This window comes from Thermobia domestica, chromosome 8 (genome assembly GCF_964235325.1).
Source record: "Thermobia domestica chromosome 8, izTheDome1.hap1.1, whole genome shotgun sequence".
Lineage (NCBI taxonomy): Eukaryota > Metazoa > Arthropoda > Insecta > Zygentoma > Lepismatidae > Thermobia > Thermobia domestica.
In genome coordinates, this window is record NC_137461.1 from 48087089 (window position 1) to 48151498 (window position 64410).

General features: G+C 36.1%; 1 protein-coding gene across 1 annotated transcript; it reads left to right on the plus strand.

Moving 5' to 3' along the window:
• Positions 1–2056: 2056 nt before the first annotated feature.
• LOC145692115 (zinc finger MYM-type protein 1-like) lies at positions 2057–59483 on the plus strand. Its single transcript, XM_081767410.1, has 2 exons — positions 2057–2461; positions 57252–59483. Exons 1-2 carry the CDS (start codon positions 2057–2059, stop codon positions 59481–59483), a joined length of 2637 nt encoding a protein of 878 aa, XP_081623536.1.
• The last annotated feature ends 4927 nt before the right edge of the window (positions 59484–64410 follow it).

Consider the following 64410-nt stretch of genomic DNA (forward strand, 5'->3'; position numbering starts at 1 on the left):
TGTATTGGCGAAAAGTGCACAAATCTGCACCCGAAAAATTTTAGCACAAAAGAAGAAAATAAATAAGACTTCGAAAAAGGTAGATTTTCTAGATATTTCGAGAATCAACAAAAATATAGAGAATTAGTTTTTTTTTAATTTACAATATTGGAGAACCGTTAACTGTTATCGAAATGTTTAAAATATTTAGTTGTGGAATTTAGAGATCCAACTGGAATAAGTAAGTGTTCAAACAAAAAGTAAACTGAAAAGTATTTATATCTTTGATATTAATTACATTATTTATATATGATGGAGTTTGAAGCTATGGAGCATCAATAAGTGAACCCGTCCCGGGTTCTCGTCTGCAATATTCCGATGATCAACTACTTATATTGATTTCTAAATCTTCATCAAAATTCTCAGTAAACAAATCAAAACCTATAATCTGTCTATGTGGTATCGGTTGGCGTAATATTTGGAAGTATCCGCTATTTTAACAGAAGCCTATTGGTATTCTACCAGGATATGCTGCATATACTTGTAATAATATCATACTTATTAGAAATCCATATGATGTGTTTGAGTGTACTGTTAATTAAAATAAGGTGAAATGGGCATTTCAGGTATGTTTTACTTACAAATAATATGGAAGAAATAATTGGAAAGATAGTCAAAGAATTAATTGCAATTTTATTGATATTGTCGACGAAAGTACTGAAACAAATATTACATTTAATGAATATAATTATAAAGATAAAAATAATGAAATACCTCTACGAATAAAGGGATAATGAAATACCAGTACTACTCATAACCGGAATTACTAAGCGCTATTGCTAATTAAACTTAAGTATGATCAATGTATAATAATAAGTTGCAAACAAAATAAGATAACGGAACAAAGCAATCTAACAACATGGTAGCATATACCTAGGTACGTTTATTTGTAAATACATACAAAGTCATGTAATATGATCATAAAATCTATTGAATAATTCTCTCCGACATCTTTGGACAAATTATGGAATTCAGCTGCCATCTGCAAAGAAGTAAATTGATATTATTAGTATTAATATGTCATTACAGATTATGTAATTTATCATCGATGTTATTGATTTATGTTTGTTTATTCGTATGTCTATATTTGTATATGTATGTATTGTGTTAATCAATTTTATTACAGGTGCTATTAATTCAATAATATCATGAATAATAATCACAGTTTTAATAATTTTGATTTTCTGTTACATCTAATTGTAATTTCATTTTTATATGTTCGATTCCTTGGGTACAGACTCTCCCCATTCCGCATCTGGAAGCGTTTGTTTGTGTTTTCTTGCTTGGGATGTCATCCTAAGCTGGCGACTCGGGCCGTTCACGTCGACTTCGTGAGTGTTTCAGCGTTCACGCAGTGTGACGTGTTCTATTCTTTTCCGTTGCGTTTTATATATACTTACCCCACTCTTCGTCTTCTGCTGCTTTGAAGAGAGTCCACTGATAATGACAGAAGATGCATCGAAAGAAGAACAAGTGACTACATAGCAGTGGTGGTGACGAATGAGAGGTGCGTTTCAAGTTTGTCGACCCCAATCCAGGATTTGAAGTTGAATCCAGCCTTCAAGAAGTAAGATGAAACCAGATGGTTTCCGTCAAGACTACCAACTTAGTACCATAATTTTAAGAAGCGTAACTGAACATCTGGGGATGATGGTACTGATGAGAATTCGATATTCTCCATTCGGCGCGCAAATGGTGAATATTTGTAAGGGATCTCTCGTAACAGCTGAAGTTGTTTTAAATGTTTGGAAGATACTATCTAAAGAAGGAAGGATTCAATATCAGAATGCGGAGAGTCCTAGACTGGGGAATTGACGTCCAAGGAATGAAAAAAATTGAAGACAGTGTTCTACAAGATAGCAGATAATAGTTTAACCTATGAATCATCGGAAGTTATTGTTAATGGGAACCCGAAATATGAAATAATAATGTATTATAAAGTGAGTGAAAGTATAGATGATAATTGTGTGGACTTCAAAGTACTTGGTGACTCGAGACAAAAAGACACTGAGATGATATGCTCGATAAGATATTGAGAGAACTTAGCCAAATACGACAAGATGTGCGAACTTCGACCGAGGAAATGAGAAAAGAAGCTCAGGATTTCAATAAAGAGATGAAAGAAGAGTTTGAAAAGCTTATTGCTAATCGAACTAAAGAACATTCAGAAGATGAAGTAAAACTAAAAGATAAAGTTGCTGAGTATCAGAAATCTGGAAGTTTTAGTAGCACAGAATATGAAATCATCGCTGCTGAAGAAATATCAGATAGAAACCGATTAGCAGCAAATGAAAATACAAAAGAGAATGCAAATGATCAAGGTAAATTCTCTGTCCATGAAGTGAAACCGGAAGAAATAAAATTTCATTTTTATATGTTCGATTCCTTGGATACAGACTCTCCCCATTCCGCATCTGGAAGCGTTTGTTTGTGTTTTCTTGCTTGGGATGTCATCCTAAGCTGGCGACTCGGGCCGTTCACGTCGACTTCGTGAGTGTTTCAGCGTTCACGCAGTGTGACGTGTTCTATTCTTTTCCGTTGCGTTTTATATATACTTACCCCACTCTTCGTCTTCTGCTGCTTTGAAGAGAGTCCACTGATAATGACAGAAGATGCATCGAAAGAAGAACAAGTGACTACATAGCAGTGGTGGTGACGAATGAGAGGTGCGTTTCAAGTAATTAATCGTACGGTTCTTATAATTTGGAAGATAAAATAAAGAAATGGAAATATTCCTTCCAGGGAATTTGTATGCCAGGGAAGAAAACCCGGGAATATTCCCATTTTTATTTTCCTTCCCACCGGGAATATTCCCACTGCCCATCACTATCTACCACTGAGTCACCGCGGCACCTCATAATTTCTCAAGATGGAGTTAAATTCCACTCTCTTGTGTTTGATTTTAATCTCAATTAATGGAATCGACTGAGAAATCTTAACGAAAGCATTGTTGCATCAGAATCAAACAATATCTACGAAGTTTATGCTCGATATTACATTTTACACAAGCGACTGGAGAACATATGTGCATGCGCAACTGTCAGCGCGAATACAGAGTTAACAGATAATGAAACTTTCTCAACACCCAACAGAATTCACTACATATTTACTTAGATTTAGCACAATCCCGCCTATAATATAACGTCGTATTTATTGTCAGATTCGCTTTTGTTAACTAAATATAATACTTACATTTTATAATAATTGGACTAATTATATGTAATTGTAATGATTTTAAGACGGAACCTGTGGGCCGTCGCATCCTCTTATGTTTAATTTTTGGCCTAAACAAGGGCCACAGTTCTTGAACATCCGGGCTTATACGCGTATATACGTGCGCAGATCCAGGATATGATCAAGAGAGGGGCTAAACTATAGTTTGCCGCTTTTCCCAGTGTAAAGAAAGTAGAATTGAAATCCACTTTATCCCGTGTATACCTTAGGGTCAAGGGGGGGCTATAGCCTATTTTTCGCACATGGGACGGTGTCCCAGCAGTGGTGGGACATGTTCACACTTGTCCATTAGCTACATGTTGATATTAATACACACATTGGCCACATTTCAATATCGATCATGCGATTTCACTACTGACATTCCTTGAGTTTACCCAGTTTCTTAGTGAGTCCCCTTGCACAATTTCAACTTGGCCTCAGTTGTTGCATCCTTATTGGTATGTAACCGTGAAGATCACATTGCATCCGATTGATGAAAAATTATTGGTGAATTGGCAATGGATTTCATGTTCTTGATGCTATTCCTTATATTTCCGACGCTTTGAACTCACGTTTACTGAGTTTGAGTGCATTTCTGGACATTTTTTGTTAAGTGTTTCCACACATGTGAATCACCCTGCTTCATCTGTTGTGCTCTACTGACACTCCAGAAGTCTTTCTAGAGCATTTGAGTACAATTTCGCTATACTTAATACTCAGAACATCACTGTTGGCCAGCATCCGTACCTGGCGATTATGCAACCACACACAACGGGCATGAAGGTGTCCGCCATTTTGTATTTGTTCCAGATATCTACTTAATACAAACGAATTATTGTTATGTGGCAGAAACCGTATCAATTCATATCCATTTAGACCAATTTTCATTTGGGAGATTATCCGGGACTCCCTAAGTTCCTTTGGGGAATCCCTTTCGCGTGCATGGTAGGATTGTGAAACATGCAAAATTCAATACAGTAGGTATCACTTCTTCAGTGAATTTTTTACCCGCTCTCTTTACGTTGGATAGTTTCCGAACTATTGGCGTCCGAAAGTCATTTTCCCACGCTTTCGGCACCTTGTAGATACGAAACTATGCCCGATATCCGAAAGTTCAAGAGAACTTTTTTTTCTCGTCTCAGTGGCAGGAGTCACCTCCCAAGAGTTGTAACACTTATTTTGCAACACCCGATATATATATATATATATATATATATATATATATATATATATATAGAGAGAGAGAGAGAGAGAGAGAGAGAGAGAGAGGGTAGATGGATGGAAACAAACCATACAAGATAGACAAAACCATTTTTTTTTTTTTTACTGGATACTACAACTGACAAGTAGAAACTTACACAGCATTCTAATACGAGTTGATGTGACGAAATTAGGTAGCACTGAGAATATTTTGGAATTGATATTGGAAAGACTAATCTAATTAATTGGATCTGAAATTGTTGATTATGGGGTGTATGCGTTTCGAATATAAACCAGTTGAGAATTCTCCAAGAGCATTGCCAGAACGAACTTTAAAACAATTATTTTTTTTTCGAAATTTATAAAAAAGAGCATATTAAATTTATTTGATTACCTAATGATACAACAATTATTGAATCAATTCATCAACACCAATATCATCTCTCTATGACTTATGGTTCCTGAAATTTGGCTTCTTAAATCTCCCGAAATCGAACTTTTTTTTTTTTTTTTTTTTGCCAATATCTCGGGAAGGCAAGAGTAACGCGAAAAATTCGACCAGCTCTTTCAGATAGTTTTTTTATGCTCTATCGAATGGAGGGCTCATTTTTTTTTTAAAGTTCGCAAATAACAGAGAGATAGGCAGATAGACAAACACACACACATACACACAGAATTTAGTAAAGAACTTTTTAAGTTCGTTGATAACATTCACCACTACACTCATGTGATCCCAGTTCTCATTCTTGATATCTGAGCATTTGAGATTAAGAAATAAAAGCTTATACCCTGTTCTGAGAGATCATATTTAATCCTGTTGCTGTAAGAATTTCTAAAAAACATTCCTAATCGACAATCATTTTAAGAGATATGAACTTCGAAACTATTATTCACTAATGGTTTCGAAGTTCATATCTCTTAAAATGATTGTCGATTAGGAATGTTTCATGCTGCGTTCGCAAATTTGTTAAAAAGTGTGCAAGTCACATGAACAATGGTGTAAGGTTGTGTAGCTGGAACACGCGCACATTTGTGACCATTGTTGCCACAGTCGTAGCTCTGGAGTGGGCTGAAAAATAGTACCAAATTGAAAATAAAAGGGCTGAATCCATTATTTTATACTAGTATAATAAGAGTACACTATAACACGAAACTAATAGAGGTAAAGTTCTAGAACACTACTCTGCCCCTTCTTCCAAGAGTCCAAATCGAGAAAGTGTTCTTTTTAAAAATTACTTTTTAAAAGATATCCGAATAGGAGGATCACGAACAACCGTGAAAGTAGATGAAACTTTTCTCGGGTGCAGGAAATATAACAGAAGCCACAAATTAAAAGGGAAAAGTTATCATCTTTTGTATATATTGTAAAGAAACCAAACTCGCCTGTATTTCGAAGTGACTAATAAACTAAAATGGTATTATGGCCATATATCGTCGCGTGAGAACCAGAGGAACGTAACTCCATTTCCGTAGGTTTACAGGCGAGAAGACAAAAATATTATTTTCTTAGAAAGATGTTTTTTTTTTTTTTTTAATAAGATGGTAATTGAGTTATATTACAACAGATGATCGACAAGGACAATAGATGGCGTTACGTTTTATTTACAATAAATGGGCCTTTCAAAATTATGTCCAAACATGAAGAACACGAAAACCGTATTTTTGGAGTTATGTTCCTCTGGTTCTCATGCGACGATATGAACATATATATATACAGGGCCGGATTTAGAATTTTGGCGCCCCTAGGCCCAATAATTTTTTCCGCCCCCTAGTCTGGTTAAAGTTACTTTCCTAAAAACCTTTATTAAAAAATTATATCAGTTCTATATATTAATTGCTAAAACACTACTCCACGATGCAACTTTATCATTGCAAGTTTTTTGAGGAATTTACTTGGTTCTGGGCTTAACAAAATACCATTAATGTATTAACAAAAGATTGTTGAACTTTACCAACAATTATTTGTTCCAATGAACTTCAAAATCAGAATGCTTTATTAGCCTGATTTTTTAAAAATAAACTCAAAAAATATGTTAAGTTATGGCTATTTATTTTTATTTCTAGATATTTTTTTTTACTTTTTTCTCTCGTCCGTGCGCCCCCTGGGAGCTTGCGCCCATAGGCCCGGGCCTACCGGGCCTATTGGGAAATCCGGCCCTGTATATATATAACACGAGGAACAAATCAATCATCTCCGAGTTCGTGTGTAAGCAGTACTTTATAATGAAATATTAAAATATAAATTTTTACACCTTATTCTTGCTTATTTCACGATCGAAGGAGGATAATAGACCGTAAGAAGAATATAAAGTAAGTAAACTGACATTTGTAAAAAAAAAAAAAAAAAAAAAAAAAAAAAAAAAGTAAAACCGATCCAGAGTCCTTGAACCTTCTCTGAAAGACATCATAACACATTATTAATAAGTTTAAGTATTATAACACCAAGTATTTGTTAAATAGTGCTGAATTGGACAGAATTGTACCAACTTTTTCACAAAAGAGGCTGAAAATGCCAGCGTGGTACCAACGAACTGATGAATGACAAAAAGGGCTGAATTTCGTACAATTGTACCAAATGTGGCAACACTGTTGTGAACTGCTATAAGTGCAATCTATTAAAGGCAATAAATGTCTCTCATAAAAAAATGAATATCATAAATTGCGTAAACAGTTATACTATAGTTACTAATAGTAATAGTCAGAAAACATGATTGTTTACCTACTAGCTACAACGTAGCTCCTTCCTACTTCAATAAATTATTTACCTCCAAAGCATGAGACGTATTGATTTTGATAATGGCATTTTTATTTCTGTTCGTATCTTACTTATCGTTCAAAATCGGATCCATTCTCGTTTTCGGACTCATCGAATTTTATTGCTTACTTGTTGGAGTCATCTATGCTACCATTTCGCAAAGTATTACCACTTTCTCTCGGGCACCCTATAGAGGTCGTTCGTAGCACATCACTGACCTCTCGACTATATACGAAATGCAAAGATATTAACTAAACTTTTGACTCTGACAGAAATAAATAATATTACAGAAATAATACTATAGAATTAACCAAATAACAGCGTTACAATAAAGATTAATTCATGTAGAAAGTAGGCTGCATAACTTTCTAACATGGCGATAAATGTCTTTAAGGTGGATCACCACCCGGAAGTCAGTACATATTTTAGCTTATTTCCTTAACTACTGCACAATGAAACGTTACATATTATAAATATTGTACTATAAGGTAGATTTATGTTTCAGCTACAACACAGGACACTGATTCATTTGGTTGTGTCTCCTGATATCGAAAAATGTAACAAATAAAAGAAAATATTAGATTCGTTTTACAATGAGCACACATGATAGCACTTGCTGTTAGATCTTACTAGCAGTGCTCAATTTTATGAAATGTTTATTTGTATATGTAAAGTATGTTAAAGAAACAATCTTATTATGAAATAGATATATTGTTTGACCGTTTCTCGTGTTATGTTTCACATTTTATTTAAATATTAATTTACATTTAAGGAAATAGATTTTGAGAAGAAACTTGCGCAGAACACCATAATGTGTTGTTGCCAAATTTGTACGTTTAATCCCTGGATTCTAACGTTGCAGTTCGAGAAGCAAAACTTAGCTGTGACTTCCGGTAAGGGTCTAAAATTAATTTCTACAGTAAGTATCCAAGCAGAATTCCATGATAACTTCCTTTATTATCTGGCATAAGTAAACACTGGACACTATCTGGCAACGCCACGCTATATAAATACCATTTAGCATAGCACTGAGAACACCTGGTGATCCACCTTAATAAAAAATTATTGAATATCACATAAGTAGTATAAGCAGTTTAATGGTAGAATAGTATTGCATAATTTAAACCTAAACCATAATATCATATAATGGCATACAAGATAAGTATTTAACTTCCAACCTTCATTACTTCTTACCTAATCTACGCGTATTTACAGGAAGAGATTAATTTTGCAGATTGATGTTGGATTATGCCTAGGTATATGAAATGGCGTACAATTATACTATATTAAGATGCAATTTGATAGATTTGATTTGAGTTTAACGTCCCTTTCATCAGCAAGGCTATATGAAACATGGACCTTCAGCTTAACGTGGAATCCGAACCACATGAGCTCCCGCCAGGAATCTAACCTGGGGTCTCCCACGCTATATAGGCGGGTGTGCTAACCGTTTAGCCACGAGGGGAGCTCTATTAAAGGGGCAAAATTTACATTTAAACCATATTTATAATTGGAGAATATTGTGTAATGACTTGCATATCCTTAAACGTTGGTAAATGTTTTTTTTATTGTGTTCGTACAATCACTTTCTCAATTTATAGAAGATTTTATACTATGAATCATGTTACACTAAAGCTGTGAGATATATAAGACTTGGGTAAACTAGTGATACCCACGAGGTGCGTAATGTCTCGCCTCGACTTACAATATTTCTAGTCTTGTCTCGCATTAGAAAGATACTTCTCGTCTGGACTTTGATCTCTTTTCCGAGATGAGGAGATACATTTTGCGTCTCGTGAGTAGTATTAATTATACATTTTTTTTTCGAAATAACGTCGTAGATCTGAAACATGCAGGGTATTTCAAAACAAAACACCAACAACGTTTGGCAGGTGATTCCTGACATCAAGATAAGACAAAAAGTATGGTCCAACTTGGGTGTACAAATGTTTCCTTTCGGAGTTATAGGCTGCCGAAACCATGAAAGAATGAACTTTACAGGTCCATAGATCCAAAATTATGGGACTTACAATAGTCGGGTCAAGACTTCACTTAGGAACTAGTATGTGCCCTATCCAATTATACAAGTTTCAGAAGCCTGCGGTACTTCCGCAACAATTTTTGTACAGGCATTTGGGGAGTACTTCAAATTATATGCCCGTAGCCAAACCACCTCTATAAAAATTGTTGCGTGAGTACCTTAGGATTCCGAAACATGTATTTTTGGATAGCGCACATATTAGTTGCTAAGTGAAGTCTTGATCCGATTACGGTAGGTCCCATAGTTTTGGAGCTATGGACCTGTAAAATTCATTTCATCTTATTTTCGGTAGCCTATAACTCCGAAAGGAAGCATTTGTCTATACTTTTTGTCTTATCTTGGTGCCAGGAACCACCTCCCAAACGTGTCGGTGTTGTTTTGAAACACCCTGCATAATGACATGTATTTAGAGCCAGTGTTAAATCGAAGATATTAATCGATTCTAGCAGCTATCCCCCTTCTGCTTCTTCTCATTAACAATCATTAGTAGTTTATCGCAATGCAAGGCTCGTACAAGACGAAATATTACAGGTGTCACTCAAAATTGTCGAAGGGGTAAGAAAATAATTTACAGTAAAGAAAAAAAGAAAAAAAAAGTATCTTGTACGAAATTGTAACCCGTAAGAGTGTTAGAAAAACAATGCGAAGCCATAAATATATCTGTCGTTTCTTGTGGTGATATGGAGAGTGAATCGTATGTTAAGGAACAACTACCATTTTCTGCGCAATAGCATAAAGAAAACCAGATGGGCTAGTCGTCTTGCTTATCTCGTCAGGAAAGGTGCTTCTGTGCCGCGAAAAATCTTGAGAGCGCGCGCGAGGGTGGATTTGACGTGAAGCGTGATCATTAGAAACGAAAATAAAGAAAAGTTTTTCATTCCTTTGAAATTCTACTTTGTACTATTTGTGAATGTTACGATCTGTTATTCAACTACAAATTAAATGTAGTAATTTATACACAAGTGCAAACAACTTCGTAAAACAATGAACACTAGTAATCGCATAGCTTCTTAACTGATTTAAACGTAAGGAATAGATAGAGTGAAGTGTTAAAGTGTAATAGTGATAGTTATTTTAAGTGATTTTTTTTTAATGCGCGAGCGAGTGTTTATTTCGTGAGTGTTTAGTGCTTTATTTTCAGTGTAGTGCTCCTTGCACGGGTGCTTGTAGTGTCCTGCTACATAGTATACTCAATGTATTAAAGGTAAGTAATCATACATGATAAGTCAATGACACTACCGGACCTAAAAGATCCGGCTGGAGGGAGCGGAGTGATTTCTGAACGGTTAATGTAGGCTTCAAGTACGGATTTTTTCATCAAATAAGAAGAAATTAAAAGTAAAATGAAATGAAATAAAAATCTTTAAGTTTTAGGTCCCACGGTTATGCCAGCTAGACTAAAGGAGACGGTGATGATGATAAATGAATGAAATGGTGGAATGAAGAAAGGGGAAGGAAACGGGAGGACCCCAAGAAAACCCACGCACATAGTGTTTGTCCATCATAAAGTTCATTATGCACGACCTGGGATTGAACCCAAGGACCCCATGCACTAGAGATGAACGCTGTACCACGGAGCCACCGAGACACCTCAGAAGAAAGTAGCCCAATAATATATATACACGAGAGTCGGAAGGGAAAGTAAACTCTAGACGAGACGATAAAAATACCGGGTCTCGTGGCCATTACTCATTCATTGGAGTCTTAGATTTCAACCATTGTTTTAGTGTTGCATGATTTATAGTATGACAACTATAAATAATGAAAGTGACGATATGAATAAAATGAAGAGAATTTATCAACATTTAAAGATAATCAGTTATTGCACAATGTACTCCAATAATATATATGGTTTAAATGTTAACTCACACCCTTCGTGGAACTCTCGTGCAAGGGCGCCGATCCTGGGGGGGCTGGGCCTCCCAAAGCTCATGTGACCCCCTAATTGTATTTATGAATATACAATATTTGGCATAATTTGAATGCAATTCTTCTTAAAACCCTCATATATATACCTTCTGCATCTGAATGGGCTCCCCCAAATAGTGCTCTCAAACGGGTCGGGTTGGGTCAGCTCAGGTCGGGTCACTTGGGTCAACTGAGTTTAAGTTGAGCTTAAACTCGACTGGAGTCGAAAGCTGCTGTTTTTCACTAGCTGCCTAATTAAAAATAGCAATTTTCAATTGATTTTATAGGAACCATAAATCTATTTTGAACACTTGCAGCTAGAGTTTTTATGGTAAATGCTTATTTTTGTACTTGTGTGTACTTTAATTTTTAAATGTGGAAGATTGATTTTACCAATCGACTGTAATATTAATATCTACGCCAATATGGAGTCTGGATTTAGAACAAAACTAGAAATTGTTTAAGCAAGGCCAAAAAAAAGATTGGATATGGAAGACCAAGCCCAAGTGGGGCCGCGGTGGCTCAGTGGTAGAGAATTCACCTCTGGTGTGTGGTGTCCATGGTTCGATCCCAGCTTGTGCTAAGTGTGCTTTGTGGTGGAGAAACGCCGTGTAGTGGTTTTTCTCGGGGTTCTCCTGTTTCCTCCCACTTTCTTCATTCCACCATTTTATTCATTTCTCATGGTCACCATTTTCCTTAGCTTCGGTGCAGAATTAAGGGATCTTAAACAATATTTCATTTCATTTCACCGAGCCCAAGAACATCGATACAAGAACAAGATAAAGATTGGATATGTGAGACGAAGTGCATAGTAATCTTGCTTTTGGCCTTGTTTTGGTGATCGCCAAGTAGCGATGAGCATATTTTCTTGCTTTCCGTATAGTATGAAAGACCATAATCAAAATTACACTTGGTCTTCATTTGTACCGTTGAGGCTAGCATTCTTGGCTCTTATATAGCATGAAAGACCACCAAGACTACGAAATGCAGGATCAAGACTTGACTGTGCAAGACAAAGAATAAGACGCAGTTTTGATGACCAAGACCCAGGGTGCGAATTGTCTGAATTTCATTTGTTAAGCTGAAAGTGATTAAATAAAATTAGTACTTTATAATAAATTATCATACTGTATTTTTAAATTTTAAATTACAAAATTCATATTATGTATTTTCTTAGTTGCAACTATATATACTGTAAAATACGTTTTAATTACCGAGAAAAAAAATCAAAGTGGCGCGGGTCTCGGAATCATACGAACCTATTTCGGAATGAAAGTTGAAGGTTTGGAAAAAATCACAGGTGTTCTCCCGTTTCCTCAACCCTTATCATTGTAGTTAAACGATTTCCTTTTGTCTCCGCTAAGAGACTCTTGCTACTGCCTTCCGAGAAGACCCCCTGCCTTCCGAACAGGTGAGAACACTAACCTTGAAGAAAACTTTCGTGACATAGAACTAAAGCAAGAAAAAAAAAATCTTCCACGTCGGACATTGGTATCAGTTATAAAAAGAAATAACCAAACCTCAAAAGTGCCAAATATTCCCTAAGATGCATATACAAATCCCCTTGATCTAGCTAGTGGTTAACGTGTAAGACTTCGGTACACGTGGTCCGGGGTTAATTCCCAATGGGAGTGCATTTTGGCGTTCACCCAGTGCCGTGACGTAGTGCTCTCAAACGGGTCGGGTCAGGATGTCGGGTCGGATTATTCGGGACGGGTTGTCTGGTCGGGTCAATCGGGTCGGATCACTCGGGTCGGGTCGGGTCAGTCAATTCGGGTCACGGGTCGGGTTGAAGAGCGACTCGAGCCCCAAATGTACAGAGAAACCGGCACCCTTACTCTCGGGTACGCAAGGATTATGATAACTTAAAGATGAAATTAAGGAAAAAGATAACGCGTAAATTTTGTACGTTGACTTACAAAACGAGACAAGAAATTTTTCAGCACGAGACGAAAAATGATTTTTGATAAATGTAACGAGGCGAGACGAGATGAGACTTGTACAAAAATTACGAGATGAATGACGAAACCTTATTTATTGTCTCGTGGGCAACACTACCGGTGTAGTGTAGTCTGAGGTATTAGCCTGATGATCATGAGGCAAAACCTGTTGGGAATTCGAGTCCCTCGAAAGAGCATCGGTGCATTTTTAACAGTTCTCGAAGTTTCTGTGTTTGTGTCCCGGTCGTGATAGATAAAGTAGAAAATTGAATTAGAGGACAATGGAGACAAATGTCCCGATTAGGACGAATTAAAAATAATAAAGAGTGGTTAGCGCGTGCGCCTTTGCCATTCATGGTGCCGGGTTCCATTCCCGATGGAAGATTAGTCAAAATTCGAACGCATTACGATGGTTCGTATCAGGGGCATCATTTCACTCTCCAAGGGGGCCAATTGACCCGTTAGTTTGAGATTTATATATATATTAATCCGTAGGATAATGATATAGCAATGATGAGGTAAAAATCTACTTACATCGGAGGATATTGTTTAGTTTGGATATCATTTTAAACTGTATACAACTATATAAACCCACAGTTAAACCATGGTGGTGGAGGAATGATTCCAGATGCCATATTTCATATTTCCTCGACGGTGAGGAGGGTCACTAAACTTCAACAAACAAGTGCTAAAGTCTGTTCCAGGCAACCTGATAGGAAACTCCCCTACCTCCCACCACTTGCTACTGCAGAAGGGGAAAGCTAGTCGTTGACCTTTACAGGGAGGGAAGCTTTTCTAATAAACAGAATCGTGGAAACTAAATTTCTACGTCAATTCGCTCGTACCTAACGTTCAGTCTGCTGTTCCTTTTAGCTATCAAACCCGAGTAACAAATAATTACTGTTTTTAATTTTTGTCTTGTAGAAAAGTATTGCATATTATTTATATACTAAAGTTTACTCCACCGTAAAACATTTTATTGTCTTAACAAATATCGAAAACATTAAAATCAATAAGAGCTCGATCTGCCTAATTTTGTATGAATGAGGAAGTTGATCCATAATACGAATACAAGAGCGGGAACTGCGGGGTTTCGAAAATAAAATGTTGATAAAAATATTTGGAACAAAAGAGGCATAAATTCATGTGAATTAAAACGCTATGCAAGCTTTTATTTCATAACAACTACAGGTCACCCAGTATTATAGAAATAGCAAAGTTAATACATACCGTATAAGATAAGCATGACACGTTGCAACAAGTCACCAAGTCCTATTCAAAAAGCTTAGGAGAAGAAGATTATAAGCTGGGCGAAAGAGGAGGTTTCCGGACAATGTAAAGTAGGATCTTTGAAGGATGGAAGATAACAAACATGGTACATTGAGTTTTCGCAGGTTAAAATCTAATGGAAATGTTTGTTTCTGCTACGATGAGCCTTTAAGTTCTTTAAGCCAAAACGTTCGTTATTTTGGTGTAATTGAACGAACTCGTATTTATTGTTACTCTTTCTTTCTTATATACTACAATAATCAACTCTTGTTACAACATTAGAGTATCCTGCACGCCTGGGGCCGCGGTGGCTCAGTGGTAGAGTTTCACGTGTGATGCCTGGGGTCCCTGGGTCGATCCCAGCTCGCGTCAAGTGAACTTTCTGGTGGACAAACACCGCGTGCGCGGGTTTCCTCGGGGATCTCCCGTTTCCTACCACTTTCTTCATTCCACCATTTCATTCATTTATCATCATCAAGGTCTCCTTTAGCTTAGCCGGCATAGGCGTGGGACGTAAAACTCAAAGATTTCATTTCATGTTATATTCTGCACGCCTAACCGTCTCTCTCTCTCTCTCTTGCAAGTTAATTACTGCAGATGATTATTCCTATTAATGGAAACCGATAATATTTCTAAGACAATAAAAAGTCATTTCCCCCTCTTCTGCAAGAGAGGCTCAGCAAACAAAATTATTATTGGAACACTATTATTAGTGTATATATTTTTTTCTTCTTGTTCTTTTTAATGTAAGAACATGTGTTAATAAGAGAGGAAACGAAAACGAGAAGTGTTTTTTTTTTAATTTAGCATTTTGGGTTCTATTCTTATCATCTTAACGCTCTGATAATTTACCCATATATATTGCACTTGGTTTTCGATTTTACACTGTGTGCATGGGTTTTCTCGGGGTTCTTCCATTTCCTCCCACTTTCTTCATTCCACCATTTCATTCATTTCTCATCACCACAATCTTCTTTAGCCTAGCCGGCATAACCGTGGGACGTAAAACTTACGAAGATTTCATTTTTGGTTTTCGATTTTATATTATGAAATTATTGTATCAATAAGTAAATACCCATTCAATTACCAACCCTGCCATCCCTTGCCATTCCAACATTATGTCACAAGCCCGGCTGCTAAAAAGAAGGAAAATAACAATACAACTGTTCAATAAAACTTCCATTATAATAATACGTGTTACATACCTCACTAATACGGATAAATGTAATTAAATGTTTTAAAATACATAGTGTTATTATGAAAGATGTACTTTATTGTTTAGACATATTTAGATACACTCTATACCTCCGTGTGCGGGGGATGATGGTGGAAGACGGAACACCAACATTCACGTGTAATTGAGCGTGGTGGGGGGAAAAACTTCTTTTTCCTATCAGGTTGCGTGAAACAGATTATAGAACACTTACTTCTTGTGAGCGGGACTCCAGGTTTGATGCGAGTTTGTGCCATAAGAGCTTTGAGGTGAACAAAGACCATGTATGTTGAGTTACTCAGAGTTCGCCCGCTTTCTTTACTTTATCATTTCGTTTACCACCATCAAAATCCCTTAGCCGCGAAAAATATTAAACTAAATCAAACGGGCATCACGAGTAAAGTTAGCTTTTGTAAGATATTAGAATAAAGGAAACAAGTTAATATCAGTTGAAAAATTTAGAAGGCTAGTTTCATTTGTGCCTTATCTTGGCCTATATTGAATGGTGAGGCTCTAATTCCCAATATTACTGGAAGAATTGAATTACTAATTCCAATAATAATAGCTAACACATTTCTGCCTACCTTAAAACTACTGTTGAATAGGATATTATATTTTGAAATTTTTCACACTGAATCGAGTACAAGATATTGTATCGCAGTAGGGACTATGATTAAAACATCAATGGATCTAATCAAAATAAAATAAATCAGAGGTGTAACTAACGGATCCATACGAAGTATCACCAGAGGCGTAACAATCTGCATAGCAAGCGATTCAATGCACCAGAGGATGAAAAGACCCCCCCTTCCCCACCGTCACCATTTATTTGAAGTTCAAATTACTAAACATTTATATTACCCTGTGATTCGTTTGTTTATTTGTTCCTTTGTTTTATTGGTTAGAGTTCAGCGAGGACACATGAGGTATGGACCTACAACTTAAACTGGGATCCGAATCTCATGAGCTTCCGCCGTGAATCGAATCCGGGTCTCTCACGCCAAAGATGCGTACATTAAGCGTATAGCCATGAAGAAGCACTCATTCATTTTGTGTATGTGAAATAAATACATTAAAGAATTTCACATTAGCTGCAAACTTGTTTTGTCACTAATTAGAACGAATGAGAAAACAACTCGCATTGTAAGTACAAAGCATAATATATTGAGCTCCCTCGTGGCTAAGCGGTTAGCGTTACGCGCCTTTGGCGTGGGAGACCAGTGTTCGATTCCCGGCGGAAGCTCATGTGGTTCGGATTCCACGTTAATCAGTAGGTCCACGTCTCACATAGCCTCGCTGCTGAAAGGGACGCTAAACCAAAATCAACTCAACTCAACTCAAAGCACAATATATTGTAAATAGCCAGCTCTTGATTGCAGAATATCAAAAGAGTAGCTGAAACGAGGACAATTTCATTTATCAATATATCATTGTAATAATTATCAAAACAATATGTGTAATATGTCTTTGTCGAAATCGAAAGATGTTTAAAGTTATTGTCAAAAATGTTGACGGGTGAGACAATTCTTCAAACGAAAAATGAAATGAAATTTTGAGTTTTACGTCCCACGGTTATGCCGGTTAGGCTAAAGGAGACGGTGATAATGAGTAATGAATGAAATGGTGGAATGAAGAAAGTGGGAGGAAACGGGAGTACCCCGAGAAAACCCACGCACATGGACACCACAAAGTTCACTTGGCGGGAGCAGGGTTTGAACGCTCTACCACTGAGCCACCGCGGCCCCAATTCTTCAAACGAGGTGGGAATTAGGATTAGAGTATGATTGTACTGGAATATTGCTGCTAATTTTATCAGCTGTTGATGGATCGAAGAGACACTATCGTAGCGTTAATAGATATACATCCTTCTGAAAATAATAATATGAAATGTAGCTTCAGCCGCCAAGTTTTTGAATACTACTTTAGTAGGCTGATATATATATATATTGTTTTAGTGGTATCATCTATTCATTGTTCCCAGCCATTACTGTAGCAAGGGACCACGAGGAGAAGCCACGCAGAATCAAGCGGTATAACGTATAGATAAATTCAAGTGGGTTCGTTCTTATATAGATGATAAGAGGGATAACTATCGTGCTTGAATTGATATCTTCAAAATAACACACTGATTGGGGGCCCAACAAATATCCTTCTGCACCGGGCGCCTATGGCGTGAGAGACCCGGGTTCAATTCCCGGCAGGAGCTCATGTGGTTCGTATTCCACGTTAATCAGTAGGTTCACGTCTCATGTAGCCTCGCTGCTGAACGGGACGTTAAACTCAAAGAATCCAAATCCAAATCCTTCTGCACCGGAGCACTGAAGAGATTTATTACGACCCAGCAGTACGAAAAAAAAAACTCAAGCACTAACGAAGTTTATTTTTTTAAAAGGAGAAAGATATCAGAAGTTTCTTTATACCTAAAAAAAAAAAAATAGTTTAGCAAATACAGACAACACAGTATTATCTCTTTAATATTGGGTCTCCAAGAGCCCTCTGAACTCACAGGTTATGCAATTCAGGAGGAGTTGTTTCAATATTTGTAACATTTTAATTTTATACTAGCTGAACCTGCGCTCTCTACACAGCGTATCACTCACATTTGAGCATAAATCTTCTTGTCATTCTCACAGTATCTGCACATGTCCCTTTACAGACACAAGTGAAAGACGTCTTGATAAAACTCGGCAAGGGGTACCATAAAGGAGAGATTTTTGTCGATTGTTTTTTAAATATCTCGTACCGTTTGCAAGATTTGAACCTACTTCCGGTTCGAGTTTTTAATTATTTTATGATCAGAGTCTTCTTTCTTCTTGCATGCAGTATATAATAACAAATACATTTCACACACAATTAATTAAATGTCAGTGGTATATGGTGTTCATTGGGCAAAACATTCCAAACAATAAATATTAATCTCAGAATGGAGAAATTGTTATCCTTTATTTTCATTATCATTTGGGGATGAAATAAACGCCTCAGAGATATACACCCCTGTATACAATTATGTAATGTTGGAATGTATAAGTTATATGATACGATGCTTTACTTTAAAAAAAATTCAACACTCCTAGTGTGGTAGAGCGTTCACCTCCGGTGCTTGGGGTCCCGGGTTCGATCCCAGCCCCCGCCAAGTGAACTTTGTGGTGGACAAACACCGTGCTCGTGGGTTTTCTCGGGGTTCTCCCGTTTCCTCCCACTTTCTTCATTCCACCATTTCACTCATCTCTCATAATCACCGTCCCCTTTAGCCTAACCGGCATAACCGTGGGACGTAAAACTCAAAGATTTCATTTTTTTTTTACTCCTAGTGTGCCCTTAAAAATGTAATAAAGAAATAACGGCCACGTTTTTTTAAAGTATTCAATTAGAACTGGTTAATCTACACAAAATTTGAAATCGACCAACAAAAATGGCACATTTCTAGCAGTTGTGGTTTTCGAGCTCTCATTGTCGAACGGATTGGAGACAAACATATAAACTTTTCTTTGGAGACAAACATATAAACCTAGTATTTTAATATATAGATTATAATCTCTCTTAGTGACATCTTTTGAGGGAAGTCGGATCGATAAAAATAATTCGGTTTTATCAGTACAAGTCAAGGAAGGAAAGTTTAATGTTTTAATTTTTGCATTTAACAATTAGTACATTAGATCAGCTTTCTTTCCTTAGCTGCAACGATAAAATGGACATTTTCCCATGTGACTTCCTTTAAGGGCCGCCATTGATCTTTGTGCATAAGTGTTGCAAAATTTTTATCTGCTTTGACATTAAATGGGGTAAGTCATAGAAAGGGTTCTCCATATGGGTGAAAAATTGAATGTCTTGTTTTTTTTTTTTTTTTTTTTTTTTTTTTTTTTTTTTAAACTAAATTTAGGGAAGTGTATTTGTAATAAAACGTTGAAGTATGTATACTTCTGTTGGGAGATCTTCATGCTAATTATATTTACGTAATTTACGTTAGATATATGTCGCCTGCATAATGAAGTTCCTTTATAGTTTTCTCTCTCTGTGAAGTAATAGATATTTTTCTCCTAAATTGATAAAATGTTAGTTTTAATTTCAGATATCTCAACTGCATCAAAACAAGCAGAGAGTTTAAAATCAGTCTAAAAATTACCCCCCCCCCACACACATATATATATATATATATATATATATATATATATATATATATATATATATATATATATATATATATATATTGATTTTTACCAGTTTATGGCAATGACGGAACTTATAAAAAACAAGCCAACAAATAAAAAGGTATTCCATTTGAAAAATTTAGTGTTTGATTAAATTCTCTGGTACGAAACTTTCAAGACTGATCATTGCCTTTGCTATCTTGGTTTTAAATCATATTAAATTAGGTAAGGTATTATCAGACCGAATTTTAGACATTTACGCCCCCTGAGTCTAGAAAATTTTTTAACCCACTTTTGCATTTATGTCTAAGAAGTAAGCAAAAAGACAGAAGAAAGACTGACCAAAAGGAAAAAAAAAAAATGTAATATGTCTTTAGAATACACAAGAAAAGCAGAAATCACAGCAACTATTAAATACTAGCCTAAAGAAAATAGGACACTACATTGCCGATAAGTTTCCAAGGATACAACCATGTTTCACTATAAATTTAACTTAAATTACTCTCTTGTGGACAGACTCTTTTTTCCGCATATTATACTTTACTCGGATTAAAAAAAAAAAAAAAAAAAAAAAAAAATCAACCTCTAAAAATTTGCAGCCCCGGACCCAAACTCCAGTGATCCGTGTGCAATGTGTGTGTGTGTGTTTGTGCGTGTGTGCGTATGACTGGACTGTACTTTTTGTCATTTCAATGTGTGCTTTTTCAATTATTATTCTATAAATAATCGATATTCTCATATTAAACCGATTTTTGCATGGTCAAGTGGGAGACAAGGCATGAATAGCCTTAACTTCGCCATGTAAAATAAGACTAAATAAATAAATAAATAAATAAATATTACTATTATTATTTTCGAAATGTAAGGGAACTTTAAAGGTTTGATTTTAGAAATTTCTTCTTTAAATTTACTTAAATGTTCCTCGTTTTTATTTAAAAAATAATTCTATTATAATAAAGATCAATATTACCTAATTAAACTTGTTTTTATCTATATAGTAAAATACTAGGTTTATATGTTTGTCTCCAAAGAAAAGTTTATAAGTTTGTGGCCAACCCTTTTGACAATGAAGGGGAGCGCGGTGGCTCAGTGGTGGAGCGTTCACCTCCGGTGATTGGGGTCCCTGGTTCGATCCCAGATCTCACCGTGTGGACTTTGTGGTGGACAAACACCGTGCTCGTGGGTTTTCTCGGAGTTCTCCCGTTTCCGCCTACTTTTTTTCATTTCACCATTTGATTCATTTCTCAAATCATCGTCTCCTTTAGCCTAACCGGCATAACGTGGGACGTGAAACTGAAAGATTTCATTTCATTTCATTTTTCCTTTTAACAATGAGATTTCGAAAACCAAATCGAAAACTGGCTAGAAACGTGCCGTTTTCGCTGGTTGATTCCAAATTTTGTGTAGATTTGCCAGTTCTAAATCAAATTAAAAAAAAAAAACTTTCTTAATTTTTCTATTCCATGTTTGAGACGTCGTTTTGACCCTATTGGTTTCATATTGCCACTAGGACGTGAAGGTTGATACCCTTGTGAAAGACTACTAGTAGAAGAGCTACGTATAGCGGGTTGACAGACGTTTCAGGCGCTTTGCTTTAATCTGAATGACAAAACTAGGGATGCGTACGAGACAAGATTTGTGGCTGTCTCGTCTCGAAAATGAGCTGTAAAAGTGATGTCTCGACTCGAAAAAATGTATATTTTACTATTGGAAGAGCCGTGTCTCGACTCGAATTTTTGTCACTAAAATCCTGTCTCGACTCGTCTCGTGCGCATTCCTAGACAAAACATTGCTAGCTGGTAACTTCGAAGGCTTGTGGACCCACAATGAAGTGTACTCGTATATGGAATTATAAGAAAAGAATATTTTCATTTGCTGTCATCTATCACTTATCCAAGTTTGCCAGAAACTCACCCCCAACATTCTATATACGTATTAAAACACTTCATTTATATGTTTGTTTATAGCAATTCACTCCCTTTCAGAGTCTTCCGGTCATTTCCTTGTGTCTGTGCGTAAAGGGACTTGCACAGATATAGTTAGAAGTGTGAAGGAGATTCACGCTCATATTAGAACTGTGTCAATAGCGCAGGTTCAGCTGGTAAATACTAATAAATAAATAAATAGTGGAACTTCGGGTCGCTCAGTTGGCAGGCAGAAATACGCCTTAATTAATCTACTAATGTAAAATGATCTTTCATTTAAAGAAAAGCATAAAATCTTAGATAAATCAACACTGAAAAGCCCAAGATGGCAGTGTTCAGCAGCCGTTGTGATTTTAAATTCAGGGTTATATGGCCAGCACATTTCGGGTTCCATGGCTGCTGTTGCTAATATTGTTGATCAAATTCAATACTATTTTGATTGAAATTTCTCTCCAATTTTCCTCAAATGCTGGATGAGCGACATATTGTCAACACTCCATGAATAGATCTTTATTTCTGCTCATGATAATTGAAACTGGTTTGAAATAAAAACTGTGAGTTTAACGTTCGACAATAATGTCTATTAGATTAAAGGGAATGATGATTAAAATTTCCTGCTCATGATATTTAAATATTATACAACTCTATGTGAGGTTTCAAATGGATGGATAAAAAACTGAACAAGTTTGAGGAGGGAAGGTCCTACTACTTAAAAAAAAAAAAAAATCGGTATAAATTTACGAATTCTTAGTTCACTGACTCAGATTGATGTCGTAGACCAGGCGCGCACGCAGAAATTTTTGTTGGGAGGGGTCCAAACTTTGGAGGGGGCCCAATACTACAAGCTACTACGTCTATGTAGTATTCAGTGGCGTATTTAGGGGGTGGCTTCCGGGCTTAAGCCCCACCGAAATCTTACTTAGTATAGTAAAGTAAATGAAATATCTTGCAGAATTTTCACATTTCCAGGCAAAGCCCGCCCCCTGAAAGTTAGCAAAGCCCCTCCCGAAACAAAATCGTAAATACGCCACTGGTAGTATTGAACAGGTATTATTCTGCATCGGACCGAAAAGACGATAAGTAATTGTAGAATACTTCCATCTTTGATTTGAGAAAAAAATGATAGATCTAGATTTTTTTTTTTGTAATAGAAAGAGTACAGATGAAGCGTAAGGTCAAATTTTCATGCTATATAAATCATTTAACAGTTAATATAGTTTTACTGAGAAAGAATACACATATGTATTGATTTACGAAGTTTTGGCTGGCGTCCGGACCCGATGGGTGATGCGCTCTTTTCGTAGACTGGGCAGTGTGTAAAGCTGTTCCTTCCTCAATATCTGGGAACTTTGTCTTTTATCCCAACTGATGGCTGGCCTGAAAAGCTTTTTGCACTTTTTCGACCAAGTGCCCCCATCGGGAAAGGATGGCATTTGAGTTTTGCGTCCTTTCGAGCGGCGAGGCTGTATGAAACATGCACTTACAGTTGAACGTAGAGTTCGAACCTATAACGACTCACCAAGGGTAGTCGTCAACCTGGTCCGTCTAAGTAAGATATACAAATATTGAGTGGTAGTATTAGTTGGCATGTAAAAATTATCTTTAATAATTATATAGCACTATTCTCACCTGTTCTATTAGAATGATAACGTCGATGAACGTTGCTAAAATGGTTTATTAGCTTATATATTTTATAATATATTTTCCTTCTAACTGTCAAGCACACAAACTTGCTGACTAGGTATCCATAAAACATTTACATAGCCACAACTATCCCATAATAATAATTTACATATATTAAAAACATTCTTCTTTTGTTATTATTAAATTAACATTCTATTAAGTATAGTGCACATGTATGAGCACTTTCTGCCTAAGGTACAGGTAATTAATAATCTATCCAAAGTATTTCGTTATATAAAATGTCGCCCGACAAATGGACTGAATATAAAAGTCATGAGTGAGCTTGGCTTTTATCTTCAAGAACCACTGGTCCGTTTACAATAGTGCTCTTACATTATATATGTTCTTTCATATTTTGATCACACCTCGTATATATCTTTATTACATTTCATATATATATATATAGATACATTTATAACAAATCGTACACTTCAATAATACTTATCTTTTATTACATTAATTATATTATTATTATATTTTCTTATTAAAAAAATATCGTCGCTCATTTACTTAATCGTTGAAGGGTGCGAATTCAAAAATCGTAAGGGACAAACATGAGTTACAAATAGTCAGGGCGCATTATATGATAATCATTTTAGGTGATATTTTAAAATAAACATTAGATTAATAAGGCATCACAACATAGAAGAATCTCATTCAAGATAGTTGTCGAATATTTAGCTTTATAGAATAGATCTTCTTCTTAAAATAATCTTTGACAGTTAAGTTTTTTTTTTTTACATAAATCAATCTAATATAAATAACCTTTGCTTTTAATCATTTATGAATCGAATTATAATTCTTCACATTAACAAGAGAGAATTAAAATCATTTGAAAATTAACTTTCCAGTCTATCTAAAACTATATCTAAGCACTTCAAATATTCATAAGAGTCGTTTTCATTATCAATATTAACTCATAAAATTGAAAATAAAAGTTCACAAGAATCTATAACTGATATGGGTTTAACCTAATTTCATTAACAGTAATCAGGTTACGTTCGTACTTGCATACGATTCTAATAAAGTACATTGTACTGCACAATCATGATTATGTCCCGTATTACTGTTCTGTACAGGAATTACTGTGATACCTGGATCTTGATGCGAAGTGCCATCTCTTGTCCTCCCATTACGTCTATCCACGTAGTTCGCTGTATTCCTAGAATTTCGCCATACATTTCGTCTATTTTTAAACCTATTTTGATTATATGGTCTAACATATGGATTACTACGATTAATTAGGTTAGGCGGATTCCCTACATAACTTTGTCTATTTTGCTCGTTTTGATTGCTAGAGTATACTCGGCTTAGGTTATGTTCCGTATTATTCACACTCCGGATATTTAAATTCCGAACAGGCACCAAATGATCTGAATTATTCTTATTTTTACCCATTCCTGCGTGTTGATTCATGGCATGGTATTGAGTTTCATAGCATTGGACAAGCATTAATAAATGGTTGAAACTCATACACTGTGTGGAAAATAAGATCTGTTGCAATTTAAATGGAAGCAAATTTCGAATCGATGCGATTATTCTCGATTCCGATTGCAATGGATTAACGACCTTTAATTCGTTGTATGTATTTACAACAAACTCTACAATAGATTTATGCAATCGAGGATTGAAGTGTTGATTTCTAATGGTAGCATCTCTATTCGCAAGCAAAAAGTCATTTTCATAATTTGCGATCAGTGCCGCTTTGAATTCATCATATGTATTGATGTGATCACGTACTGCTTTAAACCATAATGAACAAGGTGGGAGTAATACATGAGGAATTAATTTCATATATTGTGATCTATCTATACATATAATATTGCATTCGTCCTGGAATTTCTCTAAGAAAGAAGTAGCATTCTCGTTACACTTACCACTGAATTTGCTCATAGCTCGAATTTCACTCATCTTAACACTTAATTTTACCTTCCTTTTATCATTCCGTGTACTTATTGGGTGATAGTTCCTATCCATAACGTGATGTGTCGTTACACCATCTATGTTTCGCCCATCTGTACTCTTCGAATGTATTTCTTCCAATATAATATCATCATCAGACACCGGCGAAGGCGAGTTCATCTCTGGTGAGTGGGGAAACTCCAAGCGATCACTACACATGTTATTACGGTAGGTGTTGTCCTTAACCTGTAGCATTCTAATTTCTTCCTGTAACGTAGCTATCGACTGCGTATTTGCTCGTATGTTGTTAGCATTATTGATGACCTGGATCTTTTGTTGTTGAACAGAAGATTCGGTTACTTCTAAATCCTTTTTTATATCACTGATTTCTTGGCTCAGGTGGTTGTGATTACCCTGGCATTCCTCCGATATTCCTTTTAACTTTTCCTCGAATTGCGAGGTAATATCGCTCATCGTCTGGATAATTAATTGTTTCGTTTCATCCGACTTCTGTTCCATCTTCTGTTCTATCGTCTGCTTCAATTCTTTGTATTGCTTGTTAGATTCATCAGACTTCTGTTCTATCTTCTGTTCTATCGTCTGCTTCAATTCTTCGTATTGCTTGTTAGATTCATCAGACTTCTGTTCTATCGTCTGCTTTAATTCTTCGTATTGCTTGTTAGATTCATCAGACTTCTGTTCTATCTTCTATTCTATCGTCTGCTTCAATTCTTCGTATTGCTTGTTAGATTCATCAGACTTCTGTTCTATCGTCTGCTTTAATTCTTCGTATTGCTTGTTAGATTCATCAGATTCTGTTCTATCGTCTGCTTTAATTCGGTAGACATCTGACTCAATTGCCGCTGTAAGACTAGCAAGATTCGGTCTTCCGATGTCATTCTTGATGTTACACTAGGTTCACCGTTGTCACTATTGGTGGATTCATTCTCCATTATTTCAGTGTCCATTTTCCTTATGATTATTCTACCACTTCTCAATATGGTCAAATTTGTATTCATTAACTTAATTGTAAAAGTAAATTCACCCTTACTTTGCTTCGGGGTATAGAATTTATGAAAAGTCCCGGGTGAGGTAAACCAAAAATTTTATAACGACTCACCAAGGGTAGTCGTCAACCTGGTCCGTCTAAGTAAGATATACAAATATTGAGTGGTAGTATTAGTTGGCATGTAAAAATTATCTTTAATAATTATATAGCACTATTCTCACCTGTTCTATTAGAATGATAACGTCGATGAACGTTGCTAAAATGGTTTATTAGCTTATATATTTTATAATATATTTTCCTTCTAACTGTCAAGCACACAAACTTGCTGACTAGGTATCCATAAAACATTTACATAGCCACAACTATCCCATAATAATAATTTACATATATTAAAAACATTCTTCTTTTGTTATTATTAAATTAACATTCTATTAAGTATAGTGCACATGTATGAGCACTTTCTGCCTAAGGTACAGGTAATTAATAATCTATCCAAAGTATTTCGTTATAAACCACATGAGCTCCTCTCGGGAATCAAACCCGGATCTCCTGCGCCGATACGCTAAGCATATAACCACGAAGGAACTCAAGTGATATATATATATATATGTAATAGTAATTATATATTAATAAATTATAAATAATCTACTATTTATAGACTTATTATGTTCATTAATTTAATGTCTGAAACTGGTTTCCAATTTGGGAGGCGCGGAAACCGAACAAGGGAGGCATAAACTATTGGCCAAAATAAACTATTTTTGTAAATTACTATAGAAACAAGACGTTAAATTAAATACCATACACAGTGGCGGATCTAGAAGTTAAAAACTGAAGGGGACAACCAGACTATGATACGTATATCATGAATTTACTTTAAACTTTCAAAAATGTATAAATAGTAGCTTAAATCGTTTTGTCACTCAAAAAACTGGAGGGGTCAAGGCCCCCGGCCCCGGGCTAGATCCGCCCCTGACCATACAAACAAAATAAATATAGAGTAAGAATTGTGGTTACATTAAGAAAATAATACTGCACTACAATGGTAGGCACAAATGTTGATGGAAATAAGTTTAAATTAGTGAGTATGTTTGTTATTGAAAATTTGAGAATTCATTGTTACATTAAAATCGCAAAAAGGGTCAAACGAATGAGCAGCAAAATGGAATGGGAAGAAGGGGGTTAAGTATGCAGGACTTAGAGGGCGCCAAGAAAACAAGGTTGGGTATCACTGGTCTACACGAATTTAGTAATTCCACGGTCAGCATTGAAATAATTGTGAGAGTGATGTCGCACCTAGCAATAAAACGCCACAAGCCACTTCATGTGTATCTTAGTGAATTGAGTAATTTAAATTAAACAAACATCATGCATTAGGATGTTTATTGAGGAATAGCTACAAGGAAAAGAAAATCATACATTTTAAATCTTTAACAAAGTAATTTGTGGAAAGAAAAAAAAGTCCTTAATATGTGGGATACTTGCTCTGTTGAGCGTTGTCATTGGATATTTTCCCGCCAAGAGTCAAGGGCGGTCGACTACAGCAACAAGATAATATACTCATTTTTTACCTTACATTTATGTCATACTATAAAAAAAAATGAATATTATGTTATGCTTGGGTTATCACTCAGCAGTATTCAGTATCGAAGAAATGCCAAAATGATGTATAAGTACCTAACTACATCAGCTTAAGTAAAAAAAAAAAAAAAGCGAATTGAAAGGATACGAACTGAACAGCAATTTTGATTCATCAAACACTAGGAACAAGTTAAACATTCACATTGCTAGTTGAATTCTCTGCTGCTCACATTAAAAAATACGGTAGCTTGAGTATCTCACCTGGAATTACCTTAAGTACTATATTCTGGTACCAAATTTCACAAAATTAAATCCCCACGTTAAGCGGGTTTGCATATCCAGGCTCCTAACTATGAAAACATTACGCTCAGTCCAACCTCAATCATTTCACGAATTCAACCTGTTTTACGTATGTTATTAGGACATAATATCGATTGTGATTTATTCTAAAAACACTTTTATGCATTGCAAGAGCTGTAACGTGCAAATATTTACTGAGAACTCATAGTCGTATCGGAATAAACAAAAGCGAGTATGGAACAGTAAACTGCTATAACAAAAAGCAAAAGAAGGTGTGCTAGGGCATACAAAACGGTCGAGTGGTTTGGGTCGGTACACTATCAATCACATGTTTGTGTGTTCAAACCCAGTAGCAAGTTGTTTCTTTTTTAAGTGTCTTCCTATTTTCATCCGGAGGCTGAAAATATTTCTTTGAGTAACTCATTGAAAACTTCTTTTGTTTCACATTCGATTAGAACGGAACATTATATGAATTGCAAATCTAAAATCCATAGCTGAAAAAATGAAGTATACTCACTACTCTATTATCCTCTGATTTGTAACGAAAAACTATTTATAAACAGTGGTGACTTCAGAAAATTATTCTCGGGGGGAATTTCAATATGCGGGTGGAGGGCAAACATTGGTAGTCCACTTTGAGCACGATCGAATATATGGTCCTGAAGGCGGAAATTTCTTAGCTCGAGAGGGGTCTCAAATTCTCCCTCAGATCACGTCCTGAAAGTATCATTGCTTAAAAGCTTTTCGTAACAAATATAATATTACACTTGTTTCTCGTTCTACATTTAGAATTGGTAAAATCATAACTTATAGAGGATTATAATAAAAGCATAAAAATTACAATACCAATCATGTATAAATTATCCTGTAAGTTACCAACTTTGGGTCAGATTAAAACTCAAATATTTGTTTTCGGATTGCACTTAGAAGTAAGTCCTCTCTACATAATCCTGATCGGAAAGCTATGTTTAACACTAATTAAATAATCAATATTTATACGAATATTTTTTATTTTACTATTTTTTACTATTCAATATTATATACACTTCATTTCCAAAATCAAAATCTCGAAAATGTATATTGTACGAGTGCAGACTCGCAAATAAATGATTATTTATCATATATATTGGTCTCTATTCGAAATTCTATTTAATCGAATCCGAGAGGAACACAGACAGAAACATCGAGAACAGATTTAAAAAAAAAAGAAAAAAAACAGAGAAAAAGGCGTTGTACCCGGCGGGGACTCGAAGTAAGTTCGAACGGTGCTTTACAAGTCGAACGCCTTAGACCACTCGGCTATGGTAACAATTAGTTATTTTAGCAAAGGCTTCGAGAAGTAGTTCTTATTACAGAATAACATTTTCTATTGCCTAAAATTTAAACTTAACTTACTTTGATATAATATATCTATTAATTTGTTACATGAACACGTTTTCGTTACTTTGATGAATGATTTATGTTGTTGATATAGATTCTATTACATGTTCTTTCGTAAATATTATAGAAAGTATCAGGGTTATTTATGATCTTTCATGGAAATTGACTGGCGCATGCACAGTACACAGACAGTTCAATTGGAAGGCGAGGAAGGAAACGCTAACACACTGTTAGAATGTTTCATCGCTGTAAAGTATAAAGAACAGCTAAAATGTATTTTACGCTTGTCATTGCGTAAAGAATCACCAGGTTAATGTTTGTCCAAGTTCTCACTAATCAATTGGACTCATGAAAAATAATTAATATTGTCATTACTGCACAATATGAAGAATAAAGAACGTATATTACACCATATTGTTCTCGAATTCGAACTTAGCTAAGGAAGGGACAATAAACAAAATGTGATTTGTTCATTCGAATTGAGATAATTCAATGAAACTAGAAATTACACAAACAAAAGGAAAAATATCGTTAAAAAGACAATAATACTTTTATCCGAGATGTGAAATAAAGTTATTAATTAACTGAAATGAAAGTAATATTGGGCCTGATATCGAGTAAGAAAAAAAGTAAATGTATTCTTAGAAACGTTCAAAATAAATTCACAAATACTTTTTGAAGATATACTACTCTTCCTTTACGTTTTAACGAACTAATAAGTAAACAAGCAAAGGAAAAGAATGAAGAACGAAAGTATTGCTCTTGAAAAAAATATAATAAATAAATGAAACTTAAATAAATGTTTACACAAAAAATAACACACTAGTACTTCGTGTAGTCACCTCCAGAGTCAGTAACTTGTTGAAGTCTGGAGGGGATATTAGATACAAGTCTCGAGCAATACGACGGTGTGTCACGAAAATGTTGCCACAATTCCATAACATGATTTTGAAGAAACGTTTGGTCTCTGTCTTCACGTCTCTCTTCCCATTCTTGCACCATGTAGGCCCACAGATGTTCAATTGGGTTCAAATCTGGGGATAGAGAGGGCTACTCAATACAAATTAACTCTGGATGTTCACTTAGCCACTCTCGTGTTTGCCGGGAAGTGTGAACAGCACTGTTGTCATGCATAAATATATATTCTTCCTGTTCGGGGAAGTTTCTTTCTAAGGACGGTAACAACGTATTTTCGAGGATATTAATGTAAACACTGCTGTTCATTCTCTTAGGCACCGCAACCAAATCTCGAGGACAAACAGCCCCAAAAGTGTGCTGATATTCGTCCTGAACAAGAAGTTCTGATAATATTTTGTTCACCATACCTGGTTCCGCGCGGTCTATACAATATAACTCTGCCTTGTTGGTTAGACTTGAAAACCTTCTCGTCGGTCCAGATGACTAAGTCCCAATATGACTGAGGTTGGGTTATGTTATTCTGTGCCCATTCCATTCGTCTGGCCTTGTGAGTTTCAGTCAGGAGAGTCTTCCTAGCGAGTCTTGAACAGTGTAGACCAGTCCCCAATAATCTTCTTATTATTGTTTCGTGAGAACAATTATATTCTCTGGCTTTGTCCATGAGGATTGACGTGTGCCGTAGAGGTCTGTTGATTACTTCTGTAACTAAAGCTTGATCTTGAGCTGCAGTTGTCACTTTTGGCCTTCCACTTCTTGACCGAGACCTGAACCATTCACCACCTTCTTCATGTCGCTGAACCCATTTCTTGACCGTCTTCTTGTCACATCCCAGATCTCTAGCAATCTGAGGCACAATTTGTCCCATTTTTGCTCGGCCTATGATTTCTCCTCTCAGAGCAACAGACAGTTCTCCACAACCTTTAGAGCGAGGCATTTTCAGAACCTGTTAGAAATTTGCGTTCTGGCGTGTATGACAAATGTCGGTAAAGTGCATCTTTCTGTTTCTACTGCGCATGCACCAGTCAATTTTCATGAAAGATCATAAATAACCCTGACAATTGCTGTAATATTTATGAACGAATACGTAATACAACCTATATTAACAACATCATTCGTCAAAGTAAAGAATACCGTAAACATAAAACAATTTCAACAGACTATTACATCAGGCCAAAATAGGCTTAAACTTCAGAGAATACAAAATACATTTCATACCGTAACAAAAGATGGAACATGAAACACGCTTACTATATTTTCAACTTGTCACATTAGCCTAGTGGACTAAGGTATTCGGCTAGAGATTCTGAGGCACCATTTAAGAGTGGGGGAGTTCGAATCCCACCACAATACAATTTAGTTTACCTCTTCTTGACGTTTCTGCTTGTGATCCTGCCGGATTCTATTAAATATAATTTCGTAATACGCTAAAATATACGTAATATTTGAAGTTCTTAACCTCCCATTTTTACATTTTTCAAGCTCAGTTGAGAAGAAAGAGGGAAAATGTAAGTACAAAGATTTACAATAATTACTTAGCATTTACTGTCATTGTAATTGTGGATATTTTATTTATGAAAATGTATAATAACTAAAAGTATATTTAGTAGGTCACATGTCTCCATTTTTCGATTCTAACTTGTAAGTTACAGTTTAGGCGGTGACATATCGAAGACCCAGGGGGTTGAGGGGGTTGTAACCCCTCACATTAAAACTTTTATATTATATCGAAATAAAAAGTGTTTCAGTTTTTAATCTTGGAAAAGCAACAATCACTGTGTGTGGAGGACGGAATATTTATACTACGATTTATCACTTCCAAATGTGTAGAAGATGTGACTGGATATTGTGTATAATCATTCAAGAAATATAAGACAACGAAAGGACTTCGTAAACCCTTCACGCCACCCCAGGAGGAGGAAGTGCGTCCCGCCGTCCCTCGGTTGGGAACTACTGCTTGCGAGGGAAACATCCTAACAGTGTGTTAGCGTTTCCTTCCTCGCCTTCCAATTGAACTGTCTGTGTACTGCGCATGCGCCAGTCAATTTTCATAAAAGATCATAAATAACCCTGATACTTTCTATAATATTTACGAAAGAACGTGTAATAGAATCTGTATCAACAACATAAATCATTCATCAAAGTAACGAAAACGTTCATGAAACAAATTAATAGATATATTATATCAAAGTAAGTTAGGTTTAAATTTTAGGCAATAGAAAATGTTATTCTGTAATAAGAACTACTACTCGAAGCCTTTGCTAAAATAACTAGTTGTTACCATAGCCGAGTGGTCTAAAGCGTCCGACTTATAAAGCTCAATTCGAACTTACTTCGGGTTCCAGCCAGATACAACGCTTTTTTTTCTCTCTCTTTTTTTTTCATCTGTTCTCGATATTGCTGTCTGTGTTCCTCTCGGATTCGATTAAATAGAATTTCGAATAGAGACCAATATATATGATAAATAATCATTTATTTGCAAGTCTGCACTCGTACAATATACATTTTCGAGATTTTGATTTTGGAAATGAAGTGTATATAATATTGAATAGTAAAAAATAGTAAAATAAAAAATATTCGTATAAATATTGATTAATTAATTAGTGTTAAACATTGCTTTCCAATCAGGAATATATAGAGAGGACTTACTTCTAAGTGCAATCCGAAAACAAATATTTGAGTTTTAATCTGACCCAAAGTTGGTAACTTACAGGATAATTTATACATGATTGGTATTGTAATTTTTATGCTTTTATTATAATCCTCTATAAGTTATGATTTTACCAATTCTAAATGTAGAACGAGAAACAAGTGTAATATTATATTTGTTACGAAAAGCTTTTAAGCAATGATGCTTTCAGGACGTGATCTGAGGGAGAATTTGAGACCCCTCTCGAGCTAAGAAATTTCCGCCTTCAGGACCATATATTCGATCGTGCTCAATGTGGACTACCAATGTTTGCCCTCCACCCGCATATTGAAATTCCCCCCGAGGATAATTTTCTGAAGTCACCACTGTTTATAAATAGTTTTTCGTTACAAATCAGAGGATAATAGAGTAGTGAGTATACTTCATTTTTTCAGCTATGGATTTTAGATTTGCAATTCATATAATGTTCCGTTCTAATTGAATGTGAAACAAAAGAAGTTTTCAATGAGTTACTCAAAGAAATATTTTCAGCCTCCGGATGAAAATAGGAAGACACTTAAAGAAGAAACAACTTGCTACCGGGTTTGAACACACAAACATGTGATTGATAGTGTATCGACCCAACCCACTCGACCGTTTTGTATGCCCTAGCACACCTTCTTTTGCCTTTTGTTATAGCAGTTTACTGTTCCATACTCGCTTTTGTTTATTCCGATACGACTATGAGTTCTCAGTAAATATTTGCACGTTACAGCTCTTGCAATGTATAAAAGTGTTTTTAGAATAAATCACAATCGATATTATGTCCTAATAACATACGTAAAACAGGTTGAATTCGTGAAATGATTGAGGTTGGAGTGAGCGTAAATGTTTTCATAGTTAGGAACCTGGATATACAAACCCGCTTAACGTGGGGATTTAATTTTGTGAAATTTGGTACTACTGAAAGTTTAATATTGGTAAATTGTATTGCTTCAATACACAACGGCTCTTAATTAAAATTTTGGACTTCACCTACCAAGTTTCATCTTTAATATCACCTATCAATTAGGCTATAGCCTCTTTGTTCCCCTTCCTTGTTTTCCTTCCACCATTCCATCATGTCATTTTCATTTTTCTTTTATATATGTAAAAGAACATATGTGTGTCTATCATCAGATTTTCGCCTTAACAGTGGCGGATGTACCCCTGGTCCGGGAGTTGTAAGCCCCCAGTTTTTTAAGTAACAAAAATAATTGAAGCTATTATTTACATATTTTTGACAGTTTATAGTAAACTCATGATATGTCTATCATAGCGTGGGTTCTGACCCCCCCCCCAGATTTTACCTTCTAGATCTGCCACTGCGAAGAAATCACCTTGAGCTACCAAATTTTGTAAACGGATAGTGCTTCACCAGATTTAATCGTGTACGGAGCTTCTTTAAAAATCTTCGACTTGAGGAGGATAAAAGGGTGAATGGTCAAAACATGTGTATGTATGGGCAACCAGGGCAAGGGTGAACACTTTTTGTAAATCAAAGAATTGCGGTGGAATGGTGACAGAGAAAAACGTAATATGTTCTCTATGTGAAAGCCTGTTATCTCTAATAACATACACAGTTTAGTTGCGGCAAACCAAGCAGAGGATACAGAGCAATAACATAGTTTTGACGAAGGAAAAAAATTGTACTCTTGCTCCATATGGTGTGGTAAGAATAAACAACGGTTCGAGCAACGATATACAGTCGAATCCAAACATAGAAATGAAGGCAAAAAAAAAAAAAAAAAGGAATCATAGATATATATGTACTGGTTGCATGGAACTAAGGAAGTTATAAAATACCAAACAGATTAGTGTCAAATGGAACTGCCAACAAATGTTACAATACTGTATATCATACTTGTTATAATTACAAAATATGAAAATAGGAGAAATCTGCTCAACATTCATCACGAAGCACAAAAATTTTACTTGCGATGCACACAGTGGTCACACACGTATACAGACTTCCTTTGATTAGGATTGGAACATTATTCGTGAGATCACTCGTTGCATACGATACAGGAAATCCTCATTTCACCGTTTGGTGTATCTGAAAACAATTCCCCACTGAATTGGCTGGGCGTACCCATGAGTGTGGATGACTTTGATGCGAATTTCTAGCTTTTTTGTATTCCCGTGCGACATGACATATCTTCAACAACTCGGGTTGCGAAATTCTAAACGATAATGCAAACGTTTTGTTAGTAGTCTATAGCCGCCAACATCTGTCTTACCTCTGCAAATGTTTTTTACTCAATGTTACATATTGGCTCCTACATTTTCTTTACCCAACTTTAAAAAAGCGGCAAGTGTGAACGTTCACACTTGCCCCGCTTCAGGTATCTTCCAATAATCGCTTGCCATCTCCCGCCAGAGCACTTTTTTCTTTTGCGTACCACTGATAAGAAATACGAACCTATACAGCTTTTCCAGGAAATATTTCTAATCCTACTACTACAGCATTATAAACTGTGACACTTACCTAGGAATCTTTTACTTTTTTCCCTTTGCAACACACTTTCTACTCTGCTGCTCTTCACACTGCACGCACAAGGCTCCCCTTCTTTTCCGTTCTGACATGTGCCATGCCGAACTAATTTTCAATATTCGCTTGTTTACCGACGTTGCCACTTCTTCGTCAATAGCATTTTCACTCTTGCCCCAGCTTAACTCTTGCCCTGGTTACCCATACATACAGTGAAGCATATTGCGAGCAAACTTAGCAACCCAACATGTTTTCATGTGTTACAGGTGACATTTGAGATCTTTTAAGTTCATTTCCATTATCCTACACTTCCTGTGCGAAGAACGGACATGTCAGCTGGCCCAAGAATCTATAGGGGCAATACCGAAAGCATTGCTGTCGTTATATTTCCCGAATTTCTTTACTTTCATAGATTATGCATAAACCTCATTTTTCCCGTGCGAAGCCGGGTACTTCTGCAAGTATAAAATACATAAAATGAAATCTTCGAGTTTTACGCTCCACGGTTATGCCGGTTAGGCTAAAGGAGACGGTGATTATGATAAATGAATGAAATGGTGGAATGAAGAAAGTTGGAGGAAACGGGAGAACCCCGATAAAACCCACGAGCACGGTGTTTGTCCACCACAAAGTCCACACGGCGCAAGCTGTGATCGAGCCAGGAACCCCAAGCACCGGAGGTGAACGCTCTACCACTGAGCCACCGCGCCCCCTACTATAAAATACAGTTTCTTCTAAAACAGTATTATATATTTACCTCTTTTTACCTTCCACGTAATCCTTTCCTGTCATGTTAACGGGTGCAGCAATAGATCGACAGTTGTTGATAATGCTATGTGTGTGTTTCAAATATAAATAACCCTCACCACTACTACTCATATCATCCTAATTCTCATTCTTGATATCTAAGAATTTGAGATTAAGTAATAAACGCTTATACCTTGTTCCGAAAGATCATATGTTTAAGCCTGTAGCTGTAAGAATTTTTAAAATCAAAAATAGGTAAACTAAAATTTACTGTTATTGCGCAGAACTGGTAAAACTTACTGTTATGTCTGGATATAACAAACGGTTCTGTGAACTCGAAATATTTTAACAACCGGTCCTAGCAAACCGGTGCGAACCGGCTGAATAGCACCACAGGTTGCCCACCGCAAAATCACTCGGCGTAGGATTTAGAGATGAGAATTATACCACTGAGCTACTACATTTCCAAGAAAATATAATTCCTTCGCAAATAAACAGCGGAAAATAAACATAGAATCCGCGGGTATTAGTTACCGTTTACTAGAGAGCACTGGCGAATGATTAACAGAATATTACTTAGGAATAAATTTATCTTTGATATAGATAGTAGTATCAAATACTATTTTATGACACAAAATCACTACGTTAAAGAAATTATTATATTGAATACGTTCTTTGACAGCGATTTCAATTTCTATGGAACAGAACGTTAATTTTCGGAGCTGATACTTTATACATTAAAGATAATTACAACATTAATTCCAGAACGTTGTTAAATAGATCACGTTCATAAACTTCACTAAAAAAAATACGTTTCTATCTTATCCTATATTGAGAACTATGTGCTACTTCTGTGCACGTTTTTATCGAGGAGACTAAGTTCGCTCTAGCATCGCAAGATCTGTGAACGTAAATCGTTCGTGATGTCAGTGTCTGGACTCCCAAAATAGCTTTAATGGAAGAAGGGCGGTTTCTGTGCATTATCTTAACTAGTGGGTGAACTAGCGTGCAGAATAAGAGCGTGAAGTATTGAGCCATTTTCTCTCTTCCGCTCTGATATGATAAGCAGATTATGGAGAGATCATATCGGCCAAAGTCGTTACAGCTTTTACATTCACAGATTTGATGCGTATAATAAATCCGGGAATTTACTAACAATTGTTCATATGCTGGTGTCCTGTTATGATTTACGTATGAATTCATAATTATTGGATTAATGGTCTATATTTTTAGTTCAGTTCTACATTAGGGCATTTTAAAGAACTGTACGTATCATAGGCGTGCGTGAGACGGATTAAGGAAGAGCGGCAAATATCCAGCGTTGCCAGTGTTTACACCTAATATGGTTGATTTTGTTTTGAAATGAAATGGAATATTCAGGTCAAAATTACAAATAAATCAGTATGTAAGAATTGTGGAACAAGAATATGGGAAGCTAGCGGTCCTGGGTTCGATTCCCGGTGGGGTCACTCGGTCGAAAAAGTGTAACACGCTTTTTCAGGCCAGCCATCCTGAATGAGTTTTTCCTGTGTTTTCCTCATTCACACCAGGCAAATGCCGGGCTGGTACCTAACTTATAGGTCCCAGGCCGCTTTCTTCCTTCCCTTTCCCCGGATAGTGTGCTCGCCGAAGGACGTCATCCCTCAAATCGTGAATGGCTAAGTGGCCTTAGATGCCGAAAGCCCAGAAATCTAAAATTCTAAAGCCTCCTAAGAATATGAGAAAAAACACAATAATCCGAGAGAAATCACGGATATGATATTATCTATCAGACAACAAACTGACATGCTCTGGTATTGAATCAGGAACCGGGGGTGGATAATTTGCTATCGTCTCTTAAAATTATTACAATGAATAAAACCCATTGTAAAAATAATGTAATTATTATGAAATTGAATTTAAATAACAAGGTTGTCACTACAATGAAACATAATGAGTTTCTATACCACTGATTTTAATGATTAATGGAAAGTATTAGAATAGACGTATATGTAATGAACTGAACAGCAAAGTAGCTTCCTTATAAAGACTGCGAATTTAACACTAAATTCATTTCGTATTCATTGATAACTCATTATGTCTACTTTCCGCCCATTGATAATTTTGTTAACGTGTCTCGTAATATGAAAAATCCCATATATGTTGCCCTTTGTCTCTTTTCGAAATATAAACGTCAAAAAATCGTACGAAATGGGACTTCCCCACAGGTTGGCATCACTGCTGCACAGTCTTATCCTCTTCTAACAATGTTGTCAACCTTCAAATGCGAATACTAGTTATATAACTAAAAAATCAAATTGCCAACATGGGTTGAATGAGCATTTGCGCCATCTTGAAATTTTTTTTTTTAGATCATTATGGAGAATTCTCTTTTCTTTTAAATGAACTTGAATTTTAAAACTTTGATTTTGTTCATTTCTTCTTTCCAAACCTATTTAAATGTCTCTTAAAACTACATTTCATGATTATAATTTTGATCTTTCTAAATTAGATTCAATTTAAATAATATTAAACTTATATTTAATGCAAAAATTCATATTTAAGAAACCAACAGACATTTGACTATACTTAAAGAAGAAGTCGATAAAACTCAGATCTTTAAAATTCCACTTTATTTCAAAGAAAAGAGAATAATAATTATCCTTATAAATCAGTGGGCTGGAAAACAAGTATAGATTAGGTATTCAATACTCGTACCAATTATACTTAAGTATTAAGTCGAATAGAGCAATGTTCACCAAGGATCTATTTCTTAGTAGCGGGAAGTTTTGGAGTCCCGTGGAGGAGTGGATTTTGAATCCTAATCTGCTGGGAACTTTTCATTACATGTTGTTAGCAACATTGCAAATACCCTTCATATAGCTCTTTCTCATGCAATGAAAGTTCTATCGAAAACACATTTTATACTCGAGACTGTCATGCAAATTATGATGGATGCATTAAAATATCAAATTATACTTTCGATAAAGTGGATAGTTTCAAATATCTCGGATCAATCATGTCTGTTGTTCTGTATGGTTAAGAAACATGGTCGCTTACTCTGAGGGAAGAAAGTAGACTGTAAGTATTTGAGAACAAGATCCCAAGACGAATATTCGGACCCAAGAAGGTTGGGAATAGGGAATGGCGTAAACTTCGTAACGATGAACGGCACAATTTACAGATGTTGTTCAGTCTACATTTGGCCAATTTCGACACCTAAAAATTAAGAAGAATCTTTGGCGCCAGGTTCGTAAGTGCTCGATGTGTTTCCCTTGTTCCTAACAATAGCCCGACAGCGTAATTTCCACTGTAATAGGCTTCTCTGAAGAAGTGGGAGGGGAATCTTGTCCCATTCGATTTGCATAGCTTTCCAAAGTCCTCCCACAGTTGTCACACGCCGTTTTCCCAAAGCCCGCTTCAGCAATCCCAATCCACAATAGTCCATAGGACTTGCATCTGGAGATTTAACAGGTACCTCATTGAAAGGTTTCACCTGTATACCACTTGCCTCCTCCATCTCCCTGTAGAATGCGAGGGACGATCGTGAGGTATGTGATGAGGCCTTGTCCATGTGAATGTGCACCAGATTGACGTGATTTCCGTACATTGTTGGAATCTCATGCTCGTAGATCGGCCGCATGATCTGCTCCTGAAAATACTGCGAATTTATTTTGCAGTTCTTCGCCACCCTACGAATCTTCAGTTTACCTCTTTAACAGTAGCCAGCAACGACCATGAACCCCTTTTGGGAAGGATTCTTTACAGAAACGGACCCACCTTCTGAAGTTCTTGGCGCCTTTCTCTCGGTACATGATAGCTCTCGGTTTGCCGCAGTCGGAAAGGTAAATCCATGCTTCATTGAGCGTTACGACGTACATCTACCTTTATTTTGCCAGATGCCGTTCGTACAGCTTCCGGGCGTTACACTTTCGTTCATTTTGGTGGGCATCCGTGAGAAGATGGCCGCGATCTTTCATGACATTTTCCAGCTTGAGTTGATGGTGTAAGGTCCGGCTTAGAGGCCCCAAAGACACGTCAAGACGATTAGCCATGCACCTTTGTGTTGGCGGATTTTCTTGCATTGCCATTTTGCGAAGTGTCCTCTGCATGGTGGAAGTGGCCTGGGTGCATTCCCGCTTCCTAGGCAACTTCGTTGGTGATCTAAATGGTGGAGCTTCGTTGCCCTTGTACTTTTTAATATTTTTATTCCACTTAAACTGATGTTGCAACTATTCTTCTTGCACTGTTTTCTAATGACAGAAAGACTAAAGTGGGCGTCATGAAGAGCCGCAACATAGCCTTCCCAAAACCGGCTTAGTTTGGGCGGCATTTTGGTCACAGAGCGAAAACCCACACACTTGGAAACAAATTTAACACAACACTCACAACAATGGTCCTGTTTTGTGCGTTATTGTCGTTCGCGCGGAAAACCAACTCTGTTCCCAGGAAGCCACTGCACAACACTGCAGGACGCCACGAGCCAAGTCTGGTGAGTCCATTCTGCCCGGGAGGGGGAAGGAACGAAATCGGCCAAACGTAGGCTGAACAACCTCTGTATACCGTTCACCAAACATTGTTAGGTTCATCAAGTCTAGGAGACTCAGGTGGCAGGTCATGTAGCTAGAGTGCAAGAAAGTAGGAACGCTTTCAAAGTTTTAACTGGAAATTCAATGGGAAAACGACCATTAGAAAGACCAAGACGCAGATGGGAGGAGAACGTTAAGATAGATCTGGCAGAAATAGGAATACAAAGTAGAAACTGGGTCCAGTTTCTGGCTATGGACAGAAATCTATGGAGAGCTTTTGTGAATGCGGCATTGAACCTTTGTGTTCCATAGGCCATAGAGTTAGTTAGTTAGACTCGAGACGTATTCATCCGACTACAGCGAACTGCATGGAGGATAATACTTTTTAGTATGTATGAGGATGTGTTAGCAAATTTCTTTATTCCCATTATAACAAGGGTAAAAGTGGATCTGAAAAGATAGGGAGACGCATGACTTCACACCGTCCTCCGCGCCTTTCTTTGCACGTTGTAAATTTTTAGGAAGTGGGCTAACGCTATAGATATTTTTTGGAAGTGAGGAGACGACGCCCACCCGCGTTCCTCCTCACTTTTACCCCCTGCATCAGATTATAAAGGACTTGATAAAGTTTAAACATAACGTCTATGGCTCTACCAAAAGCTTAGGCGTGAGAATCAGTATATGACGTCACATTAAATTCAATATGGGGGGGGGTTATTAGACATCATATTATTAATCTACCTGAATGTATGTATCTTTTGTTCAGGTGTACTTTCAGAAAATTTTGTCTGAAAGGGAATTAAAATATGAAGACTGCACTGGGGGACACTATTTGCTAAAAGACATACCCTGGACAAGAGTGACATATAATTGCGATTTAGTTTATAGATTACCCGGGGGATGGTAAAACGCAGATGGAAATCCTTACCTGAAGTATGCCTGGAAGAAACACTGCTTGTGTGAGCTATTAAATTTCATAATTTCTATTTTACATACAACCAAACTCAAAGGTGTTATTAGAGTTTGATGAATTATTTGTTCTTTGATTCATCATAGTTTCCGGAGGAACACTGAGTACATGATGTCACTTAAATTTCAATATGGCGGACTCTAAGCGCCATATTGTTAATTCACGTTTATGTATATCTATATGAGTATCTAAATATTTCCTCATATAATCTAAATTGCTTAATAGAATTCGATGAATGAGTTGTTGATAGATTGATCATAGTTTAAGAGAGACACTGAGTATGTGACGCTACATAAAATTTAATATGGCAGTCATTAAATACCTTATAGATAAACACAAATTATCAGGTAGAAACTGGAGAACACGGTGGCTCAGGGTAGAGCGCTTAGCTCAGATGCGTGAGGTCCCAGGTTCGATCCCTGACTAAACAAGTTTGTGATGGACAACATCGTGTGCGTGAGTTTACTACGGGTGCATTCTCATTCCACCGATTCCTTCATCATCGTTCACTTGCCTTAATCATCCGTTTCCCTTAGCCTAAAGGGCATAAACGTGGAACTGAAAGATTTTATGCTATTTTTCACACGTAAAACTAAATGATTTGATGAAAAGAAATGAAAAGAGAAATTTTCAAATAAAGTATAATTGAAAGTGATTTGCTGCTGCCAGTAGCCAATCAGAAGAAAGATATCTTAGCTGTTGTATGTATATATGATTGTACAGTTATACTGTATCACATAGTGTCTGATGAAGCCAGAGTTAGTTGGCGAAACGGTAACACGTTGAATTTTAATGAAAATATATAGTTTTGCTCAGCAAATAATTAGTTTATATTTAGACATACTGGATCTGTAGTACCACTTATTGTTCAATATGGCGGATTTTTGATGGCATATTGTTGAAATACAAAAATATTAGCTGAACAGTTGGAAGTTGGAACAGGTTGGAACAGGATGACTACACACAAATGTAATATTACTCTAGTTTTTCACATTAATTGTGAACAAATATGACACGTACTGGCATCAGAATTAATGTGTTGGTACTTTTGTGTCTTATGTTGTATCTGCAATAAGATATTTGTAACAATGTTCAATCCTAAAGTATTTTCTTTGCCTACAGTGAATAATGTCATAGACTTGGAATTGTATAGGATGGCCCAATAGTAGGTATACACCCCTGCATTGATCAAGTATAACATTCTAGTTTATTTTTTATTTATTTATTTATTTATTTATTTGCTTCGGCTCTTCCGAGCTTAAGATGTAAGTAAAAACACATTAGGAACAAATAATAAAGAAACTAAGTCTATCTAAAGAAACTAAGAAACTAATAACAATAAGAAATAATATAAAATGCAATGAGCTGATCAGTACGGTGCTGTCTCTATACCTACTTTTGGGCCACCCTGTATATGTATTCTGTTGTTCACAAAGATTGTTTAAAATTCCTTTACTAGTGGCAGACTGGTGTCTAGGAAGGCATTGCATGTTTGCGCTATTGACTGACACAAAACAAAATAGTCATGCATTGAAGGATTAAACTCCCTCTCCAATATCAAGGTGCCCTAATTATAAAAGGAAAACTTGTCTTGTCAGTTGATGCGTCACGCTATCCTGGAATATTATTCAGCGTTGCTTAACAGATTTGTAATGCTTATTACACAAAGACAAGGGGTAAAATAAGAATTTCTTCTGTTAGTACAGTCATCATACTTATTTCTAATAGTAAGAAGTCAAGCTAAGAGATGCCGCTACTCAGCTATCACTAGCCTAGCTGACGCTAAAAAAATGAAAATGAAATCTTTGAGTTTTACGTCCCACGGTTATGCCGGTTAGGCTAAAGGAGACGGTGATGATGAGTAATGAATGAAATGGTGGAATGAAGAAAGTGGGAGGAAACGGGAGAACCCCAAGAAAACCCACGCACACGGTGTTTGTCCACCACAAAGTTCACTTGGCGAGAGCAGGGTTTGAACCCGAGACCCCTAGCACAAGAGATGAACGCTGTACCACTGAGCCACCGCGGCCCGAGTTGACGCTAAAAGATGTCATTACTTTTGGAATTGTTTTTTATATAACGAAGTCTGAATATTTGCTTTAAAATATTATATAGAATTTCGGGTGGTTGGCGATCTAACTCAAATAAATTAATTTGCTAAATGAAAACAATTAGAGCTTTATTTGAACATAACTTTAACCTATCTAGATATAGTGCAAAGTGAGTTGAAGGTTTGGACGCATCAACTAGTGCGATACAAGATGTAGACCTACAGTTTTAACTTGAGAGCTGCTTCAAAACATGAATGCCTGCTACAAGGAATTTATCCAGATTTCTCACAATGAAGAAAATAACAATTTGAGGATGTGTCAAATCAGAGCCTCGATCAGAAAGGATGAGGGCTGTGGCGCCCGAAGAACAGTTTCTAGGGAGCATCTCCGTGGCTGCTATATTATGTCCGGTATTTTTGAGATTTAATATGGTCATTTGGGGCAATATCGACACCCTAAGGACATTAGCATTACTACAAGATTGTAATGAATTATTAAAGAAACCAATTATAGACCATTATTAAGATATTATTTCAACTAGTTGACAGATACAATACAAATTATACAAATGCTATGTGTGGCTGTGGAACCACAATTGAAATGAACGATGGAGAAGTGTCGGACTTCCCAAACTCCATGGGGAGGATCGACAGGTTATTGGCGCTACATCTACATCAACATTAAAACCTTACGTATTATGATATTGTTGTTAATAACTGCATAACACACATTACAGTTCGTAAAGTAGTTCAGAGTCTTTAAACAAACACGGACATATATAAGAATAGGAATGTAGAATACCTTTCTTTAGAGCTACAGAAAATATTTAAAAATGTCATTGAGTTATAACTCATGGAAAGACTATCACAAAAATGTGTTTAGTTATAAGAAATATGTGAAACAAGAATTTTATTAAAAAAAAAAAAAAAAAACAATATGCTAAATGTGAGCTAGTGCAGGGAGCATAAACATTCTGTACATCATAAAATGTATTAATTAGTTTATGTTATCAAAAGTATGGTCATAAATTAAAATATTAGTGTTAGCTTCATATACAGGAAAGAGCAAACATTATACTCATATTTGTCTGAGATTTCGCATTGTTTACATACACACACACAAAGAAGGGATCGTTTGGATGAAGAACACAATCCTCGTGAAACCATTAAAAATATTTTGTACATACATTGCACCCAATCAGCGGATTTGTTTTTACCGTAAAACCAACCTCGGCAGATAACACAATAATTTTCTTTTTGAGTTTTTTAATTTTTGTTACTGTGTTTTGCAGCATTTTTATGTTTCTTGCATTCTTCAATGAGTCATTACCTTTAGATTTATCTATTTTATTGTTATTTTGTGCAGATGTTAAAACTTTGGCACTATTGTCATTCGTTTTATATTACCACATCTTATTTTCTTGAGTGAACCCATATGCGTCTAATATAATTAACTTTTCTTCTAGTGCCTGTTCGTTTTCTTCAGTAAATGTTGTATGTTCACCAAAATGTTTCTTACAGTTAACTTTGAATAAACTGTCACGTAATGCATCGAGGGACTTCAAAAGCTCTTGCAGCAGTAACAAGTATAATTTAATTCTTAACGGCATCTATGACTACTGACATATTGTTCAAATTCTAGGAGCATCTCATGCTTTTCCGTGTGTAATTTAGAACCGTGACACAATGGAAAAAGGATGCAGACTTACTTTCTATTATCTATATGTTAATACTAATGTAGTATTTTTGATATATACGTTATTAAAAATTACCACGAAAGGGAAAAGAAAGCATCACACTGATGAAACAACTACTTGTGGTTGCATAACTTTCAGCTGTATGCTGTCCACCATGAGTACTGAACAATACAACTTTTACTTCCAAAGAAGAGCTTAACAAAACATACTCAAATTACCCTTACAATGACCCTGTACTTTTCACATATTTCTCACACCTTACCTCATAAATTTAGACCTTTTTCGTCACATTATCCTACTTATTTTTAAGCCTTTACAGTTTTAGATTCACTTAGTACCGATTACGCCAACACCTTCATTTCCAGGTATTAGTCCACCAGCGAACGAGTGCGGGCGGCCGATTTTGGAACTAAAATACAAACAACAGTGTTTCTAACCGGATTACTTGTAATTAATCTATCACAGTTGTTTTTGCCCTGCTCATAATAAACCACTTCACGCATATGTTCAAGTTAAGACAAACACAATTTCAAAAGTTATGGAAGTCATTTTCAGAACATTTTAAGGGACTGCAAAAAAAAAAAAAAAAAAAAAAGTACATACACCCTCCATATTAATATGACAATAACTTGCGAATAAACTAACCTCAGTGTTGTATCCTCGTCGCCAGAAGTGCCTTTACATCGCAGTGACGGGTATGTGACCGCGCAGTACACCAAGGAAGGGATGGTTGTATAAGAATTTTTGATTAATTTTGAAGAGTTTTTATTTTGACTAAGGAATTAACATAGGTATAGGGAGTAAAGACACAGATTTGAAGCATCAGTGCACGAAAAGATTCGTATTCTCACTTTTCCTATTTATTGTTTTATATGTTAAGTTAAACATCACGATATGTATCACTGATATCGCAGATCGTATTATTTTGTAAAATCGTGTCTGTAACCTATAGTCAAAACATTCATCTTCAGACATGATGTAGAGAGAAGAGAAAGAGATAAGACATCTGTAATATATGTATATGTGACTCACTAAGTAATTGTAGAAATTAGTTCAAGGACACGTAAGAGAGCGAAAAGGAGGTCTAGAAGTCTGAACTTTTTTAGAAACGTCCTAGATAGGTGAAAATATAGTTAAAAATTGCAGAAGGTATCATGTAATTTATCTTTCTTTTCTTATATCCTAGTATACTTTTTCTTTCACATCCAAACATCTCTATTCAGAATTACGAGATAAAGGTGAAGAGAGAAACATTTCCATCTCAAGAATTGTATCAGAAAAAAATCTTTTGACTTAGACAAGATTCGAACTCGTTACCCTTGGATCCAAGAGTCCGCGCTCTACCGATTGAGCTAACAATTGCTGTTGCAAAAGAGTGATTTCTACAACTACCGGTTGCTGAATGGTGTGTATTAACGAATTTGGCCGAGATAATTGCTTCATATAGGTTTTACAATAATAATAATAATAATAATAATAATAATAATAATAATAATAATAATAATAATAATAATAATAATAATAATAATAATAATAATAATAAAGAGGAAAAAGAAGAAGAACAGAATTTAAAAAGTCGCATTGTTAAAAGTTTGGTGTGAAATGAAATGAAATGAAATCTTTAAGTTTTACGTCCCACGGTTATGCCGGTTAGGCTAAAGGAGACGGTGATGATGAGAGATGAGTGAAATGGTGGAATGAAGAAAGTGGGAGGAAACGGGAGAACCCCGAGAAAACCCACGAGCACGGTGTTTCTCCACCACAAAGTCCACACGGCGCGAGGTGGGATCGAACCAGGGACCCCAAGCACGGAGGTGAACGCTCTACCACTGAGCCACCGCGCCCCCTAAAAGTTTGGTGTGCGAAGTTAGTCCTAATATGAGATTTTATTTATTATATATAATAAATGTAAGCGTGGTTTATTCGTGCGTGCTACTCAAACTGCGCAACTCACTACCGTATTCTCGTAAGGGTTGTACGCATATGGTACAGTAGCCTTGTGTCCCCCAACCGTGAAGAAAGTTTCGGTTTGAACCTATGCGTGTCCTAAGAGGAAGGAGGAGATTCAAAGAAAGAAAAGTGGTTTAGAAATTATGCAAAAATAGAATATCTCACGAGGTGAGGTGATATAGAGTTCAGCGTGTCTTTCAGCTGTGACTCTATACAAGGTGTGCATCTACGACTTTACGTGGAACCCGAACCACACGACTCCTGCCGGGAATCGAAACCCGTATCATCTCTAGCTCTATCATGAGAGACACACAAAGGCGCCCATATTGTGTTTTTCAAAGGGGGCAAGTATAAGCGACATTTCAAATATAGTTGCAAATTTTGGGGTAAATATTTAAACAATTTTATTGGATTTTCGATCTTGCAAAGTATAATTTCCTCTAGATTGGGCAAGCGCCCCCTCTTACCCTCTTAATGGGCGCCCCTGGAGAGACAGGGACATGCAGAAATAATCGAAAATAAACGATAATAATGTTAAATCCATAGCTTTTGAGTACATGAATTATGAAACCTTCTATATCATTCACATCAAAGTTTAGCATTATCGGCATGGAGGTTTAATGGGAGGGGTGAAAATTTAATAATTCTTAATTGAAAGATAGGAGTGTCTATTCTATAGTTTCCGGGGTTGCTGAAATTAATAATTACACTCCCGATACCATTAAAGCGCAAAGCTTTACTCTTTCGTTAGCAGGAAGGTTATTCATTTACTTAACTCAGGAGACCTTAAAGTTAAGGATATGAAACTCGATGCATGTATTTCTAATTCAAAATTATTATATACGTATTGTAGCTTAGACTTCTAAGGAAGGGAAGGGTCAATTTATGCAATGATTTCCTTCACATTCGAATAAAATACTGTTCCATTATGTTGCGAAAACTCATTTCGAGTAGTGTCATTGCTAATAGTTTTCCGTATTTGTTAAGACCCCTACTCATTTATAACAGAATCTCACTTTTCCTGTGACGAGAGTAACACCTAAGCAAGCACTCAGTAAAGTAAATACCATTAAAATCTATATTCATAGGAAAGTGGTGCAAATGCAGTTGATCTCTTTGGCAATCTTTAGCATGGAAAGCGAAAAAAGCCACCACATTCATATTGGAAAAGTAGCTAATGAATTCCTCCCCGAAAAAGATCACTCGCACATTTATTTTACAGATGGTGGTTTATAGCTATACGTAAGTTTGTTGATTACGTAATTTGTAATTTGTTTGATTTGTAATTTGTTACGTAATTGCTCCATAGTTGTGGGGGCGAGACACTGAAGCCATCCGTAATAAGAGGGGAAGTGGCATGTAAAAGTACTCAATATGAACAATATTAATATCGAAATCGTTATGGTATTGGTTTTCGTGGTCTCAGATGAATAGTGACGCTGTCGATGTTGCTTAAGTTCAAGTTAAGCCTTGGTTGGCATGGAGGTCAGAGTGGGAGGTTGACAGGCTAAATAAATAAATAAAATAAAATCGAAAACATCCTTCATTTGTGTCGAATGTATATTTTTCGGGATCTCTGACATAAACGGTAATATTCCAGATGTGGTATATGACCAAGGTTGGCCCCATTCGCATGCGGTTTCAGAGAAGAGAACCGGTGAAGATTTCAGAACAGTTCCTTTAACTTAAGTTTCAATACACTGAGAGTGAGGAGTGGTAATACACAAATACTGGTGTCACATCCGGACCTATCAGAGGTATGATTTCTGGGGAACTGTCGTTGCTCCAGGGAGGCATTACCCCCATGATCAGTCCCTAAAATTCTTACTGCTTTACAGGAGCGTATGCAGGAATTTATTTCAGTGATCGAAAGCATCTTTAGGGTTAAATTGTTCAGATGATAATGTATATGTATTATTCGTTTGAAATCCCTCTGTACTTTTTTTCTGAATCAAAAAATTCTCTCTCTCTCTCTCTCTCTCTCTCTCTCTCTCTCTCTCTCTCTCTCTCTCTCTATATATATATATATATATATATATATATATATATATATATATATATATATATATATATATATATATATATATATATATAACAGTAACAGGATCGGTTGTAGACATTTTGTAAGTGTAAATAAACAATATTTAGTCGCCCCCCCATAAATGATAATAAAAGAATAGAATGGACAAAAATTCTTCAGATAATTGTTACAATTACAAATTTTTCAATATATAATAATTCAGTCTTCCTGTGAGTATTAAAGGAAAATGACGAAATTAAACCTAATTAACTGTGGATGAATCATGACCAAAGTTCCAGTTTTAATAATTTATATATTTTTTTATTAAATAAGCACAGGAAACAACTAAAATGTATACCTAAGATGTATTTTGACAAATATAGTTGAAACATAAAAGTCGAAATAGAATAAAACTCATGAGTTTCAAGTCTAAGATTATCACAGGTTTGATTTTGACAACGAGATATCCTCTTACACTTCATTAAAAGCATATTTAAATAGTGTTTTCTAGTGATACAAATATGGTGATTAGCTTAATTTCTCGTTTTCTTTGTTACTGAAAAGTTCATGTTATAAAGACACTTTTCTGGTTTTCAATTTGGCAAAATCTCTTATTATTGCATCAATATAAATTTCATTCAGAATGTAATTTTCAATGGCCATCAAAGCTAGTCCATTTAATCGTTCTTGAGATATACTTGATTTCAAATAATTCTTTATTAATTTTAGTTAAACTAGTTCAATACACAACAAATGACAAAAGTGTCTATCTTAATTGATATTTAATTTGTCCTCGATCCAGTGGCAGAACTTTAAAATCAGGTTCCTTCGCAAAAATTCTTTTCAGGGCCCCTTAGTCCTATAGAACAATTCAATTCTTTCATGTTTCTTTACAACATAGACGTACGAAATCAGGCAGAAACACAATGTAAACACAAGCAAAGATGCACCCAAGATTTATCTTTGGGGTCCGAAGATTTTTCGGAATAGCCTATCAATGAAAATAATTTTGTGTATCTGCCCCTGACATTGTGCTAATTGGGGGATTCAGACTCTCAGACTACCTGTGTAGTGTTTCGTCCACACACATTTTTAGGGGGACACTTTCCCCCGAGAGGAGATCAAAATAATACGTCTGTAATATAATAATAAATAAAAGAGTAGCAGCAGTGGTCCTCTGAATACTAAGTGTACCCCCCGGAAGATTTTTTTCTGAAAGGAACACTGCACCTATTAGGGATGCCCACGAGACAAGATGTGTAGCTGTCTCGTCTCGAAAATGTGCTATAAAAGTGATGTCTCGACTCGGAAAATGTATATTTCTCTATTGGAAGGACCGTGTCTCGACTCGAATTTTGTCTGGAAAATCCTGTCTCGACTCGTCTCGTGCGCATCCCTAGCACCTATGTCGGTGCATCCCTGAACACAGGTAACTAATAATCAAAACTCTACTTTGCATTAGAATTATTACTAATTTAAAATATCGCTCCATCTAAATTTAATACCAGAGAATGGATTAATAATTACTGTTATACTGTTATAATTAAGAAAAGCATTGTATACGCTGCTGTGATTGGAAGTGAGGGTACTGAAAAAAAACTACTTGTCATCCAAATGACCTTTCATCGCTTTCAATTATATCCTTTCAAGTTATATACTTATATGCCGCGTGAAAACTAATTGTATTCAAATATATTTTGAAATACATGAAATTTAATTCAGACCTGTAACCGAAATGACCTTATCGTTCCATTTTAATTCAACAATTAAATTACTGGAATCAGGTAAAATAACCTTACAGTTTCAAAAGATTGTCGACCTGCAAATGCTTCGTTAACAGTGACTGTTATTGACAACTTCCCACCTCAACATTTGTATGATTTTGTCTAGAACGCGAAGAAAACCTTTTAGAGCCTTCGGTTGCATCTTATCTTCTTTCATGTTTTGTAGCTTTCTTTTCTGATAAAATGGTCACTTGGTTTTATATCGTTGCTCATTATTATTACATGAAAAACAAAGTACTATTTAAAAGTGAAAGCGCACATCATTATAAATTTAAAAAAAATAAAACAAAAACGAAACGACTTAGGATAGAAATGAAAATCTTGACGAATGACAAATGAACCAATAGATATTAACAAAGTGAGCATTAAGCAGTGAACAGCGATTTGAGCCATTAGGAACTTAAATTAAAATTTCCCTCAGAAATGATTTTTAAAAAATCCATTTGTACCGCCTGTCTTTTCTTAGTATTCGCTCCACTCCCTGGGCGAATGGATAAGAAAAGTCTACTTGCTTGCATGGGGGTCCGAAGAATTTTTTAGGGGGTCATCTCCCTGGCTGGTATATTACGTTTGGTATTTTTATTTGTATTAAGAAAATCTTAAGAAATTATACATATACATTATACTTGTCGTAAGCCAGGTGGGGCCCGGCCCCCTCGTCCCCTTTCGGGCGCCCATGCTTGCTTCAACTCTGATAATGTGAATTTCATTTACGATTATCTTTCTCAACCCTTAACTGTGGTCATTGAACCAAAATACTATGCGAAGACACTGTTTAAGACAAGATGGAAGAGCACGCTTGGAGACATTTCTTTCTACTGTGATAATGAATCCCTATCCATAAACAATACTTGCGGTTGAATTCCTTTCGTTTGTTGATCCATTCGGATTTTAAAGACATATTTGGCAATGATATTGTCTAGCAAGGTGTCGGAAGGATTGTTGAGGGAGGAATGAAGAGTCTGTTATATTTGTATTTTGTGCATATGGTGGGATCGTGGAAAGAATACCACTGTCTTTAGCTCTACGGTCATAGTGCTTAATACATCTATTGGAAAGCTAAATTTACCTTCATTTTATCTCATATTCATAAAATATCCCTTCTCCATCTTTAGAAAGGTCTATCATGTGCCGTGGAAATTTTCCTCAAACTAGCATCACTTGTGAGTGTGGCATTGGCATTAATTGATGTACGAGCCCATTTCATTTGTAAAGGGGTGTTTTACAGCCAACCACGCAAAGATTCGACTTTATTGTCCTTTTGATGTATTTTATCTGTATCTCAGTCTGTACAATATTTATTTGAAGCTATATGAGGAAAATGTTTCATCATAACATTTTTTAAATAAATATTTACATTTAAAACAAAATTCATTTTTCTAATTTGGCTCCCTGTTCACCTGGCGCCTCCTGCGAGCGCGTAGTTCGCAGGATTCAAGATCCGGCCCTGCAGTAACAATGGAATTCTGTATTACCGCCCGACTATCATTGTTGTGAAAACATTCATCATGATATGACGTAGGGAAATGAGTTACATTAGGGTTCTAAGATCTAATATCAAAGTTGAAACATCGCAAGTAAAACAAAAACACGTAATAGCAAATAGTTTTGAAAATAATTTCAGTTTAAACTAGCTGCGACTATGTTTAATTCAAAATTGAACTTCTGGAGTGCAACATATGAGCGTAGCTAAAAGAAAAAATCAATAAGAACAGTCGGGATTTGAACCTAAGCCATACAAGTAGGAGTCCCTTACACTAACCATTCATCTACTATGTTTTGTTTACTAAAAATATTTTTCATGCAGCAAAATGCCATTTCACACGGAAACATTAACATCATAAGAACAAATTTTTCTAAAAAATTTGCCAAAGCTTATGTATTAAAAGTATCCCGGTATTCGCCCAGTGGTACTGCAAAATCACTAGTCAGGATGCCTCGTATCGAAATTTGAACCGGGAGACTCTCAATTACGAAGCGTCAACACCAACCAGTAACCTACGTTCGCTCAGTAAATGTCATCAAATTACTTTTCTGTAATTATTTTTCAAAAATGTTTATTATTTTCATGAAGCAAAGAGTGCATCTTCTACTTGGGTTGAAAACCATATCTACTATACTTTAACAGTCAACTAATAGTTGATGTTCATTATTTCTATCGATTTTCTACGTCTACTAAGTTATTTCAATTTTTTATAAGTTTTCCCTTCCGGTTAAGACAATGATTAGAAATGAAGGCTCCTCATCTTATACAAATCTTGATCATTGTAAAATTTTTTTAGTCAAAATTCTGAATTATTGAAAATATTTAAATTAGTTAGAATGAAGAGTATAATACTAAGAAACATGGTTAGAAAAAAAGAAACAATGTTGTTTAACGAATTGATAAAATCAAGCTTTTTCAAAACAAAAAAATACTGTATGGTATGGGATGATCATGGAAAAAGTAAAAATAGCCATCGAGGACACACTAACCAACTACTGTACGCAGATAAGTCAAGGTTCGTTAACTTGGTAGACGTACGTATATGAAGAAACCACTAACAGAAAATAGCTGATGGCTTTACGCCTAATCATCTCAGCGACCTCGAAACTGTGAACTCTACATTAACATCGGTTGTCGTTTTCGATCATTTTATATGTTACTTCCATTGTCCCAAGGTATGCAAGGTGTCTTACCCCTTATCCCAATGCATGAAAAGCAAATAATATTTTCGCAAACAGCCAGGGACAGGAAGGAACAGAACGCACGCAGCTTGCTGTATAGCTTTAGGGCAAATACCTAAAGGCATAAGCAATAGGCCACTTGACCAAGAGCAATGTTGCCAAACGTAAGATAAGGTAAGCCCACGCGCAGCCTGTCTCTTCGCGTGACATTACCTTCGACACAAAATCACTGACCCTTCGAAAAAGATAACATTGTTGCGTTCTCAGAGTCAGGTTTTAATTGCACGGTGATGATGAGTAATGAATGAAATGAAAAAAGTGGGAGGAAATGGGAGAACCCCGAGGAAACCCACCCACACGGTTTTCGACCGCCACAAAGTTCAATTAGCGGGGGCTGGGACCGAACCCGAGGCTCCAAGCACTAGAGGTGAAAGCTCTGCCACTGAGCCACCGCGGCCCTAAAGGAAAAGAAAAGAAATGAAATGAAATGAAATTTTTGAGTTTTACGTCCCACGGTTATGCCGGTCAGGCTAAAGGAGACGGTGATAATGAGTAATGAATGAAATGGTGGAATGAAGAAAGTTGGAGGAAACGGGAGAACCCCGAGAAAACCCACGCACGAAAAGAAAAGAAAATCGCACCCAAGACAATACCTCTAGAGTTGTGGAGAAACTTGTCCAAATAGACTTTTCTTTTTATTTACATTTAAAAAGAAATAAAATATATTTCCATGATGGAATAAAATTCCACTAATATAACTAAATTAGAAATAGCAAAGACAGCTGAAAGTAAGGATAAAGCTGTAATTTCACATCAGGTTCCAAAGAGAATAGACAGCAGCAAGCGAGTAAGCAAACAACAGCGTTACTTCTCCTGTGGTCCTGTCCCGAGCATGTGTCAAAGGTGACGTCATTGCACGAGTATGACGAAACGCGTTCAGTGATGAACTTACCAAGCCAGTAACTACTGTATTTACGTCACGGAGTCAGACACTCTATAAAGTGATTTTTATCTATACAGGATTATGCGCGATCAACATTATAACTGTTATATTTTTCATTCTCTGTTGCAAGAAAATAACGCAAAATTACATAAACGGTCTGGTAGTTTTAGTTAGAACGATCCGTCAAGTGGAGGTGGGGTAAGTTCTCAAACATTTAAATATACGACGTCTTACATACTGTAGGTGCAGTACGCAACCAGTTACTAGAGAACAAACCCCGAAGTAGGACTGGTATCAAAACGAGACAACACGAGACTATTTACAGTATTACCTAGTCTTCTTTCAACCGACAAATAGCGGTCTCAGTCTCGTCTCGATAGTTTCGAAATAAATTGTGTGAAATTATTCCACACTAAATTCGACAGTAGATATAATAAAATATACCTTCGATAGTTCTCCCTATTGCTTCAGAATATATAATGGGTGCACCATTTTCTACTAGATAAAGTATGAATTAGCAATACATATACAACATTCAAAAATACATATATCTGTTTCCATTAAATATACTCATTGTTTCTTAAATTATTGATTACTAATTGAAATACCCGGCGTTGCACGGGAAAAATAGGTTTAAATTTCAAAGATATATTTGAGATTAGTTTTCCCAGTAGAATACATATTTGAATCGGAATGAAATAGTACGAATCCATTTCCAGCAGGAGCAAAAGAATCAACTTGCCGCTAGCGAAGAATAAAAACATGGGCTTTTATGGTATCGGGGGTGACATTATTCACTTCAGCGATCCGGAAAACTATATAATAAGCACTCATATATTTCAATTAGGAATTTTTAGGACCTCAAAAGCTATGGATTTAACATTAATATCGTTCAGTTTCGATTATTTTTACATGTCCCTGTGTCTCCCATGATAGAGCTAGAGGTGATACGGGTTTCGATTCCCGGCAGGAGTCGTGTGGTTCGGGTTCCACGTTAAGTCGTAGATGCACACCTTGTATAGAGTCACAGCTGAAAGACACGCTGAACTCTATATCACCTCACCTCGTGAGATATTCTATTTTTGCATAATTTCTAAACCACTTTTCTTTCTTTGAATCTCCTCCTTCCTCTTAGGACACGCATAGGTTCAAACCGAAACTTTCTTCATGGTTGTGGGACACAAGGCTACTGTACCATACGCGTACAACTTTGAGTAGCACGCACGAATAAACCACGCTTACATTTATTATATATAATAAATAAAATCTCATATTAGGACTAACTTCGCACCAGTGTTGAATTCAGACATTTTCACCCGGGGGGAATGTGAACTCCTTGGGGGGAAGGGTTGTTTTTCTGTATTTTTGCAAGAAAGCAGCATATTTAACAATTCCATTCAATTGCACATCTTACCTAATATTGAGACTAATTGCTGATAAATATTCAATGTGAGATTATAATTTTAAAAAAACAACTACAAAAAAAAAAAAAAAAAACAATCGTTTAATTTTATCTAAAACATTAAATAAAGACTGGCAAAAATATTTTAGACTAAACTTTAACTGCTATTTACAGTAGCTATTTTTGTTATTATTTCCTATGTTCAGTAGTTACTGTTTCTTACTAATGTAGAAGTTTTCAAAAAGATTTAAATTAACGCAAATATGTTTTTGTCCTAAAACAAACATACATAGGAATGTCTTAACAAAAAAGTTATCATTCTTTCTCACACTTCTGATTCTAAATCAAGCATATTAGCCCTGGTTTCTTCATTGCATACACATCAATAGTTTAGTTTACGAAATCTTCAGTAGGACTGTCTTCAGTAGGATTTTCCACGACCAGTGTTTCTTCCAGACATGTTTTTGGGGGGCACTGCCCCCCCGGAGCTCCGAGAGTGCCCCCCGGAGAGACCAAAGTAATACATCTATAATATAATAAATAGAATAGTACCAGCAGTGGGAAATAAATATTTTCAGAAGACAATAAACAGATAAACAAACGGTTTTAATCTTGCTACTTTACCAAGGTGTTCTAAAGCTCGTGCCGATAGTTGTTTTCTTTTTCATATTTAGCAATTAGGTGGTATCCTGTGTCTGTAACTGCCAACCTTGAACGGAAGAGTAACAATTGAACGTCGTGTTGCACGTATATCTGAAACGAATAACACATGTAAGTTATTCTGTTTAGGTTAATATTGGCGATTATAGTTTTGTGCTTTCAATTAGTGTGTCTTGTTTACAGGTGAGTGATTTGTTCAGTATGTCTTCTAACAAGAAAAGGAAAAACGAAAGTCAAACATCTATCTTGAATTTTGTTATAAAGTAAAAAAAGTTGGACATTAAGCTTGAAACATCTGTGGACCCTGGCCCATCGAATTCCTTGTCGACTGACTGTACAAGTCTAAGTGATAATACGCCAGATAAAAGTAACTGTAAGGGAAATGCAAACGGACTAGAACAAGAGAAGGATGTAAGTATTGATGTTGAGCAGTCGAAATGTATTTCAAAGTGTGCAGATGATAGGGCAAATATAAATGAGCAAAACCTTTGTTCTGTTGAGAAGAAGCGTTTGTATAATAAACAGTGGGAACAACAGTATGAGTGGCTGTACGAGGACAAAGTACGTGGAGGTGCCTTTTGTAAATATTGTGAGCGATATATGAAGAATGATCCTAATGTGCAGCAGAAAACGGGAGGTGTTTTTGTGACTCATCCATTCACAGCATATAAAAATGCATTAGGAAAAGACGGAAAACTGGAAAAGCATAATCATTCAAAAGCGCACATTGCAAGCCTTGAGATGGACAGGCTGCGAATGCAAGTAAAAAATAACCCTGTATACTCTCAAGTTCTTCGTCAAAGTGAAGCCGAAAAAGATCGAAACCGCCAATCGCTGGGAATGCTTGTTCGTGGATTGTACTTCTTGGTTAAAGAAGAAGTGCCACATACAACAAAATATGAGGCACTAGTGAATAATTTGCTTGTACAGTGTAGTCCAGAACTAGAAACGTGGAAAAATGAACAAAGTGAACGCTCTAACTACTGCAGTAAGAACACTGCTTCCGAATTGTTGAATTGTGTTGGTGAAGTCCTACGTTCTAAAGTGACTCAAAAAATCAGAGATAAAAAGTTTTCGATAATGGATGATGAAAGTACATCAATAAATAATAAAATGGCCCTTAGCATGTGTTTGCGATATGTAGAGGACAGTTCTCCGGTTGAAACATTTTTGGCGCTGGTGACCATACCTGATTGCAAAGCCGATACCATTGCTAATGCTATAGACACTGAAATGAAAAATCACAATTTGAAATACGAAAATCTCATAGCGTTTAGTTTCGATGATGCGTCTAACTTTTCTGGCAACAGTTCTGGTGTTCGCAGGATTCTGTCAACAAAAGCTGGCAGAGATATACCATATATTCACTGCAGAGCTCATGTGCTGTCACTTGCTGCTGCTACGTGCAGAAACAAGAATCCCAAAGTTAAAAGATTTTTCCATACATTGAAAGACATACACAATCTATTTAGTAGATCACCTAAGCGGGAAAACATTCTGCATGAAATTCAGGCAATCATAAACGATCCTATATTAAAAGTACCTGAATGCATTGAAGTATGGTGGCTAAGTCACTATAGAATTGCGAATGCAGTGAAAAGGTTCTTCTCGGGAATTTTGTTGGCTCTTGAGCATATTCACAAAGAAGGGGTTGATTTTGCGTCACTTGCGGGAGGAATTTTAAGCGAAATAACCAACAAAAGCTTTGTTATCACACTTTGTGTTATGGATGCATTACTAAGTGCGTTGTCTCACTTGAGTAAGCAGCTTCAAAATGCAACCTTGTCATTTTCATCTCTGATGTCTATGATCGATGCCACTAAAGAACATCTTACGAAGATAGCGGATGAATGTTGTAGCACCAATAGCGAATTGAGGACTATGATTTTGGAGGCCATGCAAAAGCCTGAAGAATTTTCGAAGACTTTTGTGGAAGACGAAGATCCTGAGAAAACGCTTAAGGACCTGAAGAGTTATGTGTTGCAGGTTGTCGAAGAGATATCAAATAGATTCAACGACCGCGCCCTTGGCCTAATGGAAAGTGCATCCTACTTCGAAAACATAGGCATGTTTTTAAGTATCAAGTGTGTAGATGATGTAAAGAAACTGTGCAACTATTTCGTCGATGTTGATATGGAACCGTTATGGGCAGATATAAAGCCATTTCAATTTTTCCTTCGGTCACTGATGAAGAGCACTGAAAATGCTTGTTTGGATATAGACCCCGTTCTTCCAAAAGTACTTGAAGTGAAAATTGGTTATGAAAATCTACATAAAATATGTGAATCGGTCATGTGTGTACCTATATCAACAGCCAGTGTTGAAAGGTCTTTCAGCACAATGAACAGGATATTAACAAAATTGCGATCTCGTATGGCAGAAGAAAACTTGAAGCACTGTATGTTGATCAGCATTGAGGGTGAAGAAGTGCCAAATTCGAATTTTATCAGTGAGGTAATCAATTCATACGCCAAAGCAAAGATAAGAAGAATACGTCTTCTTTAATGATTAAAAACAAACTACGAAGTGAATTTTTGTCATACGGACGAAGTTATAATGTAAAACTTTTATAAATGTCTATTGTATTTAATATTATTAGTACATTTCTATTGTATTTGCCAATTATATTTTTCGAACCGAAAAAAGAAAACTTTTACAGGCCATGAATAAATATTTTAACTTTATGGTGATGATTGGGATCATACACTTCAGTATTTTCGTGGACAAGAAATAACAATATTGACATTTTTACATAACTTTAGAAAAGAAGCTGCTAAGTTATACCGAGACCGCATGAAAATAATATGTGCCCCTCCGTAAACTACGTGTGCCCCCCCGGAACATTTTTTCTGAAAGAAACACTGTCCACGACTTTGTGCCGTGTCGTGGAAAATCAGCGCTTGGGGCGAGAGTATACGCTTGGGTAGTCCCGTACGTGTGAGTGAGTCGACAGACCAGCCGCGAAATGTGAGAAAAGTTTAAAAAGTAAACCCTGCTTTTCCTTGATTTTCAGCACTTTTTATTACTTTTTTTTCCTTTCATTTTATATATGTGCACATGCCCACATGTGCATATGTGTTTCATTCCTCTCTTTTTTCTTTCCTTCTTTTCTTTTCTTTTTCCCTCCCGAATTTTGCGCCCCTTACTTCGGCGCCCGGGGCCGTTGTCCCTCCCCCATTGCACGGCACTGAGCAGGATCTTCTTCACCTTCAATAGCAATCTTTCACTTATATACTACTATTATATTGATAAATTCTATATAAATCTCTAACCCAGGAGGGATAACTGTTACTCCCTAATTCCTCTGAATCTCACACTTTAACGCACTTATTTTTAGTAAAAGAAAGGTGTGTTTACTTTAACAATCATAAAACACATTTACGTCTGTTACTTCCGATGCGAGAAATGGAATTTAGGCGCTCCATTTCAAATAATGCAAGAACTGTACATTTTCAAGAACTGAATGAAGTCTGCTGACATCAGAGATCATATGGAATGATCAAAGCCCTATCTTTCCTTTCCTAACTCAATCTGTGCTAGTGTTACCTACAGTCAGTGTTGAATTCAGACATTTTCACCCGGGGGGGGGAATATGAACTCCTCGGGAGCAGGGCAGGGTAATTTCTACATTTTGTGATTGAAATTTTGAGAGTTTCTCCGGGGGGAATAAATTTTCTTCGGGGGGAAATTCCCCCCCGGGCTACCCCCTGAATTCATCCCTGCTTCGCACACCAAACTTTTAACAATGCGACTTTTTAAATTCTGTTCTTCTTCTTCTTCTTCTTCCTCCTCTTTATTATTATTATTATTATTATTATTATTATTATTATTATTATTATTATTATTATTGCAATAGCTGTATGAAGCAATTACCTCGGCCAATTTCGTTAATACACACCATTCAGCAACCGGTAGTTGTAGAAATCAGGCTTCTGCAACAGCGATTGTTAGCTCAATCGGTAGAGCGCGGACTCTTGGATCCAAGGGTTGCGAGTTCGAATCTTGTCTAAGTCAAAAGGTTTTTTTCTGATACAATTCTTGAGATGGAAATGTTTCTCTCTTCTCCTTTATCTCGTAATTCTGAATAGAGATGTTTGGATGTGAAAGAAAAAGTATACTAGGATATAAGAAAAGAAAGATAAATTACATGATACTTTCTGCAATTTTAACTATATTTTCACCTATCTAGGACGTTTCTAAAAAGTTCAGACTTCTAGACCTCCTTTTCGCTCTCTTACGTGTCCTTTAACTAATTTCTACAATTACTTAGTGAGTCACATATACATATATTACAGATGTCTTATCTCTTTCTCTTCTCTCTATATCTTGACTGGAGATGAATGTTTTGACAATAGATTACAGACACGATTTCACAAAATAATACGATCTGCGATATCAGTGATACATATCGTGATGTTTAACTTAACATATAAAACAGTAAATAGGAAAAGTGAGAATACGAATCTTTTCGTGCACTGATGCTTCAAATCTGTGTCTTTACTCTCTATACCTATGTTAATTCCCTAGTCAAAATAAAAACTCTTCAAAATTAATCAAAAATTCTTATACAACCATCCCTTCCTTGGTGTACTGCGCGGTCACATACCCGTCACTGCGATGTAAAGGCACTTCTGGCGACGAGGATACAAAGGAACACTGAGAACTTCGTAACATTAGAGTGTAAGGAATTCCTAATTCATCTGTTAACGAAACCTCGAAGTTCATCTTTGTGAATCAAAGTTATACTTTGGCAACTGCGCTTTCATTGTTTAAAGCAAGTTCTATTGTGTAGTTTTGAGATAAGGCATCTTCGAAATTGCTACCAATTTGGACCATGTGATCGATCGATTGACAGTACCTTCAGTAACGAATTTGCATTGAGATCATTTTTGGATGTGCTGCAAAAGACTGGTGAGAGAGAAACTGATAATCTAACCGCCTCCGAAGGAGATTTGGATCCGCCCCTAATTAAGAAGGTAGATAAAGATAACTTTCTCTGATATCTAACCTGTCATTATTTAACATGGTTTGGTAATTTAAAAATCCAGTATTTCTACCATATTTTGAAAAAAAAAATATTTAAAAGAAATAAACCCAATGTTACATTGAGGCGGTAGGGGAGCGATTAAAATTTAAAGTGGGGAGCCTGACAATTGATTTCTTATAGCTCGTGAAATTCAGAAAAAATGAATTTCATATTAAAAAAGAAATACAAAATACATTTTCAAGGTAACTCTTACATTCATTATGTTAGTATAAAGTTAATGGTACTTTTGAAATTGATTAGAGTGAATAGATATGTATTTAAGAAACAAAACCGCTTGCGTAAGTTTTTCAAAATATCAAGTTAGAAGAACGAAGTTTGTCTTCCACTGCTATCTCATTGCTCAAAGATACCGGCGATGAAACAATTGGCCGGAAATCTACGTAGCACATTTTAGTAGACCCTACTTACCTTGAAATAAAAATACAGCTGTTTAAAGACGATTGATTACCTTTGTCTTTGAATTTCATATGTGCACACAGAATTTGTTAAACAAGACCGTACATCTGATATGTTTGAACTATATGCAACTTATGCTCACGGGTTAAACTCAGTCTTCTGAAGTCAATCGACAAATGATTACGTATTACAGACACAAAGACAACACTAGGCTCCCAAGTTTCAAAATTATATTGTGTATGAAAACAGGTACGGTAATAGAATTAATTCTTTGTCACAAGAGACCTAGGGTCTGAAAGAAATTCAGAGGGAGTTCAAAGGGAATTTCTATACTCATAAATGAAAGTTGTGGATTTATTGTGTATTGAACCAATGATATTTATGCTTACATTACCCATACGCTGATGTTTTATCGATACTTTTATTTCACATTTACCAAAAGGCTGGATTACGATTATAATCCTAAAAGAAAGATACATTGTAATCAGGTTTTACAAGGCAATCCCGAAAGACAAGCTATCCAATCCCGTAACCCTTTAAAAAATTAAGGAAAATTTATTCTTCACTTCCTTTCCCCCAAAGGGTTCACATTAATCGATACAATGAAATGAAATTTCTTTAGTTTAACGTCCCATGATTATGCTCTTTATGCTAGAGGAGACAGATGATTAATGAAAGTGAAACATTATAAAATTAATTGTTGGGCTCTCACAGAACCACGTACAACAAAGACATGCGCTAGCCAATAGACCAACGGAGAGAACTTCCACAGTTCTCGAGTGGAAACGTATCGGAATTCTTTCTTGGCTACAACTCAAGAAAATAATTTAGTTGTCAATCGATAGACCTACATTAAAACAAATACAAGCATCGCGAGTCTTAACTTGATTTAAACTTACAGTTACAAGATATTGCGCAAGTATCTAAGCTACCAACCCATAATTAATATTTTAGTCATTACATCTTATTACTGAGTTTTACAGGTTTCTACTGTTTTATAATGAAATCAAATAAAACGTAATCAATATTTTTTAATATAATCTGCTTAATACACGGTAGAAACTCACTTGTATGCTATCTTGTTCTTAAATTGTTAATTTCCATGCATATGCCATTATCCACAATACATCTGCATTACTGCAGGAATTACCATTACTGCATTCAATAACAACTATATAATTTATGGAGTTCTTTATTAAGCGAAACAGATTAGGCTACTTATAACATGTAAACTGCAACTTTTGAAAATCGTTGGATACACTGCAGAGTGACGCTCTCCGTTCCCCTGTCCCACCGCGCTTACCTAGAAACTGATGTAAACACTACACTAGCGCCCTCCACGAAAAACCGCACTAATATCCTGGTCAGGTAATAGAATTGACGATGTTGTCGTCTTACAAGTGTCGGTATTCCCCAATTGTCGGTCTTGTCCTGAATGACCATATACATGGTTTGTTATATTACGTATACACTTTCGTGAGCGAGGTTGCGCCCCCCTGCCCCCTTCAGGCACCCAAGGATCTTTTGCTTACTTCGCTTGTTGGATTCGTGCTTAATGTCATGTTTGCGCTTTTTAGCAGTGAGAATGAAGAGACGTGGATCATTTTTGTTTTGTTTTAAAGTATTGTTGTTGTTGTGTTTGAGTTTAACGTCCCGTTCAGCAGCGAGGCTATATGAGACTTGGACCTACTGATTAACATGGAATCCGAACCATATGAGCTCCCGCCGGGAATCGAACCAGGGTCTCCCACGCCAAAGGCGCGAACGCCTTGTTTTAAAGTGGTATCTGAACAACATAAACTCCTATCTGATCCTCTCGTGTTAAATGCGCGTACGCAAACTATATAGCCACGAGGTTTTAGCCTCTCTCAGGCTGAAATCGTGCTCGTCTGCTTAGTGCCTCAATGTACTTGCAACTTATTTTTACATTTTAATAAATAATAAGAGATACATTATTCGTGGCGTGTTGCATGCACTTTGTGCCATCCT

Coding starts and splice junctions, on each gene's coding strand:
- LOC145692115 (XM_081767410.1), top strand. CDS start 2,057: ATGCTCGATAAGATATTGAGAGAACTTAGCCAAATACGACAAGATGTG. Junction 2,462..57,251: donor CCCATTCCGCATCTGGAAGC/GTTTGTTTGTGT, acceptor AAGTAAAAAAAG/TTGGACATTAAGCTTGAAAC.